At 39.4% G+C, this 69,143-nt stretch overlaps 1 protein-coding gene across 1 annotated transcript; it reads left to right on the plus strand.

Moving 5' to 3' along the window:
- The first annotated feature begins 17,607 nt into the window (after positions 1 to 17,607).
- Positions 17,608 to 60,335, plus strand: LOC121386809 (serine/threonine-protein kinase SIK2-like). Its single transcript, XM_041517820.1, has 9 exons — positions 17,608 to 17,836; positions 21,477 to 21,593; positions 29,370 to 29,433; positions 41,744 to 41,859; positions 51,460 to 51,505; positions 52,778 to 52,902; positions 54,848 to 54,971; positions 56,170 to 56,390; positions 57,222 to 60,335. Exons 1-9 carry the CDS (start codon positions 17,714 to 17,716, stop codon positions 59,796 to 59,798), a joined length of 3,513 nt encoding a protein of 1,170 aa, XP_041373754.1. The 5' UTR covers positions 17,608 to 17,713; the 3' UTR covers positions 59,799 to 60,335.
- The last annotated feature ends 8,808 nt before the right edge of the window (positions 60,336 to 69,143 follow it).

Below are 69,143 nucleotides of genomic sequence, written 5' to 3' on the forward strand. Positions count from 1 at the left end.
GAAATAGCCCAGTGGGCCCACTGACGGGGACCGATCCCAAACCAACCGTGCATCAAGCGAACGCTTTACCACTGGTCTACGTAATTGTAATGAAAGTCATATTGTAATGGCTCTGTTAATAAATAGCTTGTTTCTGCCTGTGGACAGCAATTAGGTCTTCATTGAAGATTCGAAAGGCATGGACCGGCCTCGGTGGCGCAATCGTTAAGCCATCGGACTACAGGCTGGTTTGTACAGGGTTCGCAGCCTGGTACCGGCTCCCATCCAGATTGAGTTTTAACGACTCAATGGGTAGGTGTAAGACCACTACACCCTCTTCTGTGTCACTAACCACTAACCAACTAACTACTAACCCACTGTCCTGGACAGACAGCCCAGATAGCTGAGGTATGTGACCAGGACAGCGTACTTGAACCGTAATTGGATATAGGCTAAGCATAAAAATAATTTGAAATGAAATGAAAGGCATGGAAATTGGATTTAGTCACCAGTTTTGTGTGCTCTGTTTTGGTTGTTGATAAGCTTTACATCCACTATCTTACTCAAATTTTCCATGGTGTTCCCAAACACCGAATTGTTCATGAGTTTCTGTTTTTCAAAAAGTCTCACTCCAAGTCATTTTGGCTGTCTTCCTCTTATCCATATTGAACTGTAAAAAAATATTATATCCTTTCAGCCAGGGTTGTTGTTCGAAAATCATCGCAAGACGAACCTTGTTTTCTTTAACGACACCACTACAGCACATTGATTAATTAATCATCAACTATTGGGTATCAAAAATTTGGTAGTTTCTGACTCGTAGTCATCAGAGGAAACCCGCTACATTTTATTTTTTTTAATGCAGAAAGGGTTCTTTTATATGCACTTTCCCACAGACAGAAAAACGCATACCTCGACCTTTGGCCAGTTGTGATGCACTGGTTGGAATGAAAAAAATTCAAATCAGTTGAATGGATCCATCGAGGTCGTTCGATCCTGCGATGCAATACACTTTTTGCCTATATTTTATTTTGTTGTTGTTGTTGTTAGTTTTTGTTTGTTGTTGTGTTGTAGGGGAGTTGGGTGAGGGGAGGAGGAGTTTATATATAAATAAATATATACAAATTTAGAAGTGACATAACATTAATTTGTTTAGTGCTGTTAAAGGTGTTTTGTCAAACATGCATTGATGGCGGTATCCGCCAAAAATGTTTATTAATTTTTGCTTTGAAATATTAAGTTTATACCTTCAGCTATATGTTAATAAAAAATTACAATTAAATAATTTCATTTACTAGTAGATTTTTTTTTTTTTAGGGGGTAGTCCTGAGAGTGTGTAACACGCATTAACTAGTGACGTCACTGTTTTATGCGTACACATATATATTCAACACACAAAGTTTACTCAGAACTTTGGTCTCACTACACAGATCATTTCCGAATGAGATTTCATTGATCATGGTCCACTGTAGTTCCTAATTGTGACATATGTTGTGGTTCACATATTCACTTCTAGGAATTAGGGAAGAATTAAAACAATATGTAGGTTTAATGGGAAGCCTTCTGGCTGTATTTTGCTCATGTTATTTTGTAATATTGTGCATTGACCTTTTGGGACATGGGTGTATAGCGCTAGAGACAACCGGAGTGAATCGGTTAATGAACCACCTGTTCGGTCCAGTACTACATCCAGATGCGGTCAATTTTGGAGTGAAAATAAATGCTTACCTAATGTATGTTCGCAGTGGTGTATGTTGTTAGTGCCAACGAAAACCCGTTCTATTGGCAATCTTCATTTGAAGTTGGGCAATTTAACATGTGTAGTGAGACCATTTCTGCGGTTATCTAACAAAAGACACAAAGATGGTGACCATGATATATTTAGTCACATATTATTCGGTGAAACCCTTCTTGTTGTCCAGTGCAAGACCTTTTAAAATTATTATTCTAGCGTTAATTATGGAAAGATTATGCTTGGCATCGATCAATTTGTAGTTATTTATTACAAATAAATGTGTAAATAACGAAATATTGTAATTACAACTTTGACAGAGGACCTTTAATTGTTGTAGAAAGTAACTTTATTCTAAACTGATGAAATTTTGCACTGGCGTAGGAAGCGGGGGGGGGGGGGGCCAAGGGGTTGCTTTATATTTGCTTTATACTAGTGTAAAAGTGTGTAAATATAAAAGTGTCTCCCCCCCCCCCCCCCCCACACACACACACACTCCCCCGGAACAACAAGCCTTGCCTACCGGTGTCAACACAATTGCACGAGTCTCCCCTGGGTTGTCATGCCACAACCAGAAGAGGTCAGGCCCTTTCTAAGGGCCCTATAGACAACCTAGGGAGACACCACAGCATCGTAGAGGTCTAATTAACGAGCTACTCTCGATTCACTAATGTCAAAACATATATTAGCTCTGCCAATTACTTTTTGACTCACCGTTCAAAATTGCGCCAAATTTCCTCAATCAAAATTGCGCACCTTTTTCTCTTTGGCATATAACTGCTCCATCCAAAATTCCATAGCACCACCACCACACACCCCGCCTGCTACCGATTTGATCGGGCTGCTGGTGCTCCCTTGCACCTGCCAGTGCAGGCTGTCCCTCCTCTCCTGCCAAGGCCGGCTCTTGTGCCCATGACAGGCGTGCGCTACAACAGTTTGTTCTAAATGTGCACGTAAAACCCTATGATCTGACCTGACCTGACCACACACACTTTTTGGCACCTTCCTACGCCACTGTTTTGCATGTTTTCCGTATACAAACCATAAAGCATGCCCGACTGATTAAAACATGATCTCGGTATGCAAAACGCACATTGAAAAGCTATTTATTTTCATTTGCTGGTTTTTATCAAGTTAAAATTGGGCAAGTGATTTTTTAGCCATAATTCAAATCCACTGGCCCCATGACAAGTCACGTGAATTAAAAACATTTCTAGAACCGCTGCGAGTGTGCAGGAATTTTAGCAATAGGGGGGGGGGGGGGGGGGGGGTGGGGGGTATAAACCGTGGCGAGCGCAGTTTATATGGGTGTCGAGACATGTACTCCCTTGAAAATATGTATTTAAAAAAAAAAAAATAATAATAAAAAAAAAAAAAAAAAAAAAATTAAAAAGCACACAATCGCTTTAACACCCCCCCCCCCCCACACACACACACACACGAGCCTTTTCTTTTTAGCAGGAAGGGGGTTCGATCCCCAAAACCCAGCCCCAACACCTACGCCTGTATATTTTGAAACGATATTATGCCAGCCCCTAGTTTCCACAGACAACAAACAAACAGAAGGGTTTTTTTAATTGGCCTCATGTTTTCATCGGTTAATCCTCTTCGCTTTCGTCGGGAGTGTGCCGCTTCCCGAGCGCCACCTGGAACCAGTCTATTTATAGACTAATCCTCTAATTATACATGCTCTATTTGCAGCGCAGCTCAGTGGGACAACATGCCAATCATTGTAGCCTAGTTCATACACAGAATGCCCGACATACACGAAAATCGAACTTACAACATAGTACGTACATAATATATATTATATAATTTTTAAAAACCCACACAAAAAAATCCCACAACAACGAAAAACCCACATAAAACAACACCAAAAAACCCCAACCCCACAACAGATAGGCTTACGTGCACACACACACACATATAATAGCGGAGTGCGCGCACAGGCAGAGAGAGAGAGAGAGAGAGAGAGAGAGAGAGAGAGAGAGAGAGAGAGAGAGAGAGAGAGAGAGAGAGAGAGAGAGAGAGAGAATTGTACAGAATACCTACATGATATGACAACTTGTTTTATCTGCATGTGAGACATTTAAAATCACACACCCTAGTTTCAACCCGTAGAAATGGACACTCTAAGGATTAAGTTACAAACCTGCACAACAACATCTGTTGAACGTTACAACAGAGTGAAACAAACGTCGTGACGGTGTAACGGTGAAATATCGTTAAAAATAGACTAAAACTCGACTCCATAACTTTTATTTCTCAGACGCACGTGCGTTTTAAAAAAAAAAAAAAAAAAATGCATTTTATGGTATTAGAAATACCAGGATGACCAGAAACACTTCGGTTCTACGGAAATGGATAAACTAAACAATAAAATATAAGCAATCTTTGATTTCAGTGATCATAAACGGCTCTAATAGTGAATACCGAATTACATGTAGCTTGATGTACATTTAGGAATGTTAACACCATTACCATTCATAAGCGTATGTGACGAGGGGCGGGTTGGGGGTGGTGGTTCGCGAGATATTCGCACAAAACGAGCTTTTCTGAAACCTTTTGACCATAAATTTCCATCATTCTGCCCACAATATTCGTTGAAAACCCAGGGCCGTACCCTCCGGTGGGGGATGGCAGGGGGCAGGTGCCCCCCTGAGAATCTCACTTTTTTCTTCTTTTTTTTCACTCCAGAAAATAGCATACACATCTCAGGGTTTAATTTGTATAGCGTTTCATTTGTTTATAACAAAATAGTGCCCCCCCCCCCCCCCCAGTATTTTGATCACGGTACGGCCCTGAAACTATGTAAAAATGCGCAGAGATATTTGTTTGCAACCATATAGCCATTTGGTAGTAATGCTACTCGTATTATCAATAAATGTTGTTATCCAGATTCGGGCATTTTCGTTTAATTCAGACAAAACCCAGCCTGCCCCCCCCCCCCCCCACACACACACACAAAATAGGAGCCCGTAAGCCTATACAACCATTAACTGAAATGTGGTCTTCATTTAAAATGGCGATTAATTTTTTGTTTTTAAAGAAATGTTAACTTGCTCCAAACATCACTAAATGGAGATGAAAGCGGTCTAGCGCTCTTGACTTGCATCGTTCATATTTAAAGGAACAGATCCTAGTTTTTAAACACTAAGACATATTTTTCACCTAGCCCTAGTTTCAACCCGCAAAAATGGACACTACGTTTGGTTAATTTACAAACCTGTAACAAATTTGGATAAGACAGAGTGAAACAAGAGTCTGTGACGTTGAAATACCCTCAAAAAATAGACTAAAACGCGACTTATAACCGTTAAAATATAAAAAATGCATTTTGTGGTATTAGAAACACCAGGATGACCAGAAACACTTCAGTTCTACGGAAATGGATACTCTAAAAACATAAAATATAAGTAATGTTTTATTTCAGTGATAATAAAGGGCTCTAACGGTGAAAAATATGCCTTAGTGTTTAAAAACTAGGGGGTCTGTCCCTTTAATTCCCAGGCATTGTAATGATTATCTCGTTGCGGAGTTGATCGCATATGCGGAAATGCGTTGGGGGGGGGGGGGGGGATGTAATTTAATAATAATAATAATAATAATAATAATTAATAATAAAATCAAAACCCACCCAACCCTCATCGCTGTTTGGGCTGGTAATACCAACAATGGGTCCTTGCAGTAGAATAGGTTGAAAATTAAACAGTTTTGCATGACTTCAAATTTTCACAATTGCATGGATTGAAATTACACAACTTTTTGAAAATGACCCTTCCGGAGTTTTTCATTTATACCAGCCGTCAAGCAATGGTTGGAACATGAAATAAGCTAGGACATGTACGTGTGTGTGTGTGGGGGGGGGTCATTTGTATCAACCACTAGGCTAGACCTCTGCATAGGTCTATTGCCTCTTCAAATTTTTCTTTCTGTAAAAAGGGGGGAGGCTGATTTTTTGCCCGAATTAGAGAAAAAATACCAACACCTGAATAACAAAGTTTAGTCATATTTGCATTACTATCAAACAGCTATATAGTTAAAGTTTGTTTTGTTTAACGACACCACTAGAGCACATTGATTTATTCATCATCGACTATTAGATTTGGTCATTTCGACATATACAGTGGCGGATCCAGAAAATCCATTTAGGGGGGACCCAATGACATGAGGGGGAATGCCAATGGGACTTTGGGAGAGGTTTCGAGGGGATCGTAAAAATAATAATAATATATAATAAAATTATAACTGTCGCAAAATTTAGGGGGGGGGGGCGGGTCCCTGGGGCCCCCTAGATCTGCCTCTGATATAGTCTTAGAAAGGAAACCCGCTACATTTTGTCCATTAGTAGCAAGGGATATTTTATATGCACCAAACCACAGTCAGGATAGCACATACCACAGCCTTTGATATACCAGCTGGAACGAGAAATAACCCAATAAGGCCCACCGACGGAAATCAATCCCAGACCGACCGCGCATCAAGCGAGCGCTTTAAGTTTACCACTGTGCTATGTCCCGCCCCATAAATAACAGAGTTTAGCTGTATAGAGATTGAAACAAGTTATATTGTCAGTAGAATGATGGAAATACGTAGTGAAAAGGTTTCAGGCTGGTAGGTACTGAGTTCGGTTCCCAGTCGAGGCATAGGATTTTTAATCCAGATACCAAACCCTGAGTGCTCCGCAAGGCTCAGTGAGTAGGTGTAAACCACTTGCACCGACCAGTGATCCATAAATGGTTCAACAAAGGCCATGATTTGTGCTATCCTGCCTGTGGGAAGCGCAAATAAAATATCCCTTGCTGCCTATCGTAAAAGAGTAGCCTATGTGGCGACAGCGAGTTTCCTCTAAAAAAAAAACAACAACAACAACAACAACAAAAACAGTGTCAGAATGACCATATGTTTGACGTCCAATAGCCAATGATACGATAAAAAATCAATGTGCTCTAGTGGCGTCGTTAAATAAAACAAAACTTTACTTTGTACGCTTTTATGTACCTCGGGCAAACGCTTAACCACTGGGCCACATCTCGTTTCATTTTCCACGCGAACGATCACGGTTAATTTGACGAAACGGTTCTTCGCAGTACTGCTATATAGTATTATTTCGGCTTATATTTCGGTGAAGCTCGCGCATTTGCGTCATAGACACAGAATGCGATTTGGTTTTCAATCAAATACGCAGGCACATCGACCCACAAAGCATGTCTACACCGTTAACCGAACAAAACCCAGCTCTACTTACCGGCCCTGTCAACGCTGGGTTTATTACCAGGCATTGTTTAATAGGTGCTGGGAGTATTCTGTTCGGATCTGACGGAATGCCCTCTTCTTTCATAGATTGTTTTAGTGGTGAGCTGGGGGTTTTCTTCTTGTTTTTTTCAGTCCGAATTCGCGAATGTAGGACGTTATTTTAAGGGCAGAATATAAACAAACAAAAATCCTATTAACAGGCTGGCACCTCTCCGGTACGCTTGATGCGCGGTCGGTGTGGGATCGATCCCCGTCGGTGAGCCCATTGGGCTGTTTCGCGTTCCAGCCAGTGCACCACAACTGGTATATCAAAAGCCGTGGTATGTGCTATTCTGTCTGTAGGATGGTGCATATAAAAGATCCCTAGCTGCTGATTGAAAAATGCAGCGAGTTTCCTCTCTAAGACTATATTTCAAAATTACCAAATGTTTGACATCCAATAGCCAATGATTAATAAATCAATGTGCTCTAGTGGTGTCGTTAAAGGGACAGTCCTGAGTTTGCAGCTCTTGTAAAATGTTTGCAGCCATTGTAAGATGTTTGCGATGACAGAGCCTTGTTAGCGACTACTAATATTGGGAGATAAAATCCGGTTTGGGCTATTACAAGCATTAGGACAACAACAAATACCTTGTAAATACAGACACTGATATTTTAAAGAAGAAAAAGTATTTAATTTATATGTTATGCAATCGAAAAGGCTCTATTGGTCGGAAATTTTTTACAGTGGTTGTAAACTGAGGACTGTCCCTTTAAACACAATAAACTTTTAACTCTCCACTTATCAACCAAGGGGCTCACTGGATAAGTAAAAATAAGTCAAAAGGGTCTTTTAAAAGCGTAAGAAGCGAGGGGGGGGGGGGGGGGGTCAGGTGGCGATCTACCCACCCAACTGGAGTGGAGGGGGCCATAGTATACGCCCCCCCCCCCATCCCCGTTCAAAGGTGATCTAAATATGGACTTCATTTTGTTTTTTTTTGGGGGGGGGGGTAATATTCCGACAGTTCACAAGAATGTAAATAGTTAGTTTGTTTTGTTTAATAACACCACTAGAGCACATTGATTTATTAATCATTGGCTACTGGATGTCAAACTTTTGGATAACTTTTTTTTTACATATTGTCTCAGAGAGGAAACATTTTCTCATTAGTAGGAAGGGGTATTTTATATGCACCACCGGCCTCGGTGGCGTCGTGGCAGGCCATCGGTCTACAGGCTGGTAGGTACTGGGTTCGGATCCCAGTCGAGGCATGGGATTTTTAATCCAGATACCGACTCCAAACCCTGAGTGAGTGCTCCGCAAGGCTCAATGGTAGATGTAAACCACTTGTACCGACCAGTGATCCATAACTGGTTCAACAAAGGCCATGGTTTGTGCTATCCTGCCTGTGGGAAGCGCAAATAAAAGATCCCTTGCTGCCTGTCGTAAAAAGAGTAGCCTATGTGGCGACAGCGGGTTTCCTCTGAAAATAGTGTCAGAATGACCATATGTTTGACGTCCAATAGCCGATGATAACATAAAAAATCAATGTGCTCTAGTGACGTCGTTAAATAAAACAAACTTTACTTTACTTTTATATGCACCATTCCACAGACAGGATACTACAGCCTTTGATATACCTGCCGTGGTGCACTGGATGGAACAAGAAATAGCCCAAAGAGCCCACCGACGGGGATCGATCCCAGACCGACAGCGCACCATGCAAGCGCTTTACCACTGGGCTACGTCCCGCGCTCCCAAGAATCGTCTGACGCCTATGAAAAGTCAGAATTCCCATTTGAATCTCAATTAAAAAATGTATTTGCATCGTGCCACGTCACATTTTAAGGTTAGTAAAGCTCTCTTGGTTACTTCTATGCATATTTTGTTTCAGGTACATTCAACACTAGACTAAATTAGTTGATTAATATATTAATCTCTCTCTCTCTCTCTCTCTCTCTCTCTCTCTCTCTCTCTCTCTCTCTCTCTCTCTCTCTCTCTCTCTCTCTCTCTCTCTCTGTCTGTCTCCCCCCTCTCTCTCTGTATGTCTGTCTGTCTGTCTCCATCTCTCTCTCATCTCTCTCTCTCTCTCTCTCTCTCTCTCTCTCTCTCTCTCTCTCTCTCTCTCTCTCTCTCTCTCTCTCTCTCTCTCTCTCTCTCTCGCTCTCGCTCTCTCTGTGACGGAACATGCTCTCAATTTTGTTTTCGCCTGTGGCGATATTAATTGTTTCAGAGGGCCGTGTGCAGTATCCAATATGCACTTTAAGCCCAGGTGGGCACTTGGGACGTAATACACTTTGTTACGAATACCTCTCGCGCGACAGTGGTAGGTTAGAGTAGTCGAGCTTTACCCTCTAATACACGTAGTACCCAGTTGTCACAGGACCAGTAGTGTGGGGGCCATGTGTAGAGGTCAAGAGTTAGTGCCCAGTAGTTACGTAATAATACCTCGCTAGTTCGGTACGATCGGGGGATTGCTGAGCGCCGAAAAACGAAGACTAGGGCAGTTTCGGCCAGTCTCAGGCTTCTAAGAAAGAGATGCCGTCTTGGTCTCTGTGGAAATACCACTTATAGGTATTCGGTTTGCCGCGATGTAACCCCAAGGGCCGATATTCGGTTTTATGATATAAATAGCTAGGCTTCTTTGTTTTAGAGATATCGGGTGGAGAAGAAGCTAAGCTAGGGTTTTGAGAGCATATACAAGGAAGGCTTCCAGGGGAGAACGTGTCCGTTTGGACTTGGTAAATATTATTTCTGCTCTGTTGTATAACCTTGATGTGACCTGATGTTGACTTTAAATATTTTATATACTGTATTATACCAATATTATTTAGACGGTGCTGCCGGGTAATCGGATCTGACGCAGTATACTGTAGGCTCACTGTTCTAATATATATATATAAAGCTTTAACCAGTCATCCTAGAGGGGGACCTAGGTAAACTGTAGGTTATTGTCTTTATTGTGATAGGTACCAGTATTAATTCTGTATTACAAGGTTACGAATCAGTAGTTAAGGGTTAAAAATAAAAATAACCAGTTAGGAATAGAGTTGTAATTCCTTTATACTTAAGTTCCCCTTCATAGAAGAAGCGTTTCTCAATTATCACACGTGTGGGTTGTGTGTCACGGTGGTGAAGTGATTAGAATATTGTATACACTAGACATCTAGTGATTAACTAATTAAGTGATCAGTTCTGGGTTGTTACTACTTGTTGTGGTTAATTAACTACTGCGGCAGTACATTTGTCAGCGTAGATTAATACAGATTCCAAAGTGTATTGTGTTTTTGCTGTGTTTTGTAGTGAACTAAACGTGCTATATTATATATACTTTATATAAGATCTTATCTCTGATCATACCTAGAGACGAGCCACGCAGGTATAACTGCCCGTTACAGAGAGATCTAATAGATATACAGTTAGGAGAGATATTTGGATAATCGTTTTTTATTCCAGTTAAGGGGAGGGCAGAGGATGGATCCCCGAAGACCTGACTCTCTCTCTCTCTCTCTCTCTCTCTAGAGAGCGAGAGAGATCTCTCTACTCTCTCTCTCTCTTGTCGCTCGCTCTTTCGCTCGAGACTCTCTCTCTCTCATCTCTCTCCCTCCTCCCTCCCGCCCTCCCTCTCTCTCTCTCTCTCTCTCTCTCTCTACTCTTTCTCTCTCTCTCTCTCTATGTGTGTGAGAGAGCTCTCCTCTCTCTCTCTCTCTCCCTCCTCTCTACCTCTCCCTCTGTCGCTCGCTCTTTCTCCTCTCTCTCTCTCTCTCTCTCTCTCTCTCTCTCTCTCCCTCCCTCTCTCTCCTCTCTCTTCTCTCATCTCTCTCTCTCTCGCTCCCTCTCTCTAGCTCTATTCTCTTCTCTCTCGCTCTAGATCTCTCTCTCTCTCTCTCTCTCTCTATACTGTGTATCTCTATCTCTCTCCTCTCTCTCTCTCTCTCTCTCTCCTCTCTCTCTCCCCCCCCCCCCCCTCTCTCTCTCTCTCTCTCTCCTACGTACTTTTGGTGACATGCAATAGCCGATGTGTATGTTTGTGCTGGGGATATCGTTAAACATTCATTCATTCTTCTTCTTCTGCTTCTTGTTCTTGTTCTTCTGTTTTTCTCTTTTAAAAAAGAGAAACGCTATGAATAACTTATAAATGAGAAAACCTGACATACTCTGTTGAAGGGCGTAACTCGTATTGGACATGCCTAGGTGAATTTATGACAACTACGTCGCTACACATACACATGCACATTTCAGGGCCGGATCCAGGAAATATTGAGGAGACTAAGGGGAAAAGTTTAAGTTTAAGTTTGTTTTGTTTAACGATAGCACTAGAGCACATTGATTAATTAATCATCGGCAACTGGATGTCAAACATTTGGTCATCAGAGGAAACCCGCTACATTTTTTTTTCTAATGCAGCAAGGGATCGTAGACAGAAAAAACACATACCACAGCCTTTGGCCAGTTGCGGTGCACTGATTGGAACGAGAAAAAATCAAAACCTTATTCAGTTGAATAAATTCACCAAGGTGGTTCGATCCTGCGACACAAGCACCTCAGGCGGGCACTCAACCGACTGATCTAAATCCAGCCCCTACCAAAGAAAGACATTTGATTTTCATTTCAACTTATTTTCGTGCTTATATCCAATTAAGGTTCAAACACACTGTCCTGGACACACACCTCAGCTATCTGTTCTGTCTGTCCAGAACAGTGGGTTAGTTGTTAGTTGGTTAGTGATTAGTGAGTGAGAAGATGGTATAGTGGCCTTACACCTACCCACAGTGGTTTAGTTGTTAGTTGATTATGTTTTATTATTATTCTTTTTTTTTAATATTTATTTTCCCCAGTCCATTCTGACCATGTCAAGGTTGGGGAGCCTTGAATTCATGGCCTTACATCAAAGTAATATAATTTATATACAAGTACATATATCTAATTTGTGGTATAATAATGTTATATAGTCATATATAACAATTTGATACATAAATGCATTTGTAATGTTTCTGTATAAATTAAAGATTGGTAAAAAAAAATAAACAAATTGCTATGACGCATATAATGGAAAAGTCTGGGAAATATAGGAGAAGAAGAAAGAAGATATAAATGGTTAAAACACATAATAATAAATTGATAAATAAATAAATAAGCAAACAAACAAAACAAAACAAAACAAAACAAAACAAATAAATAAATAAACAAATAAAATAAATAAATAAATACATGGGGGGGGGGGGGGGTGTAAATCTATACTAGCGCGAAACAAAAAAGACCTGGAATTCGAAACAAGCGATTGTAAGGAAATACGCTTCAGTCAAAGAGATTAAGCCATGGTGTCCATTGGTGATTAAAAATTTCGTAATTGCAATTCTTATATAAAATAAATCTTTCTATTTCAAACTTATTTAACTCCATTTAGTTGGTTATTGATTAGTGAGAGAGAAGATGGTATAGTGGCCTTACACCTACCGATTGAGCCCTTAAGAACTCGCGTTGGGTTGGGGCCGGTACCGAGCTGCGAACCCTGTACCTACAAGCCTGTAGTCCGATGGCTTAACCACTGCGCTACCGAAGCCGGTGAGACATTTGAATGTTGAAATTTTAGTAAGTTTATTTTATTTAAAAAAAAAAAAAAATGTTGGCGTGTGTGTGTAGTGGGGTGTGTGTGTTGTGGTGTGTGTGTGTGTGTGTGTGTGTGTGTGTGTGTGTGTGTATGTGTGTGTGTAGTGGGGTGTGTGTATAGTGGGGGTGGGGGGTGGGGGTGGGGGTGATTCATTGGTATCTTCCTCGGATCCGCCTGTTCCTGGTATCCATCACTACATTTGACCCAGTTCGATATGGACGTTATGAGCCTTCACCGTCAGTTTTGACAGACAGGGTAGTACATACCACGGCATTTTGATATGCCAGTCGTGGTGCACTGGCTGGAACGAGAAATAGCCCAATGGGCCCACCGACGGGGATCGATCCCAGACCGACCGCGCTTCGAGCGAGCGCTTTACCACTGGGCTACGTCCTGCCCGTACAATAATGGGAGCCCGTACGCCTATGGACAAAATTTAAGTTTAATACGGGAAAAACCCAGCCTGGCCCCCTACACAAATAGGAGCCTATGTCAGTAGTATGGTTTGAGTACACAGTCCTAGTCGAAATGGCGCTCAATCGGTTAAATGATCGCCTGAGGTGCCTTAGTCACAGGATATGACCACCTTGGCGGACTGTCCCACGCAGTTACCTAGGATAGTTACAGTGGCGGATTCAGAAAATCCATTTGGGGGGGGGGGGGGGGGGGGAGGCGGGGGGGGGGGGGCAGTGACATGAGGGGGAATGCCAAGGGAACTTTGGGGGAGGTTTGAAGGGGGATCGTAAAAAATAAAATAAAATTAATATATAATAAAATTATAACTATCGCAAAATTTAGTAGGGGGACGAGCCCATCCCGCCCCTCCCCCTAGATCCGCCTCTGAGTTATATCAAACGGCTGTGGTATATGATGTCCTACAACAGCCGATTATTAATTCGTGTGCTCTAGTGGTGTTAAATGCAACAGATCTTCGAATGCTCTCTCACGGTAAACTTATATAATATATACCTAAATAGCCCGAGTACTCTGACTGTAAGAGAGCTAGTTGGACATTTGGAAGGTTATACGCTCTCATTACAGCGTATAACCTTCCAAATGTCCGTCTAGCTCTCTCGGGCTAATACAGATAGCCTAGGCAGCGAAATTCGCGCCCAGTGCACCATGCTTGAACCTTCTATGGGTTTATTAGTAAGAAAATAATTAAATTATATCATCTTCTTCGTCATCACATAGCATTGGGCCATTTCTCGTTCCAGCCAGTGCATGTGTAACGACTGGTACATCAAAGGCCGCGGTATGTGCTATCCTGTCTGTGGGATGGTGCATATAAAAGATCCCTTGCTACCAATGTAAAAATGTAGGGGGTTTCCTCTCTAAGACTATATGTCAAGATTACCAAATGTTTTGACATCGAATAGCCGATGATTAATAACACATTGTGCTCTAGTGGTGTCCTTAAACAAAACATACTTTTTTTCCCCGTCGTCACATAGAACCATGATGCCATAAACTTGAGGGGCCACTTATATATTAGTTCGTCTTTCAACTGGGGCATGTGTGTGTGTGTGTGTGTGTGTGTGGTGTGTGTGTGTGTGCATAATCTTCAAATACGAGGAATAGTTGTTCCCCCCCCCCCCCCCCCCCCCCCCCCCCCCCCCCCCCCCCCCCCCCCATAATTCCAACGCGTGTTGCAGGTTATTGGTTTTAGTTCGTCCACTGTTTGGAAGCAACTGTAATTAAATTGATTATCCACATGGCTTACAATAAATGGTTACATGGCCATATTACTTCACGTTATCTCTATGACATGTGTTATAACAATGTTGTTATGACACACTATTGTGACGTCAATAATATTATGTACGGACTGCAAGCTTGCGGCAGTTGCGGTTTGCGAAAGTGAAATCGATGTAGCCTTGATGCTGCAACTTGATTTCAGTTACGAGATTTAAATTGGAATTTTAAAGAATAAATATAAAAACAAACATTAAAATAATAATAATAATAATAATAATAATAATAATAATAATAATAATAAATAAATAAATAAATAACTAAACAAATAATATAATAATAATAATAATAATAATTTAAAAAAAATTAATAATAATAAATTAAAAAAAAAAATGAATAAAAGGTGGCTGGAAAGTGTTGTTTTATTCTTATAAATAAATGGAAAAAAAGAAGCTATACGGAATATAATGTTAGTTATGAATATCAGTTTAGTAGTGCAACACGAAATTTATGGAACTCGCTTGGAAATTGTTTTATTGATCCTCGCTCACGTTGGAGGTGGTGGTGGTGGGGGGGGGGGGGGGGATAAGTTTCCCAAACTCCAATGGCGGATCCAGAAAATACCATTTAGGGTGGGGCAGTGACATGAGGTGGAATGCCAATGGAACTTTGGAGTGGTTTAGAGGAGATCATACACAAATAAAAATTAATATATAATAAAATAACTGTCGCAAAATTTAGGCGGGGGGGGGGGGGCTGGCCCCCCCTAGATCCGCCTCTGAACTCGTTCTTTAACGTTCTTATGGCACCCTCCTTTATGTTATATTTATTATTGGCATGCTTTACGATAAATGATTACATACTAGTAATTGTCCTATGAATTCATGCTATCTTTATGGCATATGTCATTAATATTATCTTGGCGCACACATGTGGCGTTACCACTGTCGCAGCCAAGATTTTATATCGGAGAGGGGGTGTGGGGGTGGTCAACCAAGCTGCCTATGACTCTTTCCTTAGTTCAGTTAGCAGACGTATTGCTAACGTTCGCATAGGCCTACTAGTTGATTGGTTCCCGACGAGGCCATTTGATTTAACGTGAAGGGCATAAACCAGTCTAGCGAACGTTTTTCTGGCTGGATCCAGTATATTTTAGTAGAGGGGTCCCAAATCCCGTTGTTGTTTGAAAATAGAATTTAAAGGTCCTTGACTGATCGACGGGATAAATTTGCATTTTGTTTTGTTTTGTTTTGTTTTGTTTTTTTTTGTTTTTTGTTTGTTTTTGTTTTGTTTTGTTGTATTGTTTGACCAAAAATAGGGGCCACTGAGCCCCCGCCTGAATCCGCCCCTGCCAATTTTACGGTGGTTGTAACATACATAATTTCTTTATTTAAATTGCATAAAATGAAAACTATCTATGTTAGGATGAACACATTATACAGAGAGATAAAGACACACACACACACACACACACACACACAGAGAGAGAGAGAGAGAGAGAGAGAGAGAGAGAGAGAGAGAGAGAGAGAGAGAGAGAGAGAGAGAGAGAGAGAGAGAGAGAGAGAGAGAGAGAGAGAGAGAGAGAGAAGATAGAGAGAGAGAGAGGATTGAGGAGAGAGAGAGAGAGAGAGAGAGAGAGAGAGAGAGAGAGAGATTTTGGCATGCCCCCCTTGTCCATTCGAATATATTAAAATTCATATTTTAGCAATTTATAATAAACGATCCCATGAAAAAAACCACCCATTTTTGGGTACGCACCAGCCTTTGGTAATTATTAATAATGGTTATTGATAAGGAACGATTTGGGTGCACACTATCCTTTGATTAGTCATGTTGAATATTTTGGGGAGAAGACTATGCATCATTTCGTTATTGATATTATAGTTTTACCCAGTTACTTTTCTAGGAAACGGGTGCAGTAAAGTCCCCAATGCGGGGGGGGGGGGGGGGGGGGGGTGCGACGTTTAAAAAAACAGGCGGATCTGTATCGTATTAAAAATTACACTGACGTTCATTCCATAAGATAGATAAGATAAGATAAGATAAGATAAGATAAGATAAGATACGGAAAGGTTTATTGCATATAAACATTCCACATATGGAACTGGATGCAAAACATTGTATGATCAGGTCCGTAAAAACGATATTTAGAGGGGGGATGGCACAAGCTCTATTGTGGTGGTGGTGGTGGGGTGGGTTTGGCAAAAACCTTCTACAAGTTTGATATTACTATTTTTTTTCTCGTCTTTATTAAATATTGAATAAGGCAAGACTAAACCACCCCCCCCCCAAAATATAATTATTGTTGTTCCTTAAAAAAAAAAAAAATTCTACAAACAAAAAGGGGCCTTGGACATTTGAGGGCACTTGAACAATTTTTTTGGGGACGCTGTCCCCTGGTCCCCCCCCCCTGGATCCTGGTCCCCCCCCGGATCCCCCTGTGGGAAAGTGCCCCCTTTGTGCTTTAGAAAAAAAAAGCGGGTTTTTCTCTCATTACTAAAAATTGCCGAAAAAAAAAGTGGTGTCGTTCAAAACAACTTCACCCCCCCCACCCAAAAAAAGTAGGCCCGGGCCTGGGGGGGGGGGGGAACAATAATTCCCCAGAACTTTTTTTTCAATATGCCCCCGGACCCCCATAAGCAACTCGGGCGCTTCGTGCCTCACCATAAGCCTAAACGCCCCCCCCCCCCCCTCCCACACACACTATCAAAATCCTGGCTACGGGCCTGCGATGTATGTGAGTGCCACCTCATTACCCTCTCCCGATTCCGCGCTTGTTATAGTGGTCACAAATGACGTATATGTTTATATGCCAAATATGCCAAGCATATTTCAAGAAACACTTCGTGTCCCACTCTCTCTTCCCCACCATCTTGGACAATTACAACAACGTATCCAACCTTGTGCCATTTCGTTTCCTTCCACCCTTGCCTCCTGTGTTTGATTAAACAAACATCATTTGTAAATATCGGAATGAGACCGCTTGCTCTTACGTCAGAGGCGAGACACATTCAGCAACCCTGCTCCTAAATCGATATTAACAAGCACCTGTTTCGATTTCTGCAGCCACATAAACGTCACGTCAATTTATTTTCTGCCCAACCGATCTATTTTCTTCTCCTCTTACTCCTGTTCTTTCTCTCGCTTATGCGTAAATTATAACAAATAGAAAAGCCGGTTTATTATTTTTGACGTCTATAAATAATAACGTTCAAAACTATTTTCGTTTTGGCCTTATGATGCAGGACCCTGGCAACGGCGAATACGAAACTCCACCTTTAAATCCGATAATGCGTGAGTCTGACGTCACGGTGACGTCACTTCAAGGGTTTGCGCTGTGGAGAGCCATGAGACTTTGCGAACAATGTTGTTAGGGGTGAAGACGAAGTTTTGTATCCATGTTCGTTTTAAAGCAATTCACAGGGGTAAAAGAAGAGGTTTTAACCTGTAATAAGGGACCATGGTCATGGCGGAAAGACCCAAGGCGCCAATCCGAGTTGGATTTTACGATATTGAGAAGACTATCGGAAAGGGGAACTTTGCCGTTGTAAAACTCGCGAAACACCGCATCACAAAAACAGAGGTTTGTTTCACGTCCGTATAGTCTTTGTCAGTGTGTATAATAAGGCTCACCCTACGTGAGAGCCCAGTCGCGGGGGGTGGGGGGTGAGTATGGGTGAGTTTGTGCTCGTCGTTTAACTTCCCCGTACGGTATTGTCTCGAGGTTTATGCAGTGATGATCCGTCTTATTGAAATCTATTTCCGGTTTTTATCCACGGCAGTCGAGTAGACAGCACAGTGTACTGCGTTTACTCCAGAGTCCAGTACTCAATGTATACTGTTGTATAGTATTTCCGTTTATGCAACAGGTTATTCAGTGGTTTGACCTATATAATTTATATTATATATAATTATATAAACTTAAGTAGGGTCGGAATTTGGGGGTGAGGCAGAATCCACACACAGTCTCACTCTCTCACTCTTTCTCTCTCCCCTCCCCTCCCCCACTCTCCCTCTCTCCCCTCCCCTCCCTCAGACTAATCGGTTCAACTATTGGCCTCAACATACATGTCCATAGTTATGTTATATATACAAATTTAAACTGTGGTACTGTTTTGTTTACATTAATTCCATCTTTTAAAATATTTATTTATGTATTGAAAAAACAACATAATTCTTTTTTTTCCACTGAAAACAAAAAAGAAAGAAATGTTTTATTTAACGACGCACTCAACACATTTTATTTACGGTTATATGGCGTCAGACATGGTTAAGGACCACACAGATTTTGAGAGGAAACCCGCTGTCGCCACTACATGGGCTACTCTTCCGATTGGCAGCAAGGGATCTTTTATTTGCGCTTCCCACAGGCAGGATAGCACAAACCATGGCCTTTGTTGAACCAGTTATGGATCACTGGTCGGTGCAAGTGGTTTACACCTACCCATTGAGCCTTGCGGAGCACTCACTCAGGGTTTGGAGTCGGTATCTGGATTAAAAATCCCATGCCTCGACTGGGATCCGAACCCAGTACCTACCAGCCTGTAGACCGATGGCCTGCCACGACGCCACCGAGGCTGGTTTTCACTGAAAACAAACCCTGTGTGTAAATATATATGTTGCTACTCACCTAAATGTAGCTGATGACCTTTTAGCATCACATGGTTAAAGCTAGATGTACATACAAAACCAAATTCAGGTTTTGAACATAAGAATTGGTTACCTATTGCAGCTTTTTAAAAAACAGGCAGATGTAGGTAACATTTTGTTCAGAATCGCATTGCATTTTGCTATGCAAGTTTCAGAGATTGCTACACCATTTTAAAACATTAACTAGTAGTTGTTCATAAATTTTTAATTGACTAGAAATGAAAGAAAGAATTTTTTTTATTTAATGACACACTCAACACATTTTATTTACGGTTATATGGCATCAGACACATGGTTAAGGACCACACAGATATTGAGAGAGGAAATCTCCTGTCACCACTTCACGGGCTACTCTTTTCGATTAGCAGCAAGGGATCTTTTATATACACCATCCCACAGAAAGGGTAGTACACACCACAGCCTTTGATATACCAGTCGTGGTGCACTGGCTGGAACGAGAAATAGCCCAGTTGTCCCACCGATGGGGATCAATCCCACACCGACCGCGCATCGAGCGAGTGCTGCACCACTGGGCTACGTCCTGACTAGAAATTATGCCAATCAAAATGTTTGAAAACAAAATGTTCCCTGCAATGCTTACCTACAGGTGTATGTCGTAGTTTTGAGCCCGTCTATGGCAATTTTAAACCCATAGTGTTTTTAACAAACAAACAAAATTAAAAACAAAACATCCCATCAACTAATAGCAATGCATTTTTTCCAGTGGCAAAAACTGCCATCAGTACAGTCCCTGACCCATGCATGGCAATTTATATTGCAGTTACGGCAATATCCCAAGTATTCTGACATTAAAGGTCTACATTTATCAAAAACATAATTCACTATTGTTTGGTATAAAGTCGCCCCATGATGCACTAACCAGCATAACATGAAAGCGTGATTCGCAGCCTTTCAGACATTTTACATGGAAGTGGAACATGTATTTTTAAAACGCGAAAATGTTATTCTATTGAATTGAATTGTATTTTTGGAATATTATTTTGAAGATATCTTGCAAATGTGAAACCTGGTAAACCATTGTTCAGTGTATGGATGTACAAAAGCTGAAAAGAAGTTTGCATATTTTTCTGAAAGACAAACCGACATTGTTTACATGGAAGCGGTTCTTAAACCGAACACGTGCATATTGGAAAAGACCGTCAAGATGGGATATGATTTGCAGTGACCACTTCACAACTGGGGATTACGACAATTATCTAAGATGGTCGATGGGAATGCACCAAAACTTTTGTTAAAGAACTTGTCTGTTCCAAGCCTGTATCCCCCCGGTTCAGCCTATTTGCAGCCCGGGGCCCAAACGTCGCCCGGAGACAAAAACAAAGTCTGAATGTTAATGCCGAGGTGTACATGTATTGTTCATATTTGGCACAAAGATACACCTCAACACGATGCATTTATATATGTTAAAAAAATAAATGTATGAAAAATATTTTTTAGAATTGGGAATTGAAAATATGCAGGGCCTGCTCTGGGCGAGCAAAACATTTCACCAAATTGTCTATTAAACTTTAAAAAATGCAGAAATTGTCAGTTATTTCAAAAGAAATTATCAATTATTACATGAAATTAATTCGCCAAACTATAAATAAAAATCGCCATCTGCTTTCAAATATTTGCAACTGGCGAATTTGGCAAGTGCGAGAACTAGCCCTGATACGTGTGACCCATTTATCGGTTACGCAGAAATAAATCCATGTAACCTGTTTCCTTTTTGCCTAACCCCTTACATCCATATAAATTAAAATGGTGCTGAAAAGTTTGCGCGAATAAAAAAAAAAAATAGGTTACGCATAAGTAGATTTTACACGAGCAACACGTGAACGAAACAATTAACCAGTCTCATAATTTTCAGAGTCCTAACAAATATGCAAATACAAAATGCATATATTCATGAATTGTGGAAATTGCTTACTTCTCATTCTCACATACAGGGTAACCTTACTTTTATGTTTTTAAAATTGAACTACATTTTCCCAAATTTTTTATAGGCTTACATGTTCAGATTTACAGATCTATTCATAAGAAAAAGGATAAAAAAAAGTCTGGCAAATCAATTTTATTTACACTTTAATTTTATGGGTTTCATGTTGAGTTGTGTCTAATTACATGTATGGCAGAATTTGATTACCTGTTTTTTTTCTCTGTCCATATCAGCAGTTAATTAAGCTGGAACAGGGATGAGTGGGTTAGAACTTTAGCATTTGGTAGGTGTGGGAATTCTCGGATCCGCAGTTTTTCTCTCATATGGAACATTGTGTTTCCTCCCATTTTAATCGTCCTTTCCTCCAAAATGTGTCAGATGGCACATATTTTAACCTAGGATTTCAAGAATTTCCCAGACCCCTCTAGATTTCCTCTTTTTCACAATTCACCAGTTCCCACCCCTGATTTGAGAAAATGGCAAATTTAACTATTAATTGTTAGCCAGGTGTCAGATTTGGTTAGCTAAAAAAAAAAAAATGTGAGTGCACGACATAATATTTATATTACTATTAAAGGATATAGACATTTGTGTAAAATTTTAATTTTCTTTTATCGTTTTGTTTTTGCAGGTTGCGATCAAAATTATTGACAAGACTCAGCTGGATGAAACTAACTTGAAAAAGATTTACCGTGAAGTTAAGATCATGAAACTTATGAATCACCAGCATATTATCAAACTGTTCCAGGTACAACTTGTTTTCTTTGAGTGTTTGCACTGACGCCACATTACTCTTAGTAGTCTTAGGCACTCTCCATACCCACAGCATGACTTAAACCTACCAACAGCAATTGCCATCCTTCAGATATAAATTGCCGTAGATTGGAACAATCACCGATGGCACTTTTGATAAAAAACTGCCATATACTGATATAGGCAGGCTAAACATTTCTGTTGTCTGTGGGCTGTTTCATTCACAGCACAGCAATTTAAACAAAATATTTCCATGGGCGATAAATTCTTACGTTGGAGTACTGTCACAAGAAAACTCAACTTACAGCATTACATGTATCTACAAGCTACACGTATATGTATCAGTTATGTGCACATATATATACAACATAAAAACGTAAACAATTTACTAACTACTTCCATGTTCGAGAAGCCTGCATGCATACCTAAAGTTATACCGTTGATACATCAAACAGATCAATCCGTTTTCATCCGGATAGGATATGGATTGTGCATGACACACCAAAAAAGGGGTACCAATTTTAAAGGCATATTGTCACAGATCACTGACCTATTTAATGGTCTAGCAAAGTATTACCGGAACAAAAATAATTTGATTTGTTCCTAACCATCTTCATAACCATCATACTCCATTTATTAATGATATTTTGTAAAAAATAATTGAATTATAACAATAGTCCATAATTCAAAAATTAAAATTGCAGAGGGTTGACATGGATTTCACTCCATCATGGTTCAGTTAAGGTGATGCGATAGCTAGATTTGGTTTCCAACAATTAATGTAATTTTTATTTATTATCAATTTGTTTTAGAGATATAAGGTCCTTAAATCTGTGACAGTATGCCTTTAAACCATTTCAAACCGGTTTGATCTCTATGCATATGTATACTTACATGTATGTGGATTGAGCAGCACACTTACAAGTCAGTACAGTTTTGGATTTGGTGAACGGGTGAGTACTTTCTGCAACCCTGTACATAGTACATGCGTACACATGCTGATAACAGTGAGGTCAGAAGTCTTCATGACACTAAATTAACTTTATTGCACTGACGTGTGCTGGGGTATCGTTAAACATTCATTCATTCACCAGGATGCATTACACTAGCTCTATAATAGATATTAGTTACATTCATACATCTAGGTACATGGTACATGCATACACATACTGATAACAGTGTTCAGAAGTCTTCATGACACTAAATTAACTTTATTGCACTGACGTGTGCTGGGGTGTCGTTAAACATTCATTCATTCATTCATTCACCAGAATGCATTACACTAGCTCTTTAGTTATTAGTTAATTCATACATCTAGATACATAGTACATGAACTTACTACATGCATACACATACTGATAACAGTGAGTTCAATGGGTGTACATGTAGTGCTGCGTACCATACTGAAAGAGATACTAAATTTATCATACCAAGTACGGAAATAGACTACTGACCTGACTATCTATAGCCACATACATGATATCTCATCTATTTTTGTTCTATATGTACATGTACGATAAACTGCTATCTCGATACAGTGTTTCTGCCAGAAAGAAATGTTTGGGTATGGTGCAATGGAATTGAATGCAACCACAGTTAACTGGAGGAATGAGAGGCCTCCTCCAGAAAGAAAATGGGTTACGTGTTTAGGGTGAAGGTTGAGAAAATCATACATTTATGATAAGAGTAATTAATTTTGTCAAAAGGTTAACTTTTTATTTTAATCTGCCACAAAAATCTGGGTATAGCGTCATACCCATTTTACCCTCTGGCAGAAACCCTGCTATATCATCTAATCATTGTCTGTATCAGTGTTGAAGATTATTCTTAGTCCGGGATTTAAGGGGCGGTAAGCAGAGGTGAACCCTCCTTTGTTTAGCATCGCATCGCAGTCTCTGTCAGCGTTGGAGCTTATTCTTAGTCGTGGATTTAAGGGGAGGTAAGCAGTGGTGAACCATACTTTGTTTAGCATTGCATCACATCGCAATCTGTGTCAGCGCTGGAGCTTATTCTTAGTCGTGGATTTAAGGGGAGGTAAGCAGCGGGGAACCCACCTTTATTTAGCATTGCATCGCAATCTGTATCGGCATTGGAGCTTATTCGTAGTCGTGGATTTAGGGGGAGGTAAGCAGCGGGGAACCCTCCTTTATTTAGAATTGCATTGCATCGCAATCTGTATCAGCGTTGGAGCTTATTTGTAGTCGTGGATTTAGGGGGAGGTAAGCAGCGGGGAACCCTCCTTTGTTTAGCATCGCATCACAATTCGATATGCAACTTTGAGACATTATCTGTTGTAATTCTCAACATTAAAGGGACAGTCCTGAGTTTACAATCATTGTAAAATGTTCACAACCAATAGAGCCTTTTCAATGACGTAACATACATATTAAATACATTTTCTTGTTTAGAATATCAATGTCTGTATATTGAATGTGTTTATGGTCGTATACTAATGTTTGTAGTGAACACTCAGTTTTTACTTTAATTTGTGATTTTTTTTATTTTATTTTTTATGTACGATATTATTGGGAGGTAAAATCCGGTTTGGGCTACTACAAGCATTATGACAACAAGATGCTGATATTCTAAATAAGAAAATGTTCGGTATTTAATTTGTATGTTACATCATTGAAACGGCTCTACTGATCGGAAACATTTTACAGTAGTTGTAAACTGAGGACTGTCCCTTTAAATCTTTATTTACATGTATCTATTGGATAGACTGCATGATTTGTCACGTGTGTTTTTTAGTAATGGGGGGCGGGACGTAGCCCACTGGTAAAGTGCTCGCTTAATGTACAGGTCAGTCTATAGGATAGATCCCTGTTGGTGGGCCCATTTGGGATATTTCTTGTTCCAGCCAGTGCACCACGACTGGTATATATCAAAGGCTGTGGTATATGTGCTATTCTGTCTGTGGGATGATGCATATAAAAGAGCCCTTGCTACTGATGGAAAAATGTAGCGGGTTTCCTCTCTAAGACTATATGTCATAATTACCAAATATTTAACATCCAATAGCCAATGATTAATAAATCAATGTGCTCTACTGGTGTCGATAAACAAAACAAACTTTAGCTACAACTTTTCCGTGTGGATAATACCAACCAAGTCTATGCTAATTGGTATTTGTCGACATCGAAGCTCTTATCAGGGATCAGAATTCTCCGTGGATCTGCGGTTTTCCTCTCATGGAACATTGTGTTTCTTCGCATTTTAACCGTCCTTTCCGCATGGAAAAAAAAAATCGGTCATGTAAACTTCTGGGACCAGGTTTTCGAAGCTATCTTAGCGCCGGGATATCGTAAAACTGTCCTAAATGATGACGTTACACATCAAATTACGTTGTAACGTCATTATGAATCTAAATGCAGCCGCATTTTTTACTTCCAAGATTTCATTTGCAAATGAGCAAGTAAGCTTTAGCCGGCGTTGCGATGCAGCGTTGGATATCAGAAGTAAAAATGGCGGTCCGAACCCCTCTAGATTTCCTCTTAACAGTTGAAAATTTGTGTGACCCATTTATTGGTGACACAGAAATAAATCTATGTAACTCATTTTCTTTTTATTTGTAACCCGTTGTAGCCTTGTAATTGGTGCTCAAAAAAAATTTCGGGGGAAAAAATAAAGGTTACACAAAATTAGATTTGCGCGAGCAATGCGCAAAACTTTTTACCATTCTCGCAATGGGGCGGGACATAGCCCAGTGGTAAAGCGCTTGCTTGATGTGCGGTCAGTCTGGGATCGATCCCCGTCGATGGGCCCGTCAGGCTATTTCTCGTTCCAGCCAGTGCACCACGACTGGTATATCAAAGGCCGTAGTATATACTACCCTGTCTGTGGGATGGTGCATATAAAAAATACCTTGCTGCTAATCGAAAAGAGTAGCCCATGAAGTGGCAACAGCGGGTTTCCTCTCTCAATATCTGTATGGTCCTTAACCATATGTCCGACGCCATATAACCGTAAATAAAATGTGTTGAGTGTGTCGTTAAATAAAACATTGCCTTCCATTCTCGCAATTTTTAGAGGCAAGGGTGTATATGGGGGCTATTTCACAAAACTTCGTAAGTTTATGTCTGAGACTAGCAATCATACGGGGCATGCATTTACATCATTAAGGAAAATAGAGCATGTGAAGGACAAAGGAAAATGAAATATATATATGTGTGTGTTTCTGACTATATTTCTTGTCCTATAATAGTAATAAGAATTGTGGTTTAGTCGTAGATTTACGTTTACGTGCACCACTGTAGCACTGTGCACCTGCATATGTGTTGCTAGTTGACACGTACCCGTTGTTACTGGGAGATTGAGAAATATATTGCATGTTTTTCACAGCCCTTATCGATTAGTAGTTAACACACTTGCGTTCATCTCTCTACCTATACGTACCTGTATGTAGGTAGTGGTCTGGCTCATATGACCTGGTCAGTACTTCATCATGTTATTGAATACTTGTAGTGTTTTCCCTAGCTTGTTTTAGCATGGTGCGGCACCATGTTTCAATAGTCTAGCACCATCTTGCCTTAATCAGCGCCATGCTGCCTGAGATTAAAATTAAAGAAGCCTTTTTCAATAATTAATTCTAAACTTGCCTTTATAAAACATTCAGAAAATGTATTATTAATTGACAATTTTACATGAATTTTTTCAACTGTAATTTAACATACTGGCTTAGAGACATTAATTATATTTACTTTTATTTCAATTAATTTGTTTTTTGTCTTTAATGAAAAACTAAATGGTGCCCTGAAAATGGAGAAAATGCTCCAAAAGTATTTAGTCTACCATGCCCTGCCATATTTTTAGGGAAAACACTAACTTGGTAACCCACATTTTATTACTTCCAACAGGTTGTATAACATGCTCTGGGGCGGGACGTAGCCCAGTGGATCAGCGTTCGCTTAATGCATGGTCGATCTAGGATCTATCCTCATCGATGGGCCCATTGGGCTATTTCTTGTGCTAGCCATGTAATATATATTGTCTTTACTTTGATATCTCATATTGATATAAAGGTATAAGTGCACCACGACTGGTATTATCAAAGGCCGTGGTATGTGCTATCCTGCATATAAAAGATCGCTTGCTACTAGTGAAAAAAATGTAGTGGGTTTCCTCTAAGATTAGATGTCAAAATGACCAAATGTTTTATATCCAGTAGTTGATAATTAATAAATCAGTGCTCTAGTGGTGTCGTTTAACAAAACAATTTTTTTTTTTTTTATGATGTTGCGTTTGAACACTCTTAAAAATCACCTCAGTTAATTTGTTTGGTCCATTATTTTTTAAATATTTATATTTATTATTATTATGTTGTTATTTTTTTAAAGCTTCCTATATTCTTTCTTTTTTTTCTTTCTTCTCCAGCTTCCTAATTTCTTTCTTATTTTCTTTTTATTATACAATAAAGGTTTTAATTAAAGGCTAATTTTATAACAGAATTATTAACTACATGTTAATTTATTTTAATACCATAGGTACTTTGTCTTGCTATTGAGTAGAAAATCTATAGTGTTAAATTATATTTAACACATGAAACAAACAGCAAATTATTGTTATAGTGTAGTTTATTTATGATAAAATTGTTAAATTAAAAAGTTACTTTTGCAGCCATCTTTGTCTGTTTGTATAAAATAACAGTTTATATATCAATTGAATGGATGTACACAGTATATACTGGGGTGATCAATAGTCGCACCAAAGGAAAAACAGTAGATTTAACAAGTGTAACCTAAAAGCAAACTCGTTGGTCCAGTGCTATATATATATATATATATATATATATATATTATATATTAGAGAGAGAGAGAGAGAGAGAGAGAGAGAGAGAGAGAGAGAGAGAGAGAGAGAGAGAGAGAGAGAGAGAGAGAGAGAGAGAGAGAGAGAGAGAGAGAGAGAGAGATAGATAGATAGATAGATAGATAGATTATTATTATATGAGCTTGTGTACTATCGTACCGATTTTACGAAACGAGTGTCAGATTTCGCTCGGGAAATACATGAATCCTGTCGCACAAGTTTCGTAAAATCAGTATGACTTACAAGTGAGTGTAATAATTTCTTTATTATCCATATTATTATTGTTATTTTCTTTATGAATAACAAGACCCAACTCAAAATGTTTCAGCCACAAATAGGAGATGACAAAATGACATCATATTTCAAATACACAGTCTGAGCTAGGACTGGAGAAGCAACGTCATATAATAAAGTTAGTCATATAATAAAGTTACCGAACTTCAGTTTGAAGGGAAGTAACTCCATCAATCAATTGTTAGAAGAAAACATTTCGTGGCTAACGGGTCGCCAATAAAACTAAATTTGTGACACTAAAACCACCGATATACGTCCGCAAATCGGAAAACACAATAGGGTTATCCCCTAAATGACACCAAATTAGTGTTTGTAATAGTTTTGGAATGTTTTCGTGGAAATCGTTGTTATATTTTAAAAAAACATTTTTGGATATACAAAAAAAGTTTTAGGGTTGGCAGGTTCAAATTAGGGTCGGTCGGGTAACCGGAAACAAACAATATTTTATGATACACCTTATTATTTAACACTATATATATACATCAAAAACATTTTTAAAAGACACTTGGTAAGTGGTCAACATCATGTGGCAAATAAAATAATTTTTGTAATATTCTGGTAAAGACTAACCTTTACACATTTCTTTCATATAGATTTACAAAAGTCAAGTGGCATCCTGCAAATATTTAACAAAACAAATATATATTCAAAGCACGCCATCAACATACATGTACTTTGAACCTATACATAATTTTTTTGAACTATAATGACCTTTGAATGACTCTGTTTCTGGGGAATACGGCTAAATTGGAACCACTATCAAAATGGAACAATTTTCTTTGGCAAAAACGGAACCGATTTGGCTATACAGGCTGCAAGTGATGTAGTACTGCATGGTTGGGATACGAGGGGTTTTCATTACATTTTAATGTTAACAGACATAAAGATCTATGAAACGAGCGCTTTACCACTGGGCTACGTCCTACCACTGTAACGGCGAGACGTAGCTCAGTGGTTATGCACTCGCTTGATGTGCGGTTGGATTGGGATCGATCCCCGTCAGTGGGCCCATTGGGCTATTTCTCTCTCCAGCCAGTGCTGGTACATCAAAGGCCGTGGTATGTGCTATCCTGTCTATGGGATGGTGCATATAAAAGATCCCTTGCCAGTGTTTCTGCCAGAAAGAAATTTTTGGGTATGGCATTATAGAACTGTATGCAACCACAGTCAACAGGAGGTATGGGGGGGGCCTTCCCTAGAAAGAAAATGTATTAAGTTTAGGGTTAGGGTTAAGAAAATGATAAGAGTAATTAATTTTGTCAAAAGCTTAACTTAAAAAAAAAAAATCTGCAAATATTTTGCGTATGGCGCCATACCCGTTTTACCCTCTGGCAGAAACCCTGCTTGCTGCTAATCGAAAAGAGTATCCCATGAAGTGGCGACATCGGGTTTCCTCCCTCAATATCTGTGTGGTCCATAACCATATGTTCGATGCCATATGCATATAACCGTAAATAAAATGTGTTGATTGTGTCTTTAAATAAACCATTTCCTCACCCCTGTAACATACATGCATGTATAATGTCACGTTTTCAATGCAGTGTTCAAACCAAATATTCCTTTGTTCTGTACTAATATTCATTTTGTGTTGTTTTCGGTGCTGTGTAATGACAGTAATGCAGAATTGAAAAATACAGAGTATATCACCCATTGCTTTTTTATTTTTATTTAGGTGATGGAAACAAAAAATATGCTGTACTTGGTTCTCGAATATGCGCCCCATGGAGAAATCTTCGGTAAGTGTTAATTTTTTTTAGCCATGCTTAATTTACCGCTGGTCACAATGCAAGCAAAGCTTGTTAAGTATGTTAATTTGTAAATTAACGTTTTGGGGCAATTCCGTGGTCAAGTAAACCAATAGGTCATTTTTAAAAACTCATTCCAGTGAAACAAGTTTGGTATCATTTGAAAGGTTATTATCTGTAGTTTCAAATATTACATTAATACTTTTTCAGTAGATGTGTTTTAGTCAGTTATAAATAATGCAACTAATGCATCAACCATGAATGCAGCAATATTTTACGAAAAATTATATTATCACATTTATCAGCATATTTTTTATACATAAATGAGTAGAAATAAAAATCTTTATACAGAAATAATCCCAGACATAATCCTTTGCTAATTGACATAATATATAAAAGACAAATTTATATTTCAAGCAGACTTTCATCGATAATATTTACATGTTACTCGTGTGTACGTCCAACACCAAAATATAAAAATTTTAAATCTCCACTTCTGTTAACTGATTGTAAATCGTTACTAACTAAGATGCAATGTTAATTTTATATGGTTGATTAAAAAATATAAAAACAATTAATGAATATGTAACAATTGCCGTGCTACTGTGGTGCTGTTATAGTGTACGTCCAACGCCATAAAGCATGTGTATTTTTTCCAAGTTTGAAGCAAAGTATTGATATTTATGCAATACCAGTGTGATATTAGGAGACACTTTTTATAACTAGAGCCAATTATGACCATCAGTATTAATTTTGTTTATCCATGTTAGTGGATTAAGAGGAATTTATCAAAGTGTACAAAAGGCAACTTCCCGCCAGTACTGTTGATTATGTTTTAAAAGGTAAAAATTATACTTGCAACTAACTGTTCATCTCCATAACAAAATAACAAACCCAGTAATTACATAATTGCATTTACTGCCAGAATTATACAAATTGGAAAATGTGTAGAGGATCACAACTAACATGGTAAATGTGACGTCACATTTGAGGAAACCACTTTTACATTCAGTGGCAGCATTTTACTATTTTGAAATTTTCTAGTTAATTTTACAGAGGTTATGTGTGGAATCAATAAATATAAAGTTACCACAAATAAATGCAAAAATATTAAAATATGTCTCTTGCACCTTGTTAAGGTCCCTAGTCACTGGGGGCTGCCACAGTTAACCCATCTTATATGCCTTTAGTTTTAGAATAATAATTTTTTTCTGTGGTGTTGTCATCTCATAGTCATACATGTAGCTAGTGGCAATTTTTCTTGTGTCACTTGTCATTTGTACGTGTACAGTAGTCACAAGGTGGCCACCTTGCCCCCACCCCCACCCCCAAGGATGGAATAAAGTTTATACCGGTATATAACAATGGTGCCCTAGTTGGTTATTATAATGTATAACAATAAAAAAGTTGTGGAACTTTTTGTACATTTATGTAATGCTTGGCTGAAGTGTCTGAAATGTACGTCCGACACCACGGAATTGCCCTTTGGTTAATTTATTATGACTATTTGCCAAATTCAGCTTGTATAAATAAAATATGTTGAATGCCAGCTTTATTAAATACTGTTTGACACACCTACACATAGGCACATACACAGTGGGTTTGGGGGGGGGGGGGTGTGTGCATACATATCCCCCCCCCCCCAATTACCAACTGTCCACATTTTTTCTATCAAATGTAGATAACATTATGTAAATGTGGTTTGTTTGTGTATCTGTTTGCATTGATTCCCATTGTTCGTCCTATCACTAGAGTTTCGCCCCCCCCCCCCACCCCATTAAAACTCCTATGTATGGGACTGACATGTACAGTGAAACTCCTGTAAACCAGACACTCTCCAAACCAGGTAAAAAGTCTGGTTTTAAGAGGTATCTGGTTTACAGAGGTTCTTTTCTGCACGGATATTTAGAAAGGGACTATGAAAAGCATCAGAGGGTCTGGTTTTGAGAGATTTCACTGTATATAGAGAATAGCTAGTTAATGACGTCTGATATCTGCTTTGTGAAGGTAAGAATGGCATATTCCACGAGGCTGTGCTATTAGTTCTGTTGTTTCAGCCACATTGGACGACGACCTAGACATCAAATGAGTGATTTTGTAATGTAGCTATTCATGTGACGTCAAACGAGTGACGTCGAAAGTCATATCAGGCTAGAAGCAGGATATGACTAATAGAATCTATCACCGTTGTGAGGTATAGATAAGGCAGTTCTATCCCGAGGGACAAAATGTTTTTTGTGAGGGCCGAGGTTTACTGAAATAACCGTTTCTGCAATTTTTGAAGTTTAATATTTTTCTATTATGTTATGCTCTGATATTTTTCTGTTACATTGTAAATGTTCTGGTATCATAAATGTTCGGTTATATTGTGATATTTCTGTTACATTATGCTCTGATTTTTTTCTCTGTTATGATATATGCTCTGATGTATGTTTTGTTATGTTACACTCTGATATTTTTCTGACATTAGTTTTGTTTGCTCAAAATGAAACTGCATTGAACATTTTCACTTGTCCACTATAGGCAACCACTGAGGTATATTTTGCTTGTCAGGACAAACGGACAAGTGCTTATATCGAACACTGGTTACGGTTTGTTCTGTTATGTTATGCTCTGATATATATATGTATGTCTTGTTATTTTACACTGATATTTTCCTGATATGTCATGCTTCGATATTGTCCTGATATATGTCTTGTTATGTTACACTTGTTATGTTATACTTGTTATGTTATTTTCCTGATACAGGTATGTCATGCTTCGATATTGTTCTGATATATATCTTGTTATGTTACACTGATATTTTCCTGCTATGTCATGCTCCAATATTGTTCTGTTATGCTCTGATCCGATGTATTTTTTAATAATCTGCTCTTCTCTTGTTATGTTCCACTTCGCCTCACGCCTTGTGACAGGTCTGTGTTTTTACGTCCCCCAGCCGTTATTCGTAGCAGACTTCTTTTAAGATAATTCACCCATATAGACAGATTGACTGACTTTTACCTTTTTATGGATCCAACACACTTTTAATCTTGGGCAAACAAACCGTATCTTTTGTACTGTCTCCACACACGGTCGGTGAAAAGAACTTGCGTCACAGGCTGGGTGGAGGAGATTGGTTTCCACGGAGACAGGAAATGCGAAGCTTTTGAGTAGAAAGTCTGTATTCGAACGGTCTTTGATAATGGTAAAACAAATTCGTAATCCCTTAATACTGCACGTTAGGGCTGGTGGAAATAGTCGGTCCTCAGTGCCATTTGCAATTTTTATTTTCTGCGTTGATTGGCGGTAGAGTGTATGTGGAAAGAATGATGACCCGTTAAGCCCGCGGATCAATAGGAGTGGGACAGTAATTATATGTGACGTGTAAGACTAAGATACCGACACACTCCGATGAGAGGCCAATGGAACGATGAAAGGAATGATGCTTTAAATGACACCCCAGCAGATGGTTTAATGGGCGACTCTTAGCAGGGTGATATATTGATGATATCCCAAGCACACGCAATTAGTGACCAAAAAACCCCTAAAAACTTTAATGACACCCCAGAACATGGTTTAATGGGTGACTCTTTAGCAGGATGATATATTAATGATATCCAGGCACATGTAATTAGTGACTAGCTATTATAAGAATGTGATATGTTTGGATTTAAAAAACACAAACTTTAATTAAAAAAGCAAAACTTTATTGACACCCCAGCACATGGTTTAATCGATGATATTTTAATGATTAGCTATTGTAGGAATGTGATATGTTTTGGTGTTGATGTTTTTTGGGGTTTTTTTTTTCTTTAACTTAATGACACCCCAGCACGTTATTTAATCAGTGACTGTTATAGGACTGATGCACAGGGCTAGCTCTGGCACTCGTCAGATTCACCAACTGCAAATTTTAAAAACAACTGGCAGACGTTATTTTAATTTGGCTAAATGTAATCATTGATATTTTGCTTGAAAATAACTGGGTTTCAGCTGTTTTAAAATTTTAATGGATAATTTGGCGAAATTTTCTTCTCACCCAGAGCTAGCCGTGTGATATTATTGACACCCCAGCACGTTGTTTAATCAGTGACTATGACAGGCCTGTGATAGTACTGACACCCCAGCACGTTGTTTAATCAGTGACTATGACAGGACTGTGATAGTATTGACACCCCAGCACGTTGTTTAATCAGTGACTATGACAGGACTGTGATATTATTGACACCCCAGCACGTTGTTTAATCAGTGACTATGACAGGACTGTGATAGTACTGACACCCCAGCACGTTGTTTAATCAGTGACTATGACAGGACTGTGATAGTATTGACACCCCAGCACGTTGTTTAATCAGTGACTATGACAGGACTGTGATATTATTGACACCCCAGCACGTTGTTTAATCAGTGACTATGACAGGACTGTGATATTATTGACACCCCAGCACGTTGTTTAATCAGTGACTATGACAGGACTGTGGTATTATTGACACCCCAGCACGTTGTTTAATCAGTGACTATGACAGGACTGTGGTATTATTGACACCCAGCACGTTGTTTAATCAGTGACTAATGTAGGACTGATATTATTGACACCCCAGCACGTTGTTTAATCAGTGACTAATGTAGGACTGATATTATTGACACCCCAGCACGTTGTTTAATCAGTGACTAATGTAGGACTGATATTATTGACATCCCAGCACGTTGTTTAATCAGTGACTAATGTAGGACTGATATTATTGACACCCCAGCACGTTGTTTAATCAGTGACTAATGTAGGACTGATATTATTGACACCCCAGCACGTTGTTTAATCAGTGACTAATGTAGGACTGATATTATTGACACCCCAGCACGTTGTTTAATCAGTGACTAATGTAGGACTGATATTATTGACACCCCAGCACGTTGTTTAATCAGTGACTAATGTAGGACTGATATATTGACACCCCAGCACGTTGTTTAATCAGTGACTAATGTAGGACTGATATTATTGACACCCCAGCACGTTGTTTAATCAGTGACTAATGTAGGACTGATATTATTGACACCCCAGCACGTTGTTTAATCAGTGACTAATGTAGGACTGATATTATTGACACCCCAGCACGTTGTTTAATCAGTGACTAATGTAGGACTGATATTATTGACACCCCAGCACGTTGTTTAATCAGTGACTGTGACAGGACTGTGATAATATTGACACCCCAGCACGTTGTTTAATCAGTGACTAATGTAGGACTGATAATATTGACAGCCCAGCACGTTGTTTAATCAGTGACTGTGACAGGACTGTGATATTATTGACAGCCCAGCACGTTGTTTAATCAGTGACTGTGACAGGACTGTGATAGTACTGACACCCCAGCACGTTGTTTAATCAGTGACTATGACAGGACTGATATTATTGACACCCCAGCACGTTGTTTAATCAGTGACTATGACAGGACTGTGGTATTATTGACACCCCAGCACGTTGTTTAATCAGTGACTATGACAGGACTGTGGTATTATTGACACCCAGCACGTTGTTTAATCAGTGACTAATGTAGGACTGATATTATTGACACCCCAGCACGTTGTTTAATCAGTGACTGTGTAGGACTGATATTATTGACACCCCAGCACGTTGTTTAATCAGTGACTAATGTAGGACTGATATTATTGACACCCCAGCACGTTGTTTAATCAGTGACTAATGTAGGACTGATATTATTGACACCCCAGCACGTTGTTTAATCAGTGACTGATGTAGGACTGATATTATTGACACCCCAGCACGTTGTTTAATCAGTGACTAATGTAGGACTGATATTATTGACACCCCAGCACGTTGTTTAATCAGTGACTGTGACAGGACTGTGATATTATTGACACCCCAGCACGTTGTTTAATCAGTGACTAATGTAGGACTGATATTATTGACACCCCAGCACGTTGTTTAATCAGTGACTGTGACAGGACTGTGATATTATTGACACCCCAGCACGTTGTTTAATCAGTGACTGTGACAGGACTGTGATATTATTGACACCCCAGCACATTGTTTAATCAGTGACTAATGTAGGACTGATATTATTGACACCCCAGCACGTTGTTTAATCAGTGACTAATGTAGGACTGATATTATTGACACCCCAGCACGTTGTTTAATCAGTGACTAATGTAGGACTGATAATATTGACACCCCAGCACGTTGTTTAATCAGTGACTAATGTAGGACTGATAATATTGACACCCCAGCACGTTGTTTAATCAGTGACTGTGACAGGACTGTGATATTATTGACACCCCAGCACGTTGTTTAATCAGTGACTAATGTAGGACTGATAATATTGACACCCCAGCACGTTGTTTAATCAGTGACTGTGACAGGACTGTGATATTATTGACAGCCCAGCACGTTGTTTAATCAGTGACTGTGACAGGACTGTGATATTATTGACACCCCAGCACGTTGTTTAATCAGTGAATAATGTAGGACTGATAATGTTGACACCCCAGCACGTTGTTTAATCAGTGACTGTGACAGGACTGTGGTATTATTGACACCCCAGCACGTTGTTTAATCAGTGACTGTGACAGGACTGTGATATTATTGACACCCCAGCACGTTGTTTAATCAGTGACTGTGACAGGACTGTGATATTATTGACACCCCAGCACGTTGTTTAATCAGTGACTGTGACAGGACTGTGATATTATTGACACCCCAGCACGTTGTTTAATCAGTGACTGTGACAGGACTGTGATATTATTGACACCCCAGCACGTTGTTTAATCAGTGACTGTGACAGGACTGTGGTATTATTGACACCCCAGCACGTTGTTTAATCAGTGACTGTGACAGGACTGTGGTATTATTGACACCCCAGCACGTTGTTTAATCAGTGACTATGACAGGACTGTGGTATTATTGACACCCCAGCACGTTGTTTAATCAGTGACTATGACAGGACTGTGGTATTATTGACACCCCAGCACGTTGTTTAATCAGTGACTATGACAAGACTGTGATATTATTGACACCCCAGCACATTGTTTAATCAGTGACTATGACAAGACTGTGATATTATTGACACCCCAGCACGTTGTTTATCAGTGACTAATGTAGGACTGATATTATGGACACCCCAGCACATTGTTTAATCAGTGACTATTATATGACTGATATTATTGACACCCTAGCACATTGTTTAATCAGTGACTATGACAGGACTGGGATATTATTGACACCCCAGCACGTTGTTTATCAGTGACTAATGTAGGACTGACATTATGGACACCCCAGCACATTGATTAATCAGTGACTATTATATGACTGTGATATTATTGACACCCTAGCACATTGTTTAATCAGTGACTATGACAAGACTGTGATATTATTGACACCCCAGCACGTTTATCAGTGACTAATGTAGGACTGATATTATGGACACCCCAGCACATTGATTAATCAGTGACTATTATATGACTGTGATATTATTGACACCCCAGCACATTGTTTAATGAAAACAAAGAGTTGAAGTTTGTTTTGTTTAATAACACCACTAGAGCACATTGATTTATTAATCACCGGCTGTTGGATGTCAAACATTTGGAGATTTTGACATATTGTCTTAGAGAGGAAACGTGCATTTTTCTATTAGTAGCAAGAAAACTTTTATATGCACCATCCCACAGACAGGATAGCTCATACCTCAGCCTTAGATATACCAGTCATGGTGCACTGGCTGGAACGAGAAATAGCCCAATAAGCTCACCGACAGGGATTGATCCTAGACCGACTACTTTAATCATACGGCATACGGCTGGTAGGTACTGGGTTCACACTGGCTCCCACCGAGAGCGAGCTAGGACAACACAATGGGTAGGTGTAAGACCACTACACACTCTTCTTTCTCACTAACCACTAACCCACTGTCCTAGACGGACAGCCCAGATAGCTACGGTGTGTGCCCAGGACAGAATTCTTGAACCTTAATTGGATATAAGCATGACAATAAGGCGTATCATAAAATATTGTTTGTTTCCAGTTACCCGACCCACCCTAATTTGAACCTGCCGACCCTAAAACTTTTTTGTATATCCAAAAATGTTTTTTTAATATAACGATTTCCACGAAAACATTCCAAAACTATCACAAGCATTAATTTGGTGTCATTTAGGCGATAACCCTACTGTGTTTTCCGATTTGCGGACGTATATCGGTGGTTTTACTGTCGCAAATTTAGTTTTATTGCCACGAAATGTTTTCTTCTAACAATTGATTGATGGAGTTACTTCCCTTCAAATTGAAGTTCAGTAACTTTCGTGAGATATCGGGCGAAGAGTCAGAATTTTTTTTTCACAAATATATGCGATCTTTTCCGATTTACTCTACATCTAGCGTAGCGAGGTGTTCCGATTAATAATAATAATAATAATAATAATAATAACTATATTTAATGATTTACTCCAGCGACAAACTGACCTTGTAGAAATTTAGTGACCTTCTGATAAACTAGGGGAGGGAATGTTTACCGATACTGATGGAGTTTACTGCCAAATCAAATGATTAAATATGTCAGTAACTTAGTAAGATCTTGATGCGTTTCGTTATTTTTTGTAAGTGGTCACTGGGAACTTCGCGGGTTTCCTCTAAAAACAGTGTCAGAATGACCATGTGTTTGACGTCCAATAGCCGATGATATTAAAGATAAAAATCAATGTGCTCTAGTGACGTCGTTAAATAAAACAAACTTTACTTTTCAACATTCGTTTGAGCATCCTGAGCATTTGTACTGCATTTCTATTCATTGGACCAATTGATTGCTTCAAACCAAGTGTGTACTTTAATACTGGATGCATACAGAATAAAACTAACATTGCAAATTATAAAATTGGTAAGTCTACCATTTCTTAGATACACTAGGAAAGATAATATTCATTAAAAAAAAATAAAAAAATGTTATAGTTGGACAGATAAATATAGAACCCTTCTTTTCAGTTTTCATTAAAAGAAATTGTTATAACTTATTTACTGGTTTCTATCCAATTAAGGTTCAACCAAGTCTGTCCTGGACCAGTACAGAAGTTAAGTGTTAGTATGAGAGTAAACCTTCTGCCTATTATTAAACAGCAAGGTTTTTTTTGTATGTACTCTCCCACAGATAGGTTAGCCAGGGATTTACATGTACCTTGTTTTTCTGAAATGGGGGTCCCTTGGACTCACCGCTTTCTTTTCTGGGGGTCCCAACTTGAAAACAAAGGGTCCCAAAACCACACAAACGACAGAGAGCTGCAGACAACAAATCACGTGTATACTATATATGTTTCATTAAAGTAAATTTAACAAGCTGTGTTGTTGTTTCGGGAAATAAGTGTCGGTATTCATTGTTTATTCTTTCAAAATCAACATTTCACTTTGATCTGTATAATTATTTGAACCATTTCCTGCAAGCTAAATGACACTCACAGTACCAGGCGTTGTTTATGAATCGTGCTACTTGTTTGTTAATGCAAATCAGAACATTTAACCAATGTATTTTATTCGCCCGGGAATTTCCGATTGTGTTCGACCTGTTGACGAGAAGTTCCGAATGATCGCAAATCCGTGATTTCTTTCCGGAAAATACCAACTTTACACGATTAAGCGCAGCAAAGGATAAAGACGCAGTGTTCCCAGAGATTAAAACTTTTTGTTTTTGTTATCCCCATTTGAATAAGCAGTTTATAGGTAGAAAAGAAATAGTGTGTTACACAGAATGATCGATCTTTGATAGTGGACAGGGTTACTGAAAATGTCACATATTTTATGCGTCCCACGGGACGCAGTATCTCTATTTTTGCAGATCCAGTTAAGTTTTAGTGCGTCCTATACGCAAGTTTTGTGCGTCCGGTAAATAAATCCCTGGGTTAGCACCATGTTGCCCTCAAAATCAAAATGCCTTGCCGTTTATAGATTTATAAGTTGCCCATGTAATAAGAAGCCTTTACACACACCTATGTGGATAGTACTACATATTTCCTTTTTTTAATTAAGTTTTTGTCCTTTTGAAAACTGTATAATGGAGAAAAAAAGCCCTTATATTTAAAACTGCACATAAAATATGCCCCCAAAACGTCACTTTACCATGCCTTCTTCATTTCTAGGGAAAACACTGTGATGAATAGTATTGTTGGTTTGCATAATGCATTTCTATACATGCAGAGGTTATTTTGGATACCGGTAGTCAACACCTTTATTTAATATCCATAAATAAAATTATTTTCCAAAATAAAATGTTTTTCCTACCTACCTACCCTATATTTTTTCAGCATGTAATAGGAAACAAGTAATTTTTAGTTTTTCAGCCTAAGTTGAAATGAAATGAAATATGCACCATCCCACAGACATGATAGCGCATACATGTACCACAACATTTGGTATACCATTTGCGGTGAACTGGCTATAGAGCGAAAAATAGCCCATTATGCCCACTAACAGGGATCGATCCTAAATCGACCGCACATCAAGCTACTGGGCTGCATCCTGCCCTTTAAATGTGGCAATGCGATGTCATTGACCTCTCGGCATGCTACACCTGAACATGTATAATCAGTGACCATTAGGAATACTGTTTTAATAACACCTTAGTATAACATGTACAGTGTTTAATCAATGATATGAGTTAATAAGATATGATTATTATTATCAGTTCATTATGTTTCTTCCCTGCATGGTTACTAATACTAATGTGATTTAATAACACCCCAGCACTGTTTTATAATCAGCATAGATCTGCAGGTACGTCTATAGGTACTAACATATACGTGTACATTGTGCACATTTTATGAAACCCAATTAACAAGGAAAGAAAGAAAGAAATGTTTTATTTTTACGGTTATATGGCGTCAGACATATGGTTAAGGACCACACAGATTTTGAGAGGAAACCCGCTGTCGCCACTACATGGGCTACTCTTCCGATTAGCAGCAAGGGATCTTTTATTTGCTCTTCCCACAGGCAGGATAGCACAAACCATGGCCTTTGTTGAACCAGTTATAGATCACTGGTTGGTGCAAGTGGTTTACACCTAACCCATTGAGCCTTGCGGAGCACTCACCCAGGGTTTGGAGTCTGTATCTGGATTAAAAATCCCATGCCTCGACTGGGATCCGAACCCAGTACCTACCAGCCTGTAGACCGATCGCCTAACCACGACGCCACCGAGGCTGGTCAGTTAACAAGGAATAATATTTGCAGAATATTTTTATACACATGCGAGGGCGGGATGTAGCCCAGTGGTAAAGCACTCGTATGATGCGCGGTTGGTCTGGGATTGATCCCTGTCGATGGGCCCATTGAGCTATTTCTCGTTCCAGCCAGTGCACCACGACTGGTATATGAAAGGCCGTGGTATGTGTTATCCTGTCTGTGGGATGGTGCATATAAAAGGTCCCTTGCTGCTAATCGAAAAGAGTAGCCCACGAAGTGGCGACTGGGTTTTCTTTCTCAATATCTGTGTGGTCCTAACCCATATGTCTGACACCATATAACCATAAATAAAATGTGTTGAGTGTTTCATTAAATAAAACATTTCCTTCCTTCCTTCCTTCCTTCCTTCCTTCCTTCCTTCCTTCCTTCCTACCTTCCTTCCTACTATAATATGAGATCTGTCTATTGTTTTTTTGTGTTTGGCAAGAGAGATGTAACTGTACTGTAGTAGCTTGAGGAGTGACATATTGTATTTAGTACAACTGATACCGTGGATTCTTTTTCCCATTCCAAACAGCACTTGACTGCCATACATGTGTAGTACAGGCTGACAGCAGATTTCCACAAGTGTCAAATTTACTGTACAGTTATATTACGCACTCAGTAACAGGGCTTCAACTTAATGACGGCACCGACCGCAGTTGCCTGAAGGCACCGACCGCAGTTGCCTTCGTTGACATATATATTGCCGTAGGTCGGGAGCATCACCAATGCTGTGGTTAAAGCTCCGCAACAATGGCAAACTGTTTACGCGTGATGTACGTCATCTGCCAGTATATAACATTAGTATGTTTAAAATATGTCTACATACAGCAAAATAACCTCTCAGTCTTATTTATTTTCTGCAAAAGTCATTTTAAAAAACCCCATTGCCGTGGGTTGGCTTTAAATTGCTGTCGGTGGGCCGTTTCACCTTTGGCAATTTTGTTTTTAAATTGCTGTGGGAGACCAATTCTTGATTTTGAGCCCTGCGGCAAGCCACTCATCAGTAAACATGTTGCATGTCATTGAAGAAGATTACAAAAAAAGAAGAAAAAAATTAACGAAATTTGTCATTTTGTGTTTTTATTCTTTCAGATTATATTGCACACCATGGCCGGATGCCGGAAACTGAAGCCAGAAAGAAGTTCTGGCAGATTATTTCCGCTGTGGAATACTGCCACAACCACCGGATAGTGCACCGCGACCTTAAGGTATCTGCTTGTCTGTGAACATGTATCTCTTGATGGTGGATGCTCAACTTTTTACATACTAGATTGTGGCACATTGCCCTCGGTTGACTGATGGTTGAGTAATCGCTCTGCCCTCGGTGGAGTGATGGTTGAGTAATCATTGTCCTCGGTGGAGTGATGGTTGAGTAATCACACTGCCCTCAGTGGAGTGATGGTTGAGTAATCATTGTCCTCGGTGGAATGATGGTTGAGTAATCACACTGCCCTCGGTGGAGTGATGGTTGAATAATTACACTGCCCTCAGTGGAGTGATGGTTGAGTAATCACACTGCCCTCAGGGAAGTGATGGTTGAGTAATCGCACTGCCCTCAGTGGATGGAGTGATGGTTGCAGTGTTCTCCAACTTTTATGCGACCAGGTTGGCGGACATGAGGCCTTGGGCCTCACAAACGAGTGGACGAAGTCCACGGGGGGGGGGGGGGGGGGGGTGGTTTGGTGAGCTCGTAAGGGGTTCGCCCCCTCTAGCACCGAAAATTTTTGTACCTGTGTAAAAAAAACTATGTGTTATAAATAATAACACATGATGTTCTCACCAATGGGTGTGTAAGAGAGAGTCATTACATGTTACGTTTTTGAACAAATTTAGTAAAGCTATTATTGAAAAAATACATTAATTTTTTTTTGTGTTTTATCAAGAAGCACAAAAATATAATTTCCAGTACTGATTTTTTTGTGTTGCATGTGAATTGTAAGCCAAAAAAATTAAGTTTTTTACTGTAGATTTATAAATATTAATTTATGGGGTTTTTTTTTATAGTTTTTTTTTCCTTTTGCACATGAATAGCATACATTTACCAGTATTGTGGTGGCATGCACATTTTCCCACAGTGATTGGGTCTGTGTATAGATTTAAACTAACAAATGATTTTCTACAACCTTTGTGTTCGGATTCCATGTATAGAACTCATTAACAACTTTCTGTTTTCATGGCTTGTCATTTTAATTACATCGCTTGTATATTTCTTATCTTTTATCATTTAAAGGGACATAACCTAGTTTTTAAACACTAACGCATATTTGTTTTACTATTAGAGCCGTTTTTGATAACTGAAATCATACTTTACTTAGATTCTGTTGTTCAGATTATCAGTTTCCATACATTCAAAATGTTTTTGGTCATCCTGGTGTCACAAAATGGATTTCTCATATTTTTAAAAACACACGTGAGTCTGAAAAGTAACAGTTATGGAGTTGAGTTTTAGTCTATTTTTAGAGGGTATTTGATCATTACAAAGTCACAGACTCATGTTTCACTAAATTGTAACTTTATCCAAATGTGTTACAGGTTTGTAGATTAACTAAACGTAGTGTTAATTTTCATTAAAAATTACACTTAACGACACGGCATTTTGTATTCATTATTTAGCTTCGTATTCAATTGGTTTTAGATATTTTATCGTAATTGAACTTCATATCCATTTTTTATAGGTACAATTGTTTAAATTACTTCGATGCGCGGTCGGTCTAGGATTGATCCCCTGTCGGTGGGCCATTTGGGCTATTTCTCGTTCAGCCAGTGCACCACGACTGGTATATCAAAGGCCGTATATGTGGTATGTGCTATCCTGTCTATGGGATGGTGCATATAATAGATTTATATCTCAATGACGGCATATTGCTGCCTGTGCCATTGTTAATTTCAAGCCCTATACATGTATAGATCTCTGAAACTAGGAACCGTGGCTTTAAAAAGTATCAGGACTGTGATGTGTCGGAGCTTGCTTTAAAATAATAGAAAATCTCATTTTAATTTGTACATTTTAATTAAAAAACAAAATGTTATATTTTATTTTTTTAATAGTTTAGACAACTTAAATTTGTATCTTAGAATGCATTCAAGTAGCGGCAAAAAAAAAAATGCCTTGAAAAAACCCTAATAATACTTTTGTTTTGTTTAACAAAAAAAAAGTGCCGTGGAGAATGAAAAACTCCATGGCAATCTCCACAGCATTGCCGATTGCAGGAATTGTAGAACTAATTTCAAAATCTCAACATGGCGATTTCGTCAGGTCATGTTGGAGCGGGACCTAGCCCAGGATCGATCCCTGTCGGTGGACCCATTTGGCTATTTCTCATTCCAGCCAGTGCTCCACAACTGGTGTAACAAAGGCCATGGTATGTACTATCCTGTCTGTGGGATGGTGCATATAAAAGATCCCTTGCTGCTGATCGAAAAGAGTAGCCCATGAAGTGGCGACAGCAGGTTTCCTCTCTGAATATCTTTGTGGTCCTTAACCATATGTCTGATGCCATATAACCGTAAATACAATGTGTTGAGTGCGTCGTTAAATAAAACATTTCTTTCCTTCCTTAGGTCATGCTGACTGCGTAATGACCTTCGGTTTTTAATACCTCATGACATTTCCAGCAGACATTTGGTATAAATATAGTGATGATAAAAATATAGCTGCGACTCAGTGTGTATTGTTTCCAAGTAGGAGGTTGTTTATTAAAAACAAGTCGAGCTAAGTTAAGCGTCTTCATAAAAAGTGTGTTTTATTTAACGACACCACTAGAGCTCATTGAATTATTGATTTATCATCAGTTACTGGATGTCAAACATTTGGTAATTTTTACACATAATCTTAGAGAGGAGACCCGCAACATTTTTTCCATTAGTAGCAAGGGGTCTTTTATAGATGCACCATCCACACCATTCCCACTGACAGGATAGCACATACTACAGCCTTTGATATATATACCAGTCGTGGTCCACCGCATGGCTAGAACGAGAAATAGCCCAATGAGAGCCCACTGATCGATCCTAAACCGACCGCACATCAAGCGAGCGCTTTACCACTGGGCTACGTCCTGCTCGCATTTTCATAAACAATATGTAACTAATCTGTAATGTTAGCTTATCAAACCTAAAGTGTAGTTGTAAATTAAAATTTGCTAGTTGACGGTTTTTTTTAAACACCATGCAAATCCATGCTTTAATTGAAAAACAGAAAAGAACAAAATGTGGAAACAAATTATAAAATGGCCCCGAATAATAAAGAAAAAAAAATCGTTAGGGATACCGCTACAGTGTACACACATGCATGCATGCAGAATTTTTAAAGTTAAAAAGTCTGTTTTGTTTAACAACATCACTAGAGCATATTTATTTATTAATCATTAATCATTAATACATGGATATAGGATGTGAGACATTTTTTTATTTTCGACTCGTTGTTTAGACGATATCCACTAAATTTTTTCATTACCAACAATGGATCTAGGATCTATTTAATGCACTTTCCCACAGACAGGACAGCACATATCACATCCTTTGACATATCAGCCATGATGCACCGGTTGTGGCGGGAAGACGTTTTACAAGTCTTTAACTATTTAAAAACACTGCATCATTGAGTGTTTCTGCCAGAAAGAAATTTTTGGGTATGGCTCTACATAGAATTGAATGTAACCACAGTCAACAGTTGGTATGGGTTACGTTTAGGGTTAGGGTTAAGAAAGTCATACAGTAATGATAAGTGTCATTAGTTTTGTCAAAAGGTTAACTTAAAAAAATAATATCTGCAAAATATTTGGGTAGAAGGAAATGTTTTTATTTAACAACGCACTCAACACATTTTATTTACGGTTATATGGCATTGGACATATGGTTAAGGACCACAGAGATGTTGAGGGAGAAAACCCGCTGTCGCTACTTCATGGGCTACTCCTTTCGATTAACAGCAAGGGATCTTTTGTATACACCATCCTACAGACAGAATAGCACATACCACGGCCTTTGATATACCAGTCGTGGTGCACTGGCTCGAACGAAAAGTAGCCCAATAGGCCCACCAACGGGGATCGATCCCAGACTGACTGCGCATCAAGTGAGTGCTGTACCACTGAGGTACGTCCCACAACCCACCCGACCCCTCTCTAGAAAGGATTTCATTTTCAGTATATTTTTGAATTACTTATTCTCTTTCCAACAACCAGTGTTCTTGGTCAAATGCAGATCAGTGCTATAAACAAAGAGAACAGTGACTGGAGCTGTGTATAACTGTGAAAAACAAACCCATTTCTTCAACAGCCTGGAGATAATGTCAATGCTCTGGCGCTTGTTGAGGCAGATGCTGCTGAAAGCCTGGTACCTGTTGCTGCAGTGTGTTGTTTAGGTTGGAGGTGCTTCCAACAGTGTGCTATACTACCAAATACCACACACTGGCTATTTCTGGCTTAAAGACACTATGTCCTAGGCAACCCCAGCACTGCCAAGTTCTTCTACACCAGTGTGCCAGATAACAATGTTTCTCCCTTGTAAAATTGTTTTAAACCCGTGTTCTTACATGTAGAAAAACCAGTGCTGATCGTAAGTTCTTACACCCCACTGAGTATGCCAGATAACATGTTTCTCCCTCAATTGTTTTAAACCTGTGTTTTACATGTAGATAACCCACAGTGCTTGATAATGTTTTTTAAACCAGTGTTCTAGATAACCTGTGCTGTGTTCTAGTAAACCAGTGTTCTAGATAACCTGTGTTGGGTTCTTGTAAACCAGTGTTCTAGATAACCGGTGCTGTGTTCTAGTAAACCAGTGTTCTAGATAACCTGTGTTGGGTTCTTGTAAACCAGTGTTCTAGATAACCTATGTTGGGTTCTAGTAAACCAGTGTTCTAGATAACCTGTGCTGGGTTCTAGTAAACCAGTGTTCTAGATAACCTGTGCTGGGTTCCAGTAAACCAGTGTTCTAGATAATCTGTGCTAAGTTCTTATAAACCAGTGTTCTAGATAACCTGTGCTGGGTTCCAGTAAACCAGTGTTCTCGATATTCTGTGTTGTGTTCTAGATAACCTGTTCTGTGTTCTTGTAAACCAGTGTTCTAGATAACCTGTGCTGGGTTCTTGTAAACCAGTGTTCTAGATAACCAGTGCTGTGTTCTAGTAAACCAGTGTTCTAGATAACCTGTGTTGGGTTTTTGTAAACCAGTGTTCTAGATAACCAGTGCTGTGTTCTTGTAAACCAGTGTTCTAGATAACCTGTGCTGGGTTCCAGTAAACCAGTGTTCTAGATAATCTGTGATAAGGTCTTATAAACCAGTGTTCTAGATAACCTGTGCTGGGTTCCAGTAAACCAGTGTTCTAGATAACCTGTGCTGGGTTCCAGTAAACCAGTGTTCTAGATAACCTGTGCTGTGTTCTTGTAAACCAGTGTTCTAGATAACCTGTGCTGTGTTCTTGTAAACCAGTGTTCTAGATAACCTGTGCTGTGTTCTTGTAAACCAGTGTTCTAGATAACCTGTGCTGGGTTCTTGTAAACCAGTGTTCTAGATAACCTGTGCTGGGTTCCAGTAAACCAGTGTTCTTGATAACCTGTGCTGGGTTCCAGTAAACCAGTATTCTAGATAACCTGTGCTGGGTTCTTGTAAACCAGTGTTCTAGATAACCTGTGCTGGGTTCCAGTAAACCAGTGTTCTTGATAACCTGTGCTGGGTTCTAGTAAACCAGTGTTCTAGATAACCTGTGCTGGGTTCCAGTAAACCAGTGTTCTAGATAACCTGTGCTGGGTTCTTGTAAACCAGTGTTCTAGATAACCTGTGCTGGGTTCTTGTATACCAGTGTTCTAGATAACCTGTGCTGGGTTCTTGTAAACCAGTGTTCTAGATAACCTGTGCTGGGTTCCAGTAAACCAGTGTTCTTGATAACCTGTGCTGGGTTCCATTAAACCAGTATTCTAGATAACCTGTGCTGGGTTCTTGTAAACCAGTGTTCTAGATAACCTGTGCTGGGTTCTTGTAAACCAGTGTTCTTGATAACCTGTGCTGGGTTCCAGTAAACCAGTGTTCTAGATAACCTGTGTTGGGTTCTTGTAAACCAGTGTTCTAGATAACCTGTGCTGTGTTCCAGTAAACCAGTGTTCTAGGTAACCTGTGCTGGGTTCTTGTAAACCAGTGTTCTAGATAACCTGTGCTGGGTTCTTGTAAACCAGTGTTCTAGATAACCTGAGCTGGGTTCTTGTAAACCAGTGTTCTAGATAACCTGTGCTGTGTTCCAGTAAACCAGTGTTCTAGATAACCTGTGATAAGGTCTTATAAACCAGTGTTCTTGATAACCTGTGCTGGGTTCTAGTAAACCAGTGTTCTAGATAACCTGTGCTGGGTTCCAGTAAACCAGTGTTCTAGATAACCTGTGCTGGGTTCTTGTAAACCAGTGTTCTAGATAACCTGTGCTGGGTTCCAGTAAACCAGTGTTCTTGATAACCTGTGCTGGGTTCTAGTAAACCAGTGCTCTAGATAACCTGTGTTGGGTTCTTATAAACCAGTGTTCTAGATAACCTGTGCTGGGTTCCAGTAAACCAGTGTTCTAGATAACCTGTGTTGGGTTCTTGTAAACCAGTGTTCTAGATAACCTGTGCTGGATTCCTGTAAACCAGTGTTCTAGATAACCTGTGCTGGATTCCTGTAAACCAGTGTTCTAGATAACCTGTGCTGGATTCCTGTAAACCAGTGTTCTAGATAACCTGTGCTGGGTTCTTGTAAACCAGTGTTCTTGATAACCTGTGCTGGGTTCCAGTAAACCAGTGTTCTAGATAACCTGTGTTGGGTTCTTGTAAACCAGTGTTCTAGATAACCTGTGCTGTGTTCCAGTAAACCAGTGTTCTAGGTAACCTGTGCTGGGTTCTTGTAAACCAGTGTTCTAGATAACCTGAGCTGGGTTCTTGTAAACCAGTGTTCTAGATAACCTGTGCTGTGTTCCAGTAAACCAGTGTTCTAGATAACCTGTGATAAGGTCTTATAAACCAGTGTTCTTGATAACCTGTGCTGGGTTCTAGTAAACCAGTGTTCTAGATAACCTGTGCTGGGTTCCAGTAAACCAGTGTTCTAGATAACCTGTGCTGGGTTCTTGTAAACCAGTGTTCTAGATAACCTGTGCTGGGTTCCAGTAAACCAGTGTTCTTGATAACCTGTGCTGGGTTCTAGTAAACCAGTGTTCTAGATAACCTGTGTTGGGTTCTTATAAACCAGTGTTCTAGATAACCTGTGCTGGGTTCCAGTAAACCAGTGTTCTAGATAACCTGTGTTGGGTTCTTGTAAACCAGTGTTCTAGATAACCTGTGCTGGATTCCTGTAAACCAGTGTTCTAGATAACCTGTGCTGGATTCCTGTAAACCAGTGTTCTAGATAACCTGTGCTGGATTCCTGTAAACCAGTGTTCTAGATAACCTGTGCTGGATTTCAGTAAACCAGTGTTCTAGATAACCTGTGCTGGGTTCTTGTAAACCAGTGTTCTAGATAACCTGTGCTGGATTCCTGTAAACCAGTGTTCTAGATAACCTGTGCTGGGTTTCAGTAAACCAGTGTTCTAGATAACCTGTGCTGGGTTGCAGTAAACCAGTGTTCTAGATAACCTGTGCTGGGTTCCAGTAAACCAGTATTCTAGATAACCTGTGCTGGGTTCTTATAAACCAGTGTTCTAGATAACCTGTGCTGTGTTCTTGTATACCAGTGTTCTAGATAACCTGTGCTGTGTTCTTGTAAACCAGTGTTCTTGATAACCTGTGCTGGGTTCCAGTAAACCAGTGTTCTAGATAACCTGTGCTGGGTTCTTGTAAACCAGTGTTCGAGATAACCTGTGCTGGTTTGTTGTAAACCAATATTTTACTAATTTTAAAAATAATTTTTCTAGATTATAACCTGCACGTACTGTTGTGTTTTATTTCGAAACACACTGCAAGCTTACAACAAGCAAACAGTCGTAGACAAACATTGACAGCCATTGTGTCTGACACAAGTTTGTAATATTTTGGTGAAAATTCTTAGTTTCTACGTACATTCACACGTACATCTACATGTAGTTTTCATTTCACAGTAACTGGATAGGTGTTGAATCAATACAACATTTGCTTCACGCTTGCCAGTTATGCATGTAAAATATACATCAACCATTATATTTCAGAGTCTGTTTACTTGTACATGTACATGTATATATCTATACAAGATGTATATTTCTCCCATCCCTAACCATGCAGGACAGCCCATTCCATGACGTCAGCCCATGCGGAATAAATCTGTCTTGCATTGGGCTATGACGTCATTGAATTTAACATGGGGAGTATTACGGTGTTGGTAATATACATGCATGATGTTATATCAATGCGAGTTGGTTAGTTTTAGATAAAATAATGGTTTATTTATCGAATGGATGGGAGAAAAAGACTCCATCATATGTGGCAATGTGGAATAGAAAAAGTACACCCTCGGTGGTGGTGGAAATTCGACTATGGGACTTGGCAACCTCGTCCCACATCAAAATTTTGACCTGGGACAAGGCTTTTTACACCTTGGGTTGACTTTTTCTATCCCACTCATGATGATCTTGGAAATCGTACGGGTGCCGTACGATTTGAGGGGCCCAAAATTCCGTCCCAAAATCGTACGGCATCTGTACGAATGTTGCGGGGTCCGTACTGGTCCTGTGTGATGTTGTCTACGACATGTCTACAGGCTTATGGCCAGTAAAAATTTCTACGACATATCACGATCTTTTAACTCTCCACTAAAAGCTTCCGATGCGCCCTACGGCGAGGAAAGAATGCCAAGGCGCCCGCAGGATAGCCACAGCGCCCTTGCGGCCGCCGTAAGATTTTGCAAATTTTCCTGAAATTTGGGCCCGTACGGGCGCCTTATCCCGAATCGCTGGATATGTGACTCGGTCATTAATTACGCATTTGCTTTTTGATATATTTACTCAATTTTGCAATATTGTATTGTAGTGTGTATTGGACTTCATTGAATATAAATTTTATATGATTATAAATGTATACACTAGCTATTAACCTTTTTCCATTTGATTTGTGTTCAAGTACATTTACATGGTATACATATTTGATGTTGTTGTTTTTTAAAAAATATGTTTATTAAGGATTGTCTGTTGTTTGTTTTACATTCGCTCAGTCGGTTGAGTGTTCACTTGAGGTTGCAGGATCGAATCACCTTGGTGGATCCATTCAACTGATTGTTTTTTTTCCCGTTCCAAACAATGTACCACAACTGGTCAAAGGCTGTGGTACATGTATGTTCTTTCCTGTCTGTGAGACCGGCCTCGGTGGCGTCGTGGTTAGGCCATCGGTCTACAGGCTGGTAGGTATTGGGTTCGGATGCCAGTCAAGGCATAGGATTTTTAATCCAGATACCGACTCCAAACCCTGAGTGAGTGCTCCGCAAGGCTCAATGGATAGGTGTAAACCGCTTGCACCGACCAGTGATCCATAAGTGGTTCAACAAAGGCCATGGTTTGTGCTATCCTGCCTGTGGCAAGCGCAAATAAAAGATACCTTGCTGCTAATCGGAAGAGTAGCCCATGAAGTGGCGACAGCGGGTTTCCTCTCAAAATCTGTGTGGTCCTTAACCATATGTCCGACGCCATATAACCGTAAATAAAATGTGTTGAGTGAGTCGTTAACTAAAACATTTCCTTCCTTCCTTCACTGGGGTATGAAAATCATCTGCAAACTGTGTGAATTGGTGAAACCATCCATGCAGAAATTTAAATTGACATGAATGTCATGGAAATTTAATTTAATGAAATATAAATATTGATTTAGTGTATTGCTTCATTTCAGGCTGAAAACCTACTTCTAGATGAGAACATGAACATCAAGATAGCAGGTATTTAATTTAGTTGGCGTACAATTTAGTTGTGGTATGTGTTGTCCTGTGTGAAAGGTAATGTAAAAGACACCTTGCTGCTATAATCAAAATATTTAGATTATATCTAATGCCAGTGCACTACAACTGGTATATCAACGGCTGTGGTATGTGCTATCCTGTCTGTGGGATGGTGCATATAAACGATCCCTTGCTACTAATGGAAAAATGTAGCGGTTTTCCTCTCTATGACTGTTCAAAATTACCATATGTTTGACATCCAATAGCCGATGATTAATAAATCAGTGTGTTCTACTGGAGTCGTTAAACAACACAAAAGTTTATTTAAATTTCAAGTAAAGCTTGCACATATTGACAAAAAGGAAGTTTAACAGCACACGTTGACCATGCAATCAGTATAATGATATTCATTTCATTTCAACTTATGTTGGTGCTTACATCCTATTACGGTTCAAGCACGTTTTCCTGGGTACACACGTACCTCAGCTATCTGGGCTGTCTGGCCAGGACAGTGGGTTAGTTGTTAAAGGGAGAGAAGCGGGTGTATAGTGGTCGTACACTTCTCATTGAAAAAAAACAACAAAAAAACAACTTTTCATCAAAGATTTGACATTATCAAAGTACATTGTAATAATAAACATTATAGAAATATGTCTTGACATATATCTTTCTTTTAGACTATTATAATGTTTACATGACACCCATATATTATGTACTCTAGAATGCATTTAAAGACAACCGAATAACAGTGAATTAAAAAAAAAATATATATATATATATATATATATATACTGGAGAGACTATCCCTAGCATTCTCGTCCCCAAATTATTTTGCCAAATCTCTAAACTCAAATCCTGGGGGACACATTGCCCAAGTATTCCAGACCCATCACGCTAACATGGCATGGTAAAAGTCAAGATATAATTTTATATTTACAATTATTTTACAAATGACCATTAAAAATAAAATGTCTTGCTCTTAATATAGTTGATAAAAATGTATGTATGATAATTGGCGTACTTGTACTACTTGTGAAAAGTATCTCGAATAAATCGAACCGTGAATAAATCGAAATGTGAATAAATCGAACCGAAAATAAAAAAATCTGAACTGTCCCATCCAGAATTACCAAATGTTTGACATCCAATAGCCGATGATTAATAATCAGTGTGCTCTAGTGGTGTCGTTAAACAAAAAACAAAACCCCAAAACCTCAAGTGTGTATCGGGAGCTGAAAATTGAAGTTTACATTTTTCTTTCTTTTTTTCCAGATTTTGGATTTGGGAACTTCTTTAAAACTGGCGACCAGTTGGCAACATGGTGCGGCAGTCCGCCGTATGCGGCACCTGAAGTGTTTGAAGGGAAGAAGTACCTCGGTCCTCACATAGATATCTGGGTGGGTTGTCGTGTACAGTCGTACATGGGTTCATCTGGTCATCTTGGCCATCCATCCATCTGTGCTTCCATCCATTCATTCATCCATCCACACATCTGTCTGTCCATCCATCTATCTTGATCTGTTCATCTGTCCATCCATCCATCTGTGCTTCCAACCATCCATCCATTCATCCACACATCTGTCCATCCATCTGTCTTGATCTGTTCATCTGTTCATCCATCCATCTGTGCTTCCATCCATCCATCCATCTATGTTTATGTATTATGGATATTTGTGCATATAACAACCTTGTACAATACATCTGGCTGTATGCATGGACCATAACATTTTTCAGTTATAGGTCACTGGGATATTTGCATGCAAAAATCTGGCATTCCCCAGTAATATCAAGTAGCACTATATTTTCAGTAAAAATAGCCCCCTTTCTCATAAAAAGACCCCCTCCATACAAACCCTCCCCCCAAAAAACCAACAACCACCCAAGCATTTAAAGATGATTTAATCATTTGGATTGAAGTGGGTGTAATCTTTGTGTAATTGTCGTGGTACAGTATTCATAGAGGATACTCCCCGAGTGTCTTGTGATATCATAATTTATCAACATGAGTTGATAAAAGTATAAATATCCTCGGCAAGCCTCAGATTTTTATACTTTTATCAATGACTGCTGATAAATTATATCACAAGGGAGGGGGGGGTATTCTTTTTATCATCCATTATCATTCTTTTCATTTGCGACAATTGTAAACAATGTCAGTAATGTGGGTTGAATGTCACTATATTTGGCAGCGGTAGACTCTTTAACTAGCAGAACGACAGTGGCTTGACGCCACTAATGATAGGTTTAGCGCTGAAACATATACAGTGATGTAACAAAATATTGTCCTATGATTAAAATTTGACCAATCAAGATTATAAGAAGCCATACTATTTAGGAGAATATCGCAGGAGATATCACAAGTTATAGTGCCAGCAATATCTCCTACAAAAGCCTTTAAAGGAACATAACCTAGTTTTTAAACACTAAGGTATATTTTTGACTATTAAAGCCGTTTTTGATAACTGAAATTATACTTTACTTAGATTTTATAGTTTAGATTATTAATTTCCGTACATTCGAAGTGTTTTTGGTTATCTTGGTGGTTTTAATATCACAAAATGCATTTCTTATAGAGAAGAAACAGTTATGGAGTCAAGTTTTAGTCCGTTTGTAGAGTGTATTTCACCATTTCAAAGTCACAGACTCCTGTTTCACTCAATTGTAACTTTATCCAAATGTGTTTCAGGTTTGTAGATTAACTAAACTTATTGTTAATTTTCGTGGGTTGAAACTAGGGCATGTCCCTTTAATGGATGATAAATTTGGTTATCAGTCCACAGCTGGGGCAGGACGAAGCCCAGTGGTAAAGCACACACCTGATGGCAGTAGATCTTAGATTGATCCTTGTCGGTGGGCCCATTGGGCTTTTTCTCATTCCAGCCATTGCAACACGACTGGTGTATCAAAGGCTGTGGTACATGTATGTCTGTGGGATGGTGCATATAAAAGATCCCTTGCTACTAATGGAAAAATGTAGCAGGTTTCCTCTCTCTCAATGACTGTCAAAATGATCATATGTTTGACATCTAATGCCATTGATAAATAAATCAATGTGCTCTAGTGGTGTCGTTAAACAAAACAAACTTATTAGTCTTCACCATAGGCAAAATCAAGTTGAAGATGAAGTTTCAAATATAATGTACTAAAACATTTTACTACATGATGAAGAAGTTTTCAGGTATGTTGGTGGGAGTTATGTGTGCTGATGTTTTGTTAAAAATAAATTGTAGCTTTTGTGTTTCAAGTTTGGGGGGTCGTGCTGTTTGTTCTGGTATGTGGTGCTCTGCCATTTGATGGGCCAAATCTTCATGTCTTAAATGTTTTTGTTATTTTTTGTTTCAGAGTTTGGGGGTCGTGCTGTATGTTCTGGTATGTGGTGCTCTGCCGTTCGATGGGTCAAATCTGCAGATTCTCCGGGACCGGGTCTTGTCTGGAAGATTCCGAATCCCCTTCTTTATGTCAACAGGTATTTTAAAGCCACGGACCCAAGTTTTGGTCTCGTTCTTACAGAGGGGTGGGATGTAGCCCCGTGGTACAGCGCTCGCTCAATGTGCGGTCGGTGTGGGATCGATCCCAGTCAGTGGGTCCATTGGGCTATTTCTCATTCCAACCAGTGTACCACGACTGGTATATCAAAGGCCATGGTATGTGCTACCCTGTCTGTTGGATGGTGCATATAAAAGAAATTAGGCAAAAAATCTAAAAAGTTGCGTTTACTTACAGGTATTTGTGGCCAGCTGTCCAGTTATTCCGATAACAGTGGTTTTCTGACCAGAATTGTTTTAAAAACCCAAACTACGATTCATATTTGGTGATTTTCGTTGTTGGTAAAATGAGCAAATTTATTATCAAATTAGCTGTCACAATCAGCAATCGATCCCTGAAAATTACCGCTATTGTTGTCAAGCGAAAATACTTGCCGAAAACCACTTTTTGAACTCAAAATTTTAAGGTATTTTCATTTGAAAAAGATAAAAGCCACCATTTTGAAAAGAAATCTTTTTTTCTTTTATCATATTTCCGTTTCCGGTAAGTGCCGTGTGCAAAACAGCGGGAAATATAAATTGGGGATTGCACTGTATGTGGTATACAGTATGTCGACTGACGTGACGTCGGGCGAAATATCTCGCCTACAGTATTCAAAAGGTTAAGAAAATGCTTTCATTAGCTTATTGTCAGTGTCTGTTTTGTCTTGACAGAATGTGAACAGCTAATTCAGTGAGTGGTAAATGCTTCCATTGGCTTATTGTCTGTTTTGTCTGACAGAATGTGAACAGCTAATTCAGTGGGTGGTAAATGCTTCCGTTGGCTTATTGTCTGTTTTGTCTGACAGAATGTGAACAGCTAATTCAGTGGGTGGTAAATGCTTCCGTTGGCTTATTGTCTGTTTTGTCTGACAGAATGTGAACAGCTAATTCAGTGGGTGGTAAATGCTTCCGTTGGCTGATTGTCTGTTTTGTCTGACAGAAAGTGAACAGCTAATTCAGTGACTGGTAAATGCTTCCGTTGGCTGATTGTCTGTTTTGTCTGACAGAATGTGAACAGCTAATTCAGTGACTGGTAAATGCTTCCGTTGGCTGATTGTCTGTTTTGTCTGACAGAATGTGAACAGCTAATTCAGTGAGTGGTAAATGCTTTCATTGGCTTATTGTCTGTTTTGTCAGAATGTGAACAGCTGATTCGCCGTATGCTGGTGCTGGACCCGGCAAAACGCTTCACGATCAAGCAGATCAAGCACCACCAGTGGATGCAGCTGGAGGGCGGCCCACCGAAACACCTCCCACCCAGCCCCATCATCGGATACAATGCCAAGATTGGCGAGTTCAACGAACAGATCCTCAGAATCATGCAGAGTCTCGGCATAGATCAACAGAAAACAATTGAGGTTAGGCTTTGTAGTCGAGATGTGCATATTGTATCAGGGCGTCTAGAATTTTTATAAAATCCACTAGCAATGGGATCAGTAATTTAAAAACAATTTACTAGCCATGATTAAAAATTCACTAGCCCTACTTTAAGTTAATACAATTTTAGTAAATAATAGTAATAATGAGATATGTCACACCTAAAGAGGGAGATAGAGCTTAAAAACACTAACATTGGGCGGGGGGGGGGGGGGGGCTGGGGGGGGCAGGATATTCGTATTTACAAAATGCAAGAGTGATTCTCCATTACTTAAAATATGTTGTGATGTCATTAAAACAAGCCCAGTGGTAAAGCGTTTGCTTGATATGCGGTTGGTTTGGGATCGATCCCTGTCAGTGGGCCCATTGGGCTATTTCTCGTTCTAGCCAGTGCACCACGACTGGTATACCCAAGGCCGTGGTATGTGCTATCCTGTCTGTGGGATGGTGCATATAAAAGATCCCTTGATGCTAATCGGAAAGAGTAGCCCATGAAGTGGTGACAGCAGGTTTCCTCTGTCAATATCTGTGTGGTCCTTAACCATTTGTCCTACGCCATATAACAGTAAATACAATGTGTCGAGTTCGTCGTTAAATAAAACATTTCTTTCTTTCTTTTTCCATGTGTCTGACGCCATATAACCGTAATTAAATGTTTAGAGTGCGTCGTTAAATAAATCATTTCCTTCTTTCATTGAAACAAACATTTCTTTCCTTTTCTTTGCAGACATTGAAGAGTGATTCTCCATTACTTAAAATATGTTGTGATGTGATGTCATTAAAACAAACATTCCTTTTCTTTTGTTTCGCAGGCGTTGAAGAGCGATGCGTACGACCACTACACCGCCATCTACTACCTACTGCTGGACAAGCTGCAGCAGCACCGCAACTCGCTGCCCATCGAGAACCGTGTGGACAACCGGCGCCGGCGCCCCAGCACGATTGCGGACCAGGCCCTGATGCACGCCAAGCCCAGATCTCAGAGTCACCGGCCATCGCTCAGCAACATCAAGTACGGCATGTTTAGCCGCACCACCGACTGTGCCAGCCCCCCCGTCACCACCGGTGTCCCCGTCAACGCTGCGGCCGTCAAGATATCGCCCACCACCATGCAGCAGCAGCAGCCGATAATGCCGGGATCCAGCAGCGATGTCGACAACAGCGTTCTGCCTCCACAGGGCGTCACGTCTCTGAAGGACATCTTACCTCAACCGCTAATCGCGATGCAGTCGTTGTCTGGTCACATGATCACGACATCCATTGATGAGGGCGTGGAGGCGGACATCATGGATCGGAGCAGTCAGTGTGATTTGAACCGGCAGTCGTTTGGTCTGGGTCTCGTGCCGAGCTCAGTGTACGGCAATATGAGCAGCCTGATGATGATGATGAACAGCAATAATAGTAACACTTCGCTGAGCACCATGTCCAATCAGTCCCCGTTCACATCCTTCGATTCGTCTCTCGAGTCTGACGTCAACACCAGTCTCTCATCGTGTGGCCAGAACAGTTCGTCGTCATTTGGCTTCGGCAGTGCGTCGTACGGCAATCAGGCCTTGTACGCAACAACAACAACAAACAATAACATCAACAACAATGCCGCGAACGCGTCCCCAAATGTGTTGAACGTCGGGAACAATCAGGTACTAACGACGTCGAACAATCCGATGGACGGTCAGCCGCTGGACGAACAGACGGCAGACCGGACCCATGTGCGGTCCCCAGTGAACTTTCACGAAGGGAGGCGGGCCTCGGATGGTCTGGTCGCCCAGGGGATCATCGCGTTCCGACAGCGGCTCCGCGAGAGCATGAGAGCCAAGGGGATGTTGGAGCTGAGACAGGAGCACCAGGAGCTGCAGCGTCGGCACATGTTCCAGCAGATGTTGTCGATTGGTGGTGGTACCGCCCCTCAGGTTGCCCCCCAGCGGAAGCTGTCAGCCCCGCACCACCCATCCATGCGGCAGTGGTCCCTGGACGAGCAGAGTCAGGCACAGCGCCGCAGGCCGCTCATGAAACGGATGAGTCTGCCCTCGGAGTCGTTCGACATCCAGCCGCACCGTCTGCTGGCACTGAAGCAGTCGATGCAGGTGGAGCAAGAACTGGACCGCGTCGTCAGCCAGGAGGAGTCTGCATCTGCGTCTGCGTCTGCGTCTGCGTCGTCATCAGTGTCTGCGTTGCCGTACACGGCCGGCAAGCATCACCTGCTGCAGCACCGGCTGCAGCAGAAGAGGCAGACGTTCCAGAAACACTCACAGCTGTCGCAGCAGTTCCAGCACCTGAACATCGACCCGCAGAATATGCCAACACTCAAGTTCCCCTATCCTTTGAACGGAGCCGAGTGTGCTCCTCCCCCTCCGATTCCCCTGCCCCAGACCGTCCCCCAGGACTTGTCGCTGTTGTCACAGTCTGCGAGCAGGGCAGAGTTCAGTGTCCCTGCGTATATCCAGGACACGGGTCAGATGCACGGCGAGGTGGAGCGTTCGTCCCTGGCCCAGGAGGTGGGGACGATGGGACAGGTTTATGAGACGGGACAGGTTTACGAGACGGGACAGCGTTACGAGACGGGACAGGTTTACGAGACGGGACAGTGTTACGAGACGGGACAGTGTTACGAGACGGGACAGCGTTACGAGACGGGACAGGTTTACGAGACGGGACAGGTTTATGAGATGGGCCCAGCGGGTGATCTGAACACACCGGGCGGGGGTCTATCTGCGGGCCTCCACGACCCGTCTCAGCACAAGAATCTCTTGAACTTGCTACCCCAGACGTTCGTCCCGCCAGACTGCAACACGTGTGGTGGCGTGTATCCCTCGGAGATGGCTCGATCGTTCGCGAGCTCCCCCGAATCAAAACTGAACCTTCCGGACACTGAGGTGAGTGCAGCTTCACAGCTACAACAGCTGCAACAACAGCAACAACAGCTACAACAACAGCAGGTTCTCGGCGCCGCTGTGCTGGCGGAGGGGGGTTACGGGTTACCATGGCAATATGGATCGGATTTCGTTTACCTGCAGCACCGGTACGGCGAGTCCCCGGCATTTTCGCACAAGACTGACAAATCAGCACTTGTGGTGAATCCGTTGAACACTGAAGGCCTCCAGGACTCCGGTGATGTTCCGGTAGACGAGGAGGAGGCGGCGTCGTCGTTTCATCCTCCCCCTCCCCCTCCCCCTCCTCCCGGTGGTGGTACGGACGGTGTGTACGGTTACGTCCCCCAGCGTAAGATATCCAAACAGCTACCGCTGTACCAGCCCGATGAGTTGCGTCAAGTGCTGGTGGAGCAAGAGACCGAGTCGGAGTCGACTCGCAAAGACGACGGAAAACGGATCGCTGAGAAAAAAGTGAAGTGTTTCGATACGCTCCACGAAGAACAGATGGATATGTCGTAAATTAATTATATCTACAGCAATGGGTGTATCATTTATTCCTTTCAGCCGAATCAAGCAGAAGCATTGTCCACCTTCCCATTTATATAGTGACAAATTTATATACAAAATTATTTTATTTTTATTTTTTTTATTGTGCAGAATTGTACAGAAAGTATGGTCGGGTTTTTTTTCTCTTCTTTTTTTTTTATTGTAGTATAGAGTAAAAAGTAAATATGTTTAAAATGTAAAACTAGGGGGCAGGAAGAAAAGAAACCACCTTTATTAACCCACTGATTATATCACTTGTGAATAGTGTTATACGTAATTTCTTCTCTTTTTTTTTTCTTTTTTTTTTACAAAATCCGAAATAGCTGATGTAATAAAATAGTAAATTTGACACCAGTGGTTATCAAGGTGATGTCTTGTGAAATAATCCCCCAAAATGGACATATTTTTAAAGGTGCAGACCCTAGTTTTAACCCGTAAAAAATGGACATTAAGTTTAGTGAATTTACAAACCTGTAACTCATTTGAATAAATTTACAGTAGAGTGAAAGAAGAGTCTGTGACGTTAAAACGGGAAATATCCTTAAAAATAGACTAGAACTCTAATCAGTAAACCGCTACTTCTCGGACACACGTGTGTTTTTAAAAATATGAAAAATGCAATTTTTGGTACTACAAACACCAGGATAACCAGAAACACTTCGGTTGTATGGAAATGGATAATCTAAAGAATAAAATATAAGTAACGTTTGATTTCATTGATCATAAACAGCTCTAATAGTGAAAAATATGTCTCAGTGTTTAAAAACTAGGGTCTGTCCCATTAATGCTTGGGGGGGGGGGGGTGTGTGTGTGTGTTGTTAAACATATGTTTAATTACTGAACATATATTCTGGACTGCAGTTTTAAAGACCCACTTCCCACCAACTAAAATTTATAATGCACTTCCCTGGGGCCGGCCCTCAATGACTGTGCTATATATTATTGAAGTTTTTTTCTCTCTGTTCTCATTACCAGCTTTCAGATTCTGCGTAAATGATAAATGTTTTATAAGGATTAAAACCGAATTCATCCTGAATGGAATAAATGGTACCGGAACTGTATATACATGTATGTTGAGTGAAAATCATAATGTGACGATGTTGTTGGTCACAGCGTCGTGATGTACAACTACACATAGTGCAGACGTTTGTTTATAATTATGTATAACGTGTATTTAATTTGTCCAGACATTCGTTTTTGAAAAAAACGGCTTGAAATCTTTATGTAGGCAGTTCTTAGCTATACAGAGCTGGGTCCTGTTCCACGAAGCAGTCTTGGCTCTACGATCGCCTTAAGTAATTGTGCACTTTTGGTGATCTTAGTGCTAGGATTTCGTTATGGAACAGGGCCCAGCTTTAGGGGCCTGAATCACTGAACTCTACTTTACGATCAGCAGTTCTGAGTAAAAATACTTGCAAAGATCATTATGTGGTTTGTTGCACAGACTTGTCGCATGCTATTTGTTAGTGATTCGAATCGTGTGTGTGTGTGTGTTACGTCATAAGATTAAGATCCCATGATGTCGAACAAAGCTCGTCAGTTTAAAAATATTTTGTGGGAAATGTAATGCATACAGATTTCCACTGAAATAAAGAAAACATCTGGACAATAATAGGTTTTGACAGGTTAACTTGTTAAAAGGTTAAAAAAAAAAAAAAAAAAAAAAAAAACTGTGATGTAACAAAACTGAATGTTTGAACTTCATGTGATTTTATTAGCTTACTATTTGTTACTAGAAATCTTAGGACATGTTCTAATCGGTACGTTTCCAACACAACTTGTCGTATATAAGACTAAAGTCGTTCCGATTTAGATTTGACATGAGAAATATTGGGACATGTTCTAATCTGTACGATTCCAACACGACTTGTCGTGTATAAGACTAAAGTCGTTCCGATTTAGATTTGACATGAGAAATCTTAGGACATGTTCTAATCTGTACGATTCCAACACGACTTGTCGTGTATAAGACTAAAGTCGTTCCGATTTAGATTTGACATGAGAAATCTTAGGACATGTTCTAATCTGTACGATTCCAACACGACTTGTCGTGTATAAGACTAAAGTCGTTCCGATTTAGATGTTCTCACAGTATGATTCTATCGCATGTGACAAATCGGTGCGTCTAATCACTTAATGAGAATTTAATGCCTGTATTAAAGAGCCTATAAGAGCGTTTTTTCTGAATTAGACACCATTTTCTTAATTCGACACATTTTGAATCGTTTCCCTCTTTAATTAAAGCTGTATTTGTGTGATCGGTTATCTACTAAATGGTCCAAGACAATATAGCATGAAAATATTTAGGGCCGAAATTACGTAGCCTGTTTTTCCTAAACACAGGTGTTAAAGCATTGTAAATGTATGTAGTTACATGCGTGTAAGATACATGAGTTCAGGCGCAAAACGCGATATATCCATTTTTCATTTTCAGTCAAAATGGGTTTTTTAATTGGCGTATATCGCGTTTTGATTTTTACAAAATGGGATTGACCCAATACAATTCATAAGGATCAATCACGTTTTGCAGCAAATCAGCGGGCCTACGATTAGCCCTTACTGACGTACAATAATGGCTTTAACTAAAAACTAGAAAGAAAATGGTTTATATCGCGTTTTGATTTTTAAAAAACGGGATTTACCCAATACAATTTCATACGGATCAATCACGTTTTGCAGCAAATCAGTGGGCCTACGATTAGCCCTTACTGACATACAATAATGGCTTTAACTAAAAACTAGAAAGAAAATGGTTTATATCGCGTTTTGCGCCTGAACTCTTCATATACATGCAAACAGGCTTTGTAAATTCAGCCCGCACATTTTATTTGTCCATGAAAACTTTACCAGATAATATTTTTGTGGGTTAATTTAGTAGGTCAACACAGTATAGTCGGGACAAAGATGGCATTAAATATTGGTGCTCATACTTTCACGTTGAGAAAAATAATAATGTAGAGATGTAAGATGTCGGCTTCTGATCGAGCACAGAGTTCTCAGAATGGTTGAAACAAAACATACTTCAGGGCTTGTAGAATTTGTAAAAAATCCACTAGCCATGGGATAAGTGATTTTAAAAATTTACTAGCCACAATTAGAAATCCAATAGCCCTACTTTACTTTAAGTTAATACATGTACAATTTTACTAAATAATAGTAATAATCGGAAATGTCACCTAAAAGGGGAGATTAAAAACATTAACATTGGGGGGTTGGGTTGGGGTTGTGGTGGGGGCAGGATATTCATATTTACAAAATCGACTTAGCTGCACCATTTGACTTCTTTTTTTTCACTAGCCATCGGGCATGGCAATAGTAGTTATTTACTAGCCCAACACTGAATATCACTAGCCATGGGAGTGGGGCTACCATGATCTAGAAGCCCTGTCGGGCATGGCAATAGTAGTTATTTACTAGCCCAACACTGAATATCACTAGCCATGGGAGTGGGGCTACCATGATCTAGAAGCCCTGTCGGGCATGGCAATATTAGTTATTTACTAGCCCAACACTGAATATCACTAGCCATGGGAGTGGGGCTACCATAATCTAGAAGCCCTGTCTGGCATGGTATTATTAGTTATTTACTAGCCCAACACTGAATATCACTAGCCATGGGAGTGGGGCTACCATAATCTAGAAGCCCTGTCTGGCATGGCAATAGTAGTTATTTACTAGCCCAACACTGAATATCACTAGCCATGGGAGTGGGGCTACCATGATCTAGAAGCCCTGTCGGGCATGGCAATATTAGTTATTTACTAGCCCAACATTGAATATCACTAGCCATGGGAGTGGGGCTACCATAATCTAGAAGCCCTGTCTGGCATGGCAATATTAGTTATTTACTAGCCCAACACTGAATATCACTAGCCATGGGAGTGGGGCTACCATAATCTAGAAGCCCTGTCTGGCATGGCAATAGTAGTTATTTACTAGCCCAACATTGAATATCACTAGCCATGGGAGTGGGGCTACCATAATCTAGAAGCCCTGTTGGGCATGGCAATAGTAGTTATTTACTAGCCCAACATTGAATATCACTAGCCATGGGAGTGGGGCTACCATAATCTAGAAGCCCTGCATACTTTTATATTAAATGATCTTTTTACTTAAATGCTTAACGTTTTGTTTGGGAACTTATTTCTCTCGAGCAACATCAGTTTTCATCAGTGCTCATTTTGTTTGCATTGCATTGATACGTCAATGTGCTTCATACATTCGTCATCAAAAACAATGGCTTAAATCGGTCAAAAATAATTATTATATACAAAGTGTGAAATTTAATTTTTACTTTAGCAAATGTTGTTTTTTGGGTGTTTTTTTTTTCAAAAACGAATGTCTGGATGTTGTAGTGTTCTTTGGTTATAGCGAGTGTAGCCATATCCAAGTTCTTTCAGGCAAACCTTGGTTGGTTTGTCCAGGAACTTAGCAATAGACAAAGTGACGGTGATATTTGTGTGCAGCACGTGTTAACTGCTTTAGTTACATTTGCTGTGTTAAATGTGTAGCGACACACACACACACACACACACACACTACACATGATATAGATAAACACACTTCATACAGCAGATCTCCGATTTTCATCAAATTGTGCTGGAATCTACATGTATCTGCATTCATGCAATTTTTGTCACTTGTATCCAGGGAGATGATGCTTCCTTGTTCATTTTTTTTACACGGGTCTAAGTGGGTGTTAATTCACAGTTTGATGCTAATAGAGGATTCGTCAAAGTGTTTTTTTATATGGAAAATATCAACCACGTTTTATGTTGAGCGTTTTTTTTTTTTTACATTTTTGCAAGGGTCTAGATAACTTTAATTCACAGTTTGATGCTAATAAATAGAGAATTCGTAACAAATGTTTTTCAATATGGACAATATCAACCACGTTTTATGTTAATCGGTATTTTTTTTTTACATTTTTGCAAGGGTCTAGATAACTTTAATTCGCAGTTTGATGCTAATAAATAGGGGATTCGTAACAAATGTTTTTCAATATGGACAATATCAACCACGTTTTATGTTAATCGGTATTTTTTTTTTACATTTTTGCAAGGGTCTAGATAACTTTAATTCGCAGTTTGATGCTAATAAATAGAGAATTCGTAACAAATGTTTTTCAATATGGACAATATCAACCACGTTTTATGTTAATCGGTATTTTTTTTTTACATTTTTGCAAGGGTCTAGATAACTTTAATTCGCAGTTTGATGCTAATAAATAGGGCATTCGTAACAAATGTTTTTCAATATGGACAATATCAACTGAGTCAATGTTAATTGTTATTTTTTTTTTACATTTTTGCAAGGGTCTAGATAACTTTAATTCGCAGTTTGATGCTAATAAATAGGGGATTCGTAACAAATGTTTTTCAATATGGACAATATCAACCACGTTTTATGTTAATCGGTATTTTTTTTTTACATTTTTGCAAGGGTCTAGATAACTTTAATTCGCAGTTTGATGCTAATAAATAGGGGATTCGTAACAAATGTTTTTCAATATGGACAATATCAACCACGTTTTATGTTAATCGGTATTTTTTTTTTACATTTTTGCAAGGGTCTAGATAACTTTAATTCGCAGTTTGATGCTAATAAATAGGGGATTCGTAACAAATGTTTTTCAATATGGACAATATCAACCACGTTTTATGTTAATCGGTATTTTTTTTTAACATTTTTGCAAGGGTCTAGATAACTTTAATTCGCAGTTTGATGCTAATAAATAGGGGATTCGTAACAAATGTTTTTCAATATGGACAATATCAACCGAGTCAATGTTAATTGTTTTTTGTCGAGACTCTTGCAAGACAAGGAAGGAAATGTTTTATTTAACGATGCACTCAACACATTTTATTTTTAAGGCTATATGGCTTCAGACATGATGGTTAAGGACCACACTGATATTGAGAGAGGAAACCTGCTGTCGCCACTTCATGGGCTACTCTTGTCAATTAGCAGTAAGGGATCTTTTATATGCATATCATCCCACAGACAGTGTAGTACATACCACAGCCGTTAATATACATGTCGTGGTGCACTGGCTGGAACAAGAAATAGGGATCGATCCCTCACTGACCAGGCATCGCACCCGCCCCCTTCCAAGACGAATACCGATTAACTAGACAAGGTTGATATTTCACATATTAAAGATCATGAGTAACGAATTCTGTTTATTCTATAACACTTTTAAGTTTTACAAAGGTCTTAAGTGGTTGTTCATTCAGTTTGATATTAATAAATAGAGGATTCGTCACACACGTGTTAATTAACATGGAAATTATCAACCAAGTCTTCGTTAATCAGTATTTGTCGAGACTCTTCCAAGACAAATACCGATTAACTAGACGAGGTTGATATTTCACAAATTAAAGATCACGAGTAGCAAATTCTGCTTATCATATAACACTTCTAACGTAACATTTTAAGTCGATATTTAGTAAATAAAGTTCTGAAGTCACTTAACCAGTGATATGACTATGACGTCATCGCAATTAGCACAATTGTAGTTTGACATCAAGCACTTCAACTAAATCTCATCAAAACACTACGCTCAGGTATACAAGTTTTGTAGACTGTAAACAAATGACCCATCAACAGCAAAACATTATTAACAGCGTTAATGATGGTAAATATCAAATGGGTTTATGATGTGGATATTATAGGTAACATTGTAGGATAATTACATTTATTATCCTGACATATATTTTCTAGTCGATGTTGTCCGAATAGATGCTTGTTTTGTTTTTAATATTGAAATTGCTGGGATCTAGTAGGATTTCACAGCAATATCACAGCAATATGATGCCTGAATTCTTGTTAGAAAAAACAGATACACACATTACGCACGGAACACAACTCCATTAAAGATATTGGTTTCTAGAGTTGGCGGCCATTTTTAAGATGTTTCTGACCAAAAGAGCAGATTTAATAAATAAAATTAAATGTTAAACACATTTCCTTGTTCAGAATATCCGTGTCTGTATATTAATTAAATGTGTTTTTGATCATCCTAATTATTTTAATATCTCAAACTTGATATACATGTATACTGTTTGATAGTACAGGCCTGGGCCAAATTTCACCAAACTTTGTAAGCCTAGTTTTGCACGTAAACGTAAATCTACAACCAAAACACAATTCTTATTACTATCATAGTACAACAAATAGAGTTAAAAGTACACCTATTTCATTGTCTTTTGTCCTTAAAATGATCATCTACATGTACCTTCCGTAATGATCCGTATGAAATAAGATGCCAAATACATTTAAACATACGTCCAGCATATCTGCTAATAGTAGATGTAAACTTAAGATGTTTTATGAAACTGGTCCCTAATGCTTATAAGACTTTTAGAGTCCTGCCTGTGGGAAGCGCAAATAAAAGATCCCTTGCTGCCTGTCGTAAAAGAGTAGCCTATGTGGCGACAGCGGGTTTCCTCTAAAAAAAATCTGTGTGGTCCTTAACCATATGTCTGACGCCATATAACCGTAAATAAAATATGTTGAGTGCATCGTTAAATAAAACACTTCTTTCTTTCTTTCATTAGAGATCAGTCTGGACTCTAAAATGTTTTATAAGCAGGGGCCCAGATTGGGAGTCTGTTCGAGGTAAAAAAAAAAGAAATTAAAATCTTAACATGAGAACATCCAGAATCTCTCTAAATCAACAGATACTGATATTGTTGATAAGGAAAATGAATGTATAATTTAACATGAAACTGGACTCTATATAACTCTGAAACATCTTACAATATATGGCTACAAAGTCGAAACACTTTCCTAAAAGCAGGGCTTGAAATTTCTTTCAAATGTGTGCTTAATCTGTATGGTGACTACGCAACTTGTATCTGTAGGTGTATGTGAATGACAGATGGGTTAGTACGCCACTGTAAGGTCCAGGAATGGGACATCAGCAATATATAAAATTAACAATCAGGTGCTTATATTCAGAAAACCCACTGTCCATTCGACCAAGTCAAATATTTATCATTGATTGGGTTACACAGCACTATAATAACAGCTATGATTACAAGTAATTACACATACCCCTGTATATCAGGTACACTGGATGCTAAATTTGTATATGCTCTGTAAGAGGTATATTCATGTAGTACAAATGTTGTAGGTAACTGTATTAAAATTGTTTACAGTAAAAATGTCATTAAAAGATATATATATATATATATATATACACACACATTTTAAAAAAAAGTAAAGATGATTATAAATGCTTTAAGGAAATAGTTTTGTAACTAAATTGGTTACAGATCACAGCAATTCTGAATATGACGTCAAACACATGGTCAAACTGGCATATGTCTGCCAGAGTGATGTATTCAAAATGACTGTTGACAGATGAAAAGTTGAGGTTGGAGGGGGATGGTGGGTTACGAGCACAAGCGCAGTGTCACGGGATCCTATAATACCTGTAACTGAATGAAACACGATTATCCAAATATCTCTCCTAACTGTATATCTATTAGATCTCTCTGTATCGGGCAGTATATACCCGTGTGGCTCGGCTCTAGGTATGAACAGAGATAAGATCTTATATAAAGTATATATAATATAGCACGTTTAGTCCACTAGAAAACACAACAAAAATACAATACACTTTGGAATCTGTATTAATCTACGCTGACAAATGTACTGCCACAGTAGTTGATTAACAACAACAAACAGTAACTACCCAGAACTGATGACTTAATTAGTTAATCACTAGGTGTCTAGTTTATACAATATTCTAATCACTTCACCGTGACACAACACCCACACGTGTCATAATTGAGAAACGCTTCCAGGGGAACTTAATTAATAAAGGAATTACAATTCTATTCCTAATTAATACTGGTACCTATCACAATAAAGACAATAACCTACAGTTTACCTAGGTCCTCTAGGATGACTGGTTAAGCTTTATATATATCAGAACAGTGAGCCTACAGTTTACTGCGTCAGATTACCGGCAGCACCATCTAAATAATATTGGTATAATACAGTACTAAAATATTTAAAGTCACATCAATCACATCAAGGTTATACAACAGAGCAGAAATAATATATAATTACCAGTCCGGACGGACAACGTTCCCCCTGGAAACCTTCCTATGTTTCTCCAAGATATCTCTAAAACCCTAGCTATTTATTATAAAATCCCAGTATCGCCTGGGGGTACATCGCGGCACCGAATACCTACAAGTGATATTTCTACAGCGACCAAGACGACAATTTTCCTTAGATGGCCAGACTTGCCGACGCCTAGTCGCCAAAATCACGGTCGTAAAATCCGCACTCACGGAGGTATTA

This window comes from Gigantopelta aegis, chromosome 12 (genome assembly GCF_016097555.1).
Source record: "Gigantopelta aegis isolate Gae_Host chromosome 12, Gae_host_genome, whole genome shotgun sequence".
NCBI lineage: Eukaryota > Metazoa > Mollusca > Gastropoda > Neomphalida > Peltospiridae > Gigantopelta > Gigantopelta aegis.

What these genes read in the sequence shown, in the direction of transcription:
- LOC121386809 (XM_041517820.1), top strand. Translation starts at nt 17,714, where the DNA reads ATGGTCATGGCGGAAAGACCCAAGGCGCCAATCCGAGTTGGATTTTAC. An exon ending in ATATTATCAAACTGTTCCAG is followed by an intron (nt 21,594 to 29,369) that starts GTACAACTTGTT and finishes ATTTTTATTTAG; the next exon opens with GTGATGGAAACAAAAAATAT. An exon ending in CCCCTTCTTTATGTCAACAG is followed by an intron (nt 54,972 to 56,169) that starts GTATTTTAAAGC and finishes CTGTTTTGTCAG; the next exon opens with AATGTGAACAGCTGATTCGC.